Genomic DNA, 72,089 nt, shown 5'->3' on the forward strand with positions numbered 1-72,089 from the left:
GTTCAGTTTAATGTAGAATTCAAAGCCTTTTATCTTTCGGGTCATCATAGAAACCCTACAGTGCAGAAGGAGGCCATTCGGCCCATCAAGTCTGCACCGACCACAATCCCACCCAGGCCCTACCCCCACATATTTTACCCGCTAATCCCTCTAACCTACACATCCTAGGACTCTAAGGGGCAATTTTTAACCTGGCCAATCAACCTAACCTGCACATCTTTGGACTGTGGGAGGAAACCGGAGCACCCGGAGGAAACCCACGCAGACACGAGGAGAATGTGCAGACTCCACACAGACAGTGACCCGAGCCGGGAATCGAACCCGGGACCCTGGAGCTGTGAAGCAGCAGTGCCAACCCACTGTGCTACCGTGTCATCTGAATTCCCTTCACTGTAACAAGATTGGTGTGTCTTTTAATTTTTTAAAATTGACTTCATGGGATGTGAGGCTGGTGAGGCCAGCATTTATTACCTCTCCTTAGTTGCTCCTTGAGAATGTGGTGGCGTGCAACCCTCTTGAACCGCTGCAGTCCCTGTGCTGTATGTACACCTGATGTGGAGATGCCGGCGTTGGACTGGGTGAACGCAGTAAGAAGTCTCACAACACCAGGTTAAAGTCCAACAGGTTTATTTGGTAGCAAATACCATTAGCTTTCGGAGCGCTGCTCCTTCGTCAGATGGAGTGGAAATGTGCTCTCAAACAGGGCACAGACACAAAATCAAGTTACGGAATACTGATTAGATTGTATTGTCAATACACATCTCTTTAACCTGTGCTTAATGCTCCCTCCACCCACATTGTCTGTATCTTTAAGACCTGGCTGGCTGTAGAGATTCGCATTCTAATCAGTATTCTGTAACTTGATTTTGTGTCTCTGTGCCCTGTTTGAGAGCACATTTCCACTTCATCTGACGAAGGAGCAGCGCTCCAAAAGCTAATGGTATTTGCTACCAAATAAACCTGTTGGACTTTAACCTGGTGTTGTTAAAACTCTTACTGTATGTACACCCACAGTGCTGCTAGAGAGGGAGTTCAAGGACTGAAGACCAACTCAATTGGACCTGCCTTGCCCGATGTATTTTGCAGTGAGCAGGACCGACAGCAGGTGCAGGACTTACCTCCACTGTACAAATTAGGAGCAGTAGATGTACTTTGATCTGCTTGATGCCTGCAACAACCATATTCAGCTTTCGCTCCCCCACAGTGCATTTATGCATTCACGGGATGTGGGCATCACTGGCGAGACCCAGCATTTATTACCCATTCCTAATTGCCCCTTGAGAAGGTGGTGGTGAGCCGCCATCTTGAACCCACTGCAGTCCCTGACGTGTAGGTACACCCACAGTGCTGTTAGGAAGGGAGCTCCAGGATGTTGACCCAGAGACAATGAAGGAACGGCCGATATATTTCCAAGTCGGGATGGTGAGTGACTTGGAGAGGAACCACCAGGTGGGGGTGTTCCCAGGTATCTGCTGCCCTTGTCCTTCTAGGTGATAGTGGTTGTGGGTTTGGAAGGTGCTGCCTAAGGAACCTTGGTGAGTTGCTGCACACGGCTGTCACTGTTGGTGGTGGAGGGAGTGAATGTTTGTGGATGGGGTAGCAATCAAGCGGGGCTGCTTTGTCCTGGATGGTGTCGAGCTTCTTGAGTGTTGTTGGAGCTGCAGCATCCAGGCAAGTGGAGAGTATTCCATCACACTCCTGACTTGTGCCTTGTAGATGGTGGACAGGCTTTGGGGAAGTCAGGAGGTGAGTTACTCTCTGCAGGATTCCCAGCCTCTGACCTGCTCATGTAGCCACTGTATTTACAAGGCTAGTCCAGTTCAGTTTCTGGTCAACAAGGAGAAAACAACTCTGTTCTGTGTTATTTTCCAGATGAACAGGTTCAAATATGAGATTTATTCAGAAAACACAGTGCCTCCCATTCTTGAGCAGACAGGAGGTTTTAATGGGCAAGTCATTCAGTCCAGTAAACCACGCAAAACATTTATCTACCAGATCAGTGAGAGAGCGGGGATGCACTTTACAAAGGGACAAACACCCAGCTTTCTAGCTCTTTTATTTAAGCCATCAGCTACAAAGGGTATAGTGATTAGGGTACTGATGGCACACTGATTAGCACTACTGCCTCACAGCAGCAAGGATCCGGGTTCAATTCCGGCCCTGGGCGATTGTGTGGAGTTTGCACATCTCTGTGTGGGTTTCCTCCAGGTGCTCCGGTTTCTTCCTACAGCCCAACGATGTTAGGTGGATTGGCCGTGCTAAATTGCCCCATAGTGTCCAAAAATGTGAGGCTTAGGTGGATTGGCTATGCTAAATGGGTGGAGTTAGAGATAGGGCAAGAGAGTGGGCCTGTGTAAGGTGGCCTTATCAGAGGGTCAGTGCAGACTCAATGGGCTGAAGGGCCTCCTTCTGCACTGTGGGGATGTTATAAATTAGTAATCCCATGGGCAGGACTGATGATCCCGAGACATTGATTCACATCCCACCATGGTAAATGGGGGAATAAAAAGCTAGCATCAGTAATCGTGACCAGGAATTTACCAGATTGTTGCACAAACTGTCCTTTAGGGAAGGAAATCTGCCGTCCTTAGCTGGTCTGGCTACACGTGACTCCAGACTCAGAGCAATGTGGTTGACTCTCAACTGCCCCTCTGAGACAAAGTATATCAAACCTTTAGGACAATTGGAGATGGGTGATAAATGTTGGCTGGGCTACTGATGTCTCACATCCCACGATTGAACAAGCAGCATAGCCAACGCTCTGAAGGTGCGCGGGATTCCCCCTGCACTTTTACAAATTGCTTTGTTGGCTGTTTGAGTGGGATTAGCCAAAGAATTTATTTCCGTGGGAAACCACCAAACATTTCAGATCAAAGTAAAATCCTGTGGATCCATTCAGAAACAGCCAGTGGAAAGAAAGGCCACATTTCAAGTGATTAATAGTGCAAAAGAAGGCAGGATATTGTGTGGAGGATCTGAAATCGATCCAACTGGAACACTTGTTTTCTTTACAAAAATATTCAGAAAAATAGGAGCAACAGACCATTCAGCCCATCGAGCCTGCTTCACCATTCAACACCAGCATGGCTGATCTTGGGTATCAACTCCATTTTCCTCTCTGCTCTGCACAATCCCATGACACCAAAAATCTCTCGATACCAGTCTTAAATATATTCAACGACAGCATTCAAAAAGCTCTGGGTAGAGAATTTCAAAGATTCACAGCCCTTTGAGTGCAGAAATTGCTCATCTCAGTTCTCAATAATCCTCCCCAATCCCGTGGGTTCTGTGTTTTAGGTTTCCCAATCAAGCGGGAAAACAATCTGAGTGTCCATCCCTATCAAACCCCTTCAGAATCTCGTAGGTTTCAATGAGATCACCTCTCACTCTTTCTAACTCCAGAGAATATAAACCCAATTTACTCAGCCTCTCCTCATATGATACCCCCTCATCAAAAACCCATTTAGTGAACCTTCACTGTATTGACTCCAATGCAAGTGTATCCTTTCTTAAAACAGACCAAAACTGCACACATATTTAACTGCAGCTCTACAGGCTATCCCAATAGTGTGCCCCATTCATTGATTAAGATTGTCTAACTTAATATATTAATGATGGAGTACAAAACATGTCGGGAGCACACTCAGTTACATTACAATAGATGGAGAAAAACACATACAAACCAGATTCATTAAGGATGGCAGATTTCCTTCACTAAAGGACATCAGTGACACAGATGGATTTTTACAAGTTTCATGGTCATCATTAGACTTTTTAATTGCAGATTTCATCTAGGATTCAAACCTAGGTCCCCAAATCATTACTTGTGATTACTAGTCCAGTGACAATACCACCATGACATTGCCTGCTCCCAGTTGGTGAATCTCAGCGATCAGCAGAAACTGGATTACACAAAATCAATCCAAAAATAACCTTTGGTTTCTGCTGGATTATTGTGCAGAGTTCTGGTACCATGCTTTAGGAAGAACGTGGGAATGGTTGAAGGGAAGAGAAACTTTAACATGGATAGATTGGGAAAAGCTTGGGGCTGCCTTCTGTGCTGCAACCATTCCTATTCCAACTGTAATCTTGTTTTATCCCTCTTCCTGACATATGGAATAGAAGCCAAGTGCAGCCTTAACTTGGCCAGGACCATAACAATAGTGCTGAAGGTGTATCTAAATTGGGAGGCATGAGTTCCACACTAATTAATTAAAACAATGGGTGGAGTTTTACCGGCACGTCCGCCCAAGTTTCGTACTATCCCGCCTGAGGGCACTGGCGTTCAGAGTCTCGCCCGCCCCCAGAATCAGGGCGGACGTGCCAGTAAAATTCCAGCCAATAATTCATTCTTGGGATGTGGGCATTCTGGCAAAGCCAACATATTTTATTTATCCTTAGTTGCCCAGAGAAGGAAGTAGAACCACTAGTAGCAGTTTGATACAAGTGATTGACTTAGAATCATAAAATCCCTGCAGTGCAGGAGGCCATTTGGCCCAATGAGTATGCACAAACTCTCCAAAAGGGCAACTTACCCAGGCCCCATCCCCTTAACCCCAAATATTTACTCCGCTAATCTACACATCTTTGAACACTAAGGAACAATTTAGCATGGCCAATCCACCTAACCTACACATCTTCGGACTGTGGAAGGAAACTGAAGTACTCGGAGGAAACCCACACAAACACGGGGAGAATGTGCAAACTCCATGCAGACAGATATCTAAGTCTGGAATCGAACACAGGTCCCTGGCGCTGAGGCAGCATTGCTAACCACTGTGCCACCATGTCGCCCATTCCATGATAGTTAAGACATAATTCACCAATATGCTGGCTTGCTTTGGCGTGAAGAGGCGAGATGTTGTCCCATGACTGAGCTGTTGCCCACAGAGCTCATTCAGACTGGAGTCGTAAACAGGCCAGATGGAAAAAGGAAGAGGCTTCTTGTATGATAAACTGAGCTTTTAAAACTCACCTGTTGAGAGCTTTGGAGTCACAATTTTCTGACCTTTAGTTTGAAAATGAGTCCCAAACATGAGCAAGTCTCAGTGCGCAAAGCGCTTCACACAAGAAAAAAACAAAGACAAGATCATCGCAAAAAAAATTGTTTTATTCGTCAGTTAAGAAACAGGCTGGCTCTATACTTTTCAATATGAAAAAAAAGAGGAAAAAAAAGTATGATTCAAACAACAGCTACACAACATCAAAACGTAGTGAAGTACAAGAGGAAAGGAAAAAGCAAGACTGAAAAGTACTGAGCAAGCAATGCGGAAACGAACAAGCGCTTCCAGTTAAAAACTCTGCACCACAAATCCTTCACAGGAGGGGAGGGGGTTCAGGCTCAACAGAATAAAAAACACAAGTTGTCCCCCACAACCTCACTCCACCCCTCGGTGTACGGCTCTCAAAATGGCCAGAAGCATCAGGGAGATAAACACCCTCCCCAACGGAATCATCAACTACCAAGCAAACTGAAAGCCCACTGAGAGAAAAACCCTGCTTTCCTTGTCAAAACTCTAATTGGGAAGGGCCAGTGCGGAATGTAACTTGTCGCCACTCCTCACTGCTGGTTTTTAAGATGGAAACAAGGCAAGATGAAGGATTACAGATGGGAAAACAGGAGGGGGGGGGGGGGGGGGGGGGGACTGAGCAACACTGGGTCAACTCTGAAATTCAACCAGACAGCTTCGCTTCCAGATACAAATTTAAAAAAAACAGGAGACACTTAAAAACTACAAGACAAAATTTACAGCGTCACAGGTACAGGAATCTCACTAGCTCCCAGGCAAGTTGGCAATGGAGAAACGGGATCACTTCCACACCACAGTGAACCACACCTCCTCTGAGCAAGTGACATGAAGGCGGGGACTCAGGGATTTTGAAATTGGAGAGAGCCTTTTGACACTCAGTGGCAAGTTGGCAGCAAGTAGCCTGGGATTCTGGTTGCTCGTGATTGCTATTCACTTGCATGGAATTGGCTTCCAAGTGTGTTCAGGGAACGTCGCCAACACTAATAAAGAACTTGGCTCAAATAGCTTCAAGGCAGTGCTGATGTACCGCAGGGAGAGGCAGCTGAAAATCATGGGGAAAAAATGATGAATACACGGCTCAGAAACAAGTTTTAAAAAAGGGGAAAAAATCTACTTTAGCTTTGCAGTGAGATATTGGATTAGAGTTCAATAATTGATGAAATGGCACAATGGGGCATGAAATCAGATGGCCAGGCAGGCAAAATTCAATATATCCAACATTTAACCCTCTGGGAGCGATCCAATCAGTCCCACCCATTCAGAGACCACCCACCCAGATAGTTCCTTTCCCTGCGTTCAATCGAGTCTGCCGACTAACTACTCAAAATATGAAATAAAACCCCAAAATTTAAAATAAAGCACATCAGCACTCGCACAACCAATGCAGCCCATTTTGATTTAAACATGTAACGTGGGGGATGATTCACTCGGAGTTAGGATTGTGGCTCTAAGCTTCAGGACTTTCTTGCTGTCGCCATTGGGCGATAATTGAATTCGACTGCACAAAATGATTCCCGCACAAGATTTTAACCTCGAGCCCTGTGGAACCTGTGAAAGGCCGCAGACCTTGCCTGTTAACATTTTTTTTTCTTTTAGAAACCATGTTTTATGTACACTTGGGAGGGCCGGTTAACTTGCTCTCTCAGGCCTCATCTTGTTCAATCTCTTCTTCGAATTCTCCCTCTTCCTCCGCCGTGGCGTCCTGGTATTGTTGGTACTCGGAGACCAGGTCGTTCATGTTGCTCTCTGCCTCGGTGAACTCCATCTCGTCCATGCCCTCGCCGGTGTACCAGTGGAGGAAGGCCTTGCGCCGGAACATGGCGGTGAACTGCTCTGAGATGCGCTTGAAGAGCTCCTGGATGGCGGTGCTGTTGCCGATGAAGGTGACGGCCATCTTGAGGCCGCGGGGCGGGATGTCGCACACGGCCGTCTTGACGTTGTTGGGGATCCACTCCACAAAGTAGCTGCTGTTCTTGTTCTGGACGTTGAGCATCTGCTCGTCCACCTCCTTCATGGACATGCGCCCGCGGAAGACAGCGGCCACCGTCAGGTAGCGCCCGTGGCGCGGGTCGCAGGCCGCCATCATGTTCTTGGCGTCGAACACCTGCTGGGTGAGCTCGGGCACCGTCAGGGCCCGGTATTGCTGGCTGCCACGGCTGGTGAGGGGGGCGAAGCCGGGCATGAAGAAGTGGAGGCGGGGGAAGGGCACCATGTTGACGGCCAGCTTGCGCAGGTCAGCGTTGAGCTGCCCGGGGAAGCGGAGGCAGGTGGTGACGCCGCTCATGGTGGCGGAGACGAGATGGTTGAGGTCGCCGTACGTGGGGGTGGTGAGCTTCAGGGTGCGGAAGCAGATGTCGTACAGAGCCTCATTGTCAATGCAATAGGTCTCATCTGTGTTCTCCACCAGCTGGTGAACCGAGAGCGTGGCGTTGTAAGGCTCCACCACCGTGTCGGACACTTTTGGTGAGGGCACCACACTGAAAGTGTTCATGATCCGGTCGGGGTACTCTTCGCGGATCTTGCTGATGAGGAGGGTACCCATGCCCGAGCCGGTGCCACCGCCCAGCGAGTGGGTGAGCTGGAAGCCCTGCAGACAGTCACAGCTCTCAGCCTCCTTCCTCACAACGTCCAGCACAGAGTCAACCAGCTCAGCACCTTCCGTGTAGTGGCCCTTGGCCCAGTTGTTCCCTGCTCCACTCTGGCCTAGAAAACAGAAAGCCAAAAGACACGGTTAGATAAGGTGAGCGGCGATGTCTGGGGGCACTTTGCAACTCCCCCAGGGCCCAATGTTACAGCATCAGGCAGGGAATGTTTGGACCTATAATTGACAAAGGAAGTGGTGACACTCTGAATCATCCGAGAGCTGCTTTCAAGGGATTCGTTGGATCACAAAACTTTGGTTTTAAGAATGAAGACAATTCCCCTCCCAAGACATACCATTGTTTGAAATACAGGCTGAAAGAGTGTGGAGGTTTTTCACACACTATTACAAGTCAGAAATATATTAAATGCAAGCTGGAATTTTACCATATGCTTTGAGGATAAATTTCTTTCCTGCAGTATCCCCCCCAGCTAGAAAATAAGGGCTGTATTTGCATATCACCCATCCCAACCCCAGGACTGGCCAAAGCACGTCACTGCTGGTGAAGTATTTGAAGTCGAGTCAGTCGGAAACGGGGGCAGCCAATCAGTGCACAACAAGATCCCAAGCAATGACCATCTCATCCGCTTTGAAATGATGCTGACTGAGGGACAAACAGGCACGGACACCAGAGTGATCTCACAACAGCGCCGTGAGATTTTGTATAGCCATCGCCAATCTGAAAGCCAGCACTTTGACAGCATGGCACTCCTTCAGTACCGCACTGCAGAATCCACCCAGAGCTTCATGCTCAAATCTCTGGAATAGAACACAATCTGACATTGGACCAGGAGAAGGAAGAATCGAGTTTCCTGGTGGTACTCGACTCCTCCAGCCTCAATGATATTTTGAGATCAACTGTCTCAGAGCAGACCTGTTTACAGGGTCCTCGGAACACCCAGACTAGAGAGTGATCTCCTAACATTAAAAAGAAGCAAGAATCCATCACACAAAAGGACAGACCTCGATGAGTCTTCACTTACCAAACACAAAGTTATCTGGTCTGAAGATCTGTCCAAATGGTCCTGATCGCACCGAGTCCATCGTGCCGGGCTCCAAGTCCACCAGAATGGCACGGGGAACATATTTACCTCCTGGGAGAGGGGGAAGAAAGAGAACAGGCTGGCTTGTAAATAACCTGCAACATAATCCAGCAGAGCACCTCGTGGCCCCACGTCACTTTTCAATCCAGAAGAACTGGTCACGACTGTGGTCTACTGTGTTCAGTAGAACTATCTGCACAGGCGCAAAATAAATCACCACCTTCCTTCCCAGTCATCCAGCCAGATACTCCCACTATCCCACCAGGACAGAGACCTATACAAGGCTTCCACACGCCACTATTATTTAATCCTTTCTTTGTTTCCACTAATTATGGAGATCACACACAAGTATTTAGCCAAGCATTTTACATTACGACAAGGGAATGGGAGATCCCACTGCAATCACAAATCATTGGGAAACATTACAATTGGTAGTTCCGGCACCATCTCCCAACCCATCCTCAAAGTGGTTACATTTCATGTGCAGGACCTGAGGTGTGAGCACATCACTGTGAGGAGGTTTATCTTGCAATTGATATCGGATCATTTCAGGATTGTCAATCCCCCTAGCAGGGACCTGGAGCCTCCAGGAATTGAACATCAATCTCCAAGTCACTGGAGAAAGATCATCGGGGCATTCACACAGTTGGCAACCTTCAGCCATGCAGATTCATCACGACTCCCACAATTCTCAGCCAACCTCCATGTACACTTCCCAATAGAGGAGGGTGAACAGCAACGAGGAACTGCTTGGTCAGTCTCATCCAGCTCTGCACCAAACAGGAACATGCTCAATCAGCCCGAGGCAGCACCGAAACAGGAGCTGCATTCACTCACAGGAAGAAGTTGCATCAGGTTGTATACACCTCACGATGGTGAGAATGTGGAATCTCCCAGGGGAGGAAAAGACACAGCACCAGGGTGCAAAACTCAACACCCACCCTCTCCCAAGGCAGAACCCTCCCCACAGCACAGGACAAGCCAGTACCTGATGCCTCATTGTAGTAGACATTAATGCGGTCGAGCTGGAGGTCACTGTCGCCGTGGTAGGTACCAGTGGGGTCAATGCCATGTTCATCACTGATTACTTCCCAGAACTGCAAAGGAAACCAGAGGCTAGAGTTAGAATAGCCCAGGGAAATATACACAGATATACAGGGCAGAATATAGCCCAGAGAAATACATAGAAATATACATGGTAGGATATAGCCCAGGGAAATACACACAGATATACAGGACAGGAGAGCCAGCAAGTCTGGAACCCAAATACAGTTCCCCCTCACATCAAGTCCATTATATGAATGGGTAATTACTGAACATTTTGTCATGTAGAACAGAAACAGGCCACCGACCCCATCAGCGTGCCGTTATTAACACACATTCCTCCTATTCCATCTACCTCCCATCTTTTTCAGCACGTCCCGTTTTCTCTCGAGCAATAATTTAGCAGCCTTGGAAAAGCACCCAACCCAGTGTGTGTGTGGTTCCACATTCTATTTCTGAGTATTCCATCACACTCCTGGCCTGGGCCTTTTAGATGCTGGACAGCCTTTTGGCATTCAAGAGAGGAGTTACTTGCTGCAGGATTCCCAGCCTCTGACCTGCTCTGGGAGCCACAGTATTTATATTTTGTAAAGCGAGATGGATCAAGGTCAAAATTAAAGGATGACTGAATTGTACCCAGCCAATCGATCAGTTTCCTCAACTTCTGTCTCGTCATCTACATCGTTTCGACACGTTCAATTTTACAACAGGAAAACTAGTCAAAATTTGCCAGTGTCCAGATTCAAAACACAAAACTATTACAAGACTATGACTGCAGACAATGTTTCTTTTTAAAGAAATAAAAAAATTAATTTTCCTGCAAGATGGCAACTGAGATTGTCTATTTCAAATCAAAAGAAACACACACAGATCAGATTTCATCTCACAAACTCTGGTCGATGCCTCCTGAGTAACCAGGACATGCCTCATGAGCCATGACAATGGAAATGTAAAACACTGCATTTTTCCACGTGGCAATGGTTTTCATACGGGAGAAAAAGACAGCCTGCAAGATCAGCTTTGAGTTTGAGTTTGACCCAGAAAAGTAGTGGCAGTAAGCAGTGCTGGGAACATTGTTATAAAAAACAGAAAACGCAGAAACAGATCTGGCAGCATCAGTGGAAAGCCAAACGCCAAGTTTCAGATCTGTGATCTAATGTGCTTATTTTTTGGTTTCCAGCATCCGCAGTATTTTGTTTTGGTTAGGAACGGGATGCTGGGTACAACTATTGAGTCACACATTTCTTTAATATATTTCCCATACCAATGCAGTTACCCTTTAGGTGTCTTTCGGAGTAAAGACAGAGATATGACCCCACCCCTCACCCTTTCCCACAGTATCGACATTCACTCATCCTATAACTTCATTCCTTTCCCGCTTGTGTACCTATCCAGCTGCCCCTGAAGTGTGGTTCTGCTATTTGCCTCAACAGGGAGAGACGGTGGTATGTCACTGGACTAGTAATCCAGAAGCCCAGGCTGATGTTCTGGGGAAAAAGGTTCAAATCCCGCTACGGTGGCCGGTGGAATTTAAATGCAACTAATAAAATCTTGACTATAAAGCTAGCCTCAGAAATGGTGACCATGGCACTATCGTAGGTTGTTGTAAAAACCCAGTTGGTTCACTGATGTCCTGGAATCTGCTTCCCTTACCTGGTTTGGCCTACATGTGACTCCAGAGCCACAGCAATGTGGTTGACAGCACTCTGAAATGGCCATATGAGCCAAACAGAGAGGCAACAAATATTGGCCTTGCCAGTGACACCTAATACCCATAAAAGAACAAAGAAAACACTCCCGTGTGGTTGCAAGTTCCACATTATCAGCTCCGGGGTGGTTGCAATGTGCAAAAGTCCAAGCAACTTAAGTTTTTAAAGAATACTGGTATTTTCCAGCAAGCTTTAACAAAAAGGTCATTGTAGGCCAGTGGGACAGGAACAAGGTTAAAATGGGGCATTTTGAATCATTCATAGGATGTGGGTATCACTTGCCAAGCCATCGTTTATTGCCCATCACCAATAGCCCTCGAGAAGGTGATAGTGAGCTGCCTTTTTGAACCACTATAGTACAGATTATGAATCTCAAACAAAAAAGATGGCAGAGTAACAATGAAAAGCAAGACAGTCCCACTAGTTGCCACGTCCTGACTTAATCAGCGAGGGAGCAGATAATTCCGCTTGTAGTAAAGCAACAGGCACAGATCCAATTCCGACAGACAGAGGCGGGCACCATTACAGCTGGCGAGACACTGCATTGTGATGGCCTGGGAATATCCAACACTGGGATCCAGCTCATCAGCAAACTAAACTGGCAGGGGGAATGCAAGGCAAGAAAACTGCTGACCGGCTAACAAGGAGAGGGATATTCAAAAACTGCACTTGATTTAAATAGGCTGCTTTTAAGTGTCAACTGCACCAGCACGTTCCCTGCCCGTACAAAGGCAGGAACAGCAACAGATTTTATTAATAGCCCATTGTTTCGAGTCATTCTAGAAGATCGCAATGCTGCTGCTGTTGGGAGGTGGGGGCTTGTCTTTGGTGTACAGGCAAATATAACAAAACAAAAAATCACATCCTTACAAATCACTCTGTCCAGCTCAGAGCAACAAAAAGGATTTTACATACTGAGTTAAAACAGACAAGAACCACAGCCTCCCCCTCTCAGTCAATAAAATAAATTCCAGTTCAAATTCCTCCAAAACATTTTCCATTTAAAAAATATCAGGGAAGAACTGTCGTGTGATATGTCATTCAGATTGCAATGGCCATCATGCCATTTTGTCTCCTCCCCGCTCGGAGTCTAGACAGAGCTCCATGCCTGGGCGGAGGAGAAAGATCCTTCAGCAGAGCTGCTGTCTGAAGGCACATCTTCCCCCACAAGGTGAAAAACCAGGGCTCATTCCACCAAAATCTGTTGTGGGGGGGGGGTCAATCGAAATTTTAAAAATTCCAACACAGGAGCCTGGTAGATTTATGTTAAACCTAAAACATTAAAGGATGATGTAACTGAGGGAGGGGAACAATACAGATCTGACTGAATGAGAGAACATATTTGAAGGTCTGGCACTGGATTACATAAAATGCTAGCGATCGAATTTATAAATCAGGGAGAAATCCAGTCTGAAAGATGTGTTTGAAAGCCGAAAGAAGCATTACCGGCATCATTTATTTTAAACACCGGCCTTGGAATCATTGCGGATATTATAAAAATGACACCTAATAAATGGGTCAATTTTGCATGGTTTTTTCTTTGGACACTGTCTCGACACGGCGCTCTGAGCAGTAACCACACACTACTATCAAATCAAACATTGGCAGCATGCTGGAGTATTCTCCAGAACACACTCGTTTAATATTCTGCAGCTAGTTCTTGCAGGTGGGGATGAGCAGAAGAGTGTAACTGGGGGAAGGGCACATTTGCAGCAAGCTTCAGCCAAGGGGTTCCGCCCAACAGGAAAGCTCCCCACCCCCTCCCTGCAGGAGGCCGGAGAACAAAGGAACGGAGGCAAAAGAAATCCACTCTGCTGGTTACTCAGGAGCTCCAGTCCCGCACAAGAAAAACCACCAAAAACAAAACAATAAATCAGAGAAAGGAAAAAAACCACCGAGAAAAAGTAGCTGCCTTCAAGTCAAAAGGCTCCTTTCTGTTACACCATCTTATCCTCGGAGGGATTTGTACCCTCATTAAACCGCTCGGACGATTTGATCAGTGCCTTGACTCAATCACACATTAGAATAAGGAATAGCTTTAAAAAAGGACAGACACACAGAGTGGCCTTGGCTTGAAGCACAGAAAGGCTGGAACTGAACAAAGGAAAACAAGTGAGGCAACCTGGCTTTGTTCTCCCAAGTCCAGTATTCTCATGCTGGCTGCAAACCAACAATTTATACCTTTAACAAGCTTCAACTCTGAACCTTCACAGGCTACAAGGTGGATATTGTGTCTAGTCTTAACCCGGTCAACACCTCTTTCCACAAAAAAGATGCATTCTCAAAGCTAAATTGCCCCTTAGTGTCCAAAAATGTGTAGGTTAAGGGAATTAGCAGGGTAAATATGCACGGTTACAGGGATGGGACGGAGGGTGGGCCTGGCTAAGATGCTCTTTGGAAGAGTGGGTGCAGACTCGACAGGTCGAATGGCCTCCGTCTGCCCTGTAGGGATTCTATAATACCCTCCCAATCCTTATCCTACTGTCCTCATTCACTAGCCAAGGGTATCGGAGTTATGTTTTGCTTAACCGTCACTCCCACCCATCACTCTTCAGAAGGTGCTTCCAGGTGCAGCTGGCAAAAACCAGTATCTTGCCAAAAGCAGACACCTCATGAAGGTTCACCGGCCAAGCTGAAATCCAAACTCCACTGAAGACACAGACACACACACACAGACAAGCAGTCACTTCCCCATCATAAATCACCAGAAAGCAATCAGGTACCGGATAATCTGGCCTGCCAAAATCTAGAAGGAAAAGGCTATGTTCAAAACAGGGTGGCACAGTGGTTAGCACTGCTGCCTCACAACTCCAGGGACCTGGGTTCAATTCCCGACTTAGGTCAGTGTGTGTGGAGTTCGCACATTCTCGCTGTGTCTGTGTGGGTTTCCTCTGGTTGCTCCGGTTTCCTCCCACACTCCAAAGATGCGCTGGTTAGGTTGAATGGCCATGCAAAATTGCCTCTTAGTGTCCCAGGATGTGTAGGTTAGGGAGATTAGCAGGGTAAATGTATGGGGCTCTGTGGATAGAGCTGGGGATGGGGTGGTTTGTTGTTGGCGCAGACTCAATGGGCCGAGTGGCCTCCTTCTGCACTGTAGGGTTTCTATAAAACTGTTAGCCTGGGTAGCAATTGGAATAAAACACTTCCTTATTCCCACATTTTTATTTTATTAAAAGTACATTATAGGAGCCAAGATCTTTAAAATTTCCAAATCCGGCCCAGATCCAGTCTCAAGCTTCCCAGATGTATGGTCCGGTACCTGTACATGATCCCTGGATGTTTCCACCTTTGTTAGTCCAAAGACATCAAGGTCACTTGTATTATCATGGGACCAGCCAACTTGGCCAAGAATGGATATCGAATCGAGGCCTTGCTGTTAGGTAGGACTTTGCTCACCAAGCCACCTTGAGCTTAAATGATCTAGAACTATGCTGACTTAACAAGCCAGCCAGAGCAGTGTTCCAACAGGAGGAAACGTTCTTGGACTAGATGCTTTAAGAAGCAAGACCCATAGAGCAACCTGGAGCCTTCACTACCTCCAGTACAGACAAGGAAGAGGAAAAGGGGCAGAAGTGAAGACTACAAACTCAGGGAGAAATACTTCTTAATCTGACGTTCCTTTCAGTCGAAAAATTGTGAAGGCCCAACCCACACAACAATGCCTGTTTCTGGTAGCTTCATTGAATAAGAGAATTCCACTCTGGCTAAGGTTGCAAAGTCTAGAAGGATATAACTAAATACCACTAAAGTAATTTCAATTGCAGATAGCATCTGTAGCATTAATCAGAGCAAAATGGCTGCAGTAATATTGGGAGTCAGGCTCGGAGAATGACAGAAAAACCAAGCTATCCACCCGCGATCAAAAAGGACTAGTGTCAGCAACCGATCCTGTTTACAAGCACATCATTGCCTGATAGTGATGAGGTTTAATATGGGGCGGTCTGGCACACTCTTGTCACCATCTGGTTGCACCACATGGATGAGATACAGTTCAACACAATGAAGTCTTCTCTGCTGGAGGCCCAAATGGCTGCTGGCCAGCTGAGCCACCGCAGTTCCGTCAACCACAAACACAGTCAGTTAGGACTCATTTATTGGAACGCTTACTGCAGGCAATGGAATGAAGCAGTGGTTATGTTTTTATCCAACCCCCATCATGCCAGACTTCGAAGAGGCCATGGTGCCCCACATGACCCCAAACTGTGACTTCTGAGCACAAAACATTCCAAGGCCAACCCGAGTCACTAATGCTATGGAGCAGAAAATCTCAAATCATACTCATTTCACCATTAGCTAATCTCTGTTGGTGCCAAAACACTGGAAGGAGTCCACCGGCACCAAACACCTTGATCCCAGTGTGGAGAGACTTTCTTATGGGAGGTTGAGCTTGTACTCATTGGAGTTTAGAATAAGGGGTGACCTTATTGAGACATAGGATTCTCAGGGTGAGTCATTCAGTATGTTCAAGGCTGAGATAGACAGATTTTGAATCAGTAAGAGAATCGAGGATTGAGATAAAGGTGGGACTGTGAAGGTGAGGATCATGACATCAGATAGGTCATGATCCCATTGAATAGACTTGATGGGCCAAGTGGCCCACCTCTGCACCTACAGCTAATGGTCTAATTCTAACCATTCACTAAACATTGCAAACTTGGTAATTATTTATACATCAAACCATACAGCAATGGTTTTTCGGTTAAGGAACTCCGATCTCCCCTCCAAAATATACAAAAGCAAAAGAAGTTTAAAAATTGATAATTAAGCGCAAGGAGAAACCTTTGAAAATGTCCTGAAATTGCTCAGAACACTTTAGGGATGTTTGTGGCTAATTAGCTGAAAATCACTGCTATGCAAAATGAGTTGCTGGTTAATCAAATGCGGAAGGCATTAGCCACAGTGGCAATCCCTCATGGACTCTGGGCAGGAATCAAGGCCAGGCTGATTCTATTCCAAAGGCTAACTGTGGTGGTCCAATTTCTGCCTCAGATGATCAAACCTGCTCATCTGCACTTAGTGTAAGAGATGTGGGTTTTTGTTAATACCTTCCTTTGTACAATGAATTTTAAGTGTGTGCATGGCTTTTGGTAAACAAAGCATTAACTGTTGGTATGTTAACTGTTTGCATTGATAGGTTAGGTGTAAAAGAAGGATGTCACACATTGATTATTTATTGAGACGATAACTAGGCTGTTTGCATATCTTTGATTGTAACAGTTTAGACTCCAAATCATTTGCAAGTCTTAACTTTGTTCATTGTAGTTCAGGTGTAGCTATTGTGTTCATGGTCTATTGATTTAACTGTGAATGGTGCATCAAGGGTCGACTGATTTAACCGTGAATGGGGTATTGATCATAATAATTGTGATAAAAGCTGTGGGTGGCTTGTAAACTATTGCCTGGTTAGGAACTGGTTTATTACTTACCAAAACCCCTGCTACGCCAAAACTACTGCCCATCAACTTTGCGCCTGGGTCCAAATAAAGATTCCTGTGATTTAAAAAACTTTAAATATTTAATACACATCGTGGATTTCCCCAAAAGCTTGGCTTGAGTAGAGGCACCATTTACACATCACCAAACCCACCTTCTGGATAATGAATCCATGCCCCAACATAAGCCTCACCCACAACTGAACTGTAAAGATAATTTGTGGCGAATTTTAACAATGAGCATTATTCACTTGCTCCCAGTTGATACTAAAGCTGACCATTCCTTAGATCATCCCTTTGAAGTATGTTCCTGTATGACAGCTCAGTTCCCTTCAGCAGAGTGTGTACCTTGTACATGAGGGACACATGCTTGAACTGGGAGTTAGCACTGGACAGCCAGTCAATGGTTCATATATCTTACTCCAAATACATGCGTCCAAGTGGACTTCGCCAACACTTTGTTCCGACATCGTTCACCTGCGCCTTTTCACAAACCTGTGTAGAGTCTATAGAGGGAGCGCAGCAAAGGTTTACCAGGCTGATTCCTGGGATGGCAGGTCTGTCATATGAAGAGAGACTAAGTCGGTTAGGATTATATTCACTGGAGTTTAGCAGAGTGAAAGGTGATCTCAAAGAAACTTATAAAATTCCAACAGGGTTAGACAGGGTCGATTCAGAAAGAATGTTCCCGATGGTGATGGAGTCCAGAACTAGGAGTTGTAGTTTGAGGATAAGGATTAGGACTGAGATGAGGAGAAATTTCTTCCCCCAGAGGGTGGTGAATGTGTGGAATTCACTATCATAGAATGTAGTTGAGGCTAAAACGTTGTGAGATTTCAAGAAAAAAAAATTAGATATAGCTCTTGGGGCTAAAGGGATCAAGGGATATTGGGAGGGGGCGGGGGGTGGAAAGAGAAGGACAGAAGAGGTAGGATCCCAATATTGAATTTGATGATCAGCCATGATCAAAATTAACGGAGGAGCAAGCTTGAAGGGCCAAGTGGCCTCCTCCTGCTTCTATGTTTCTATTTAACCAGTTGTGATCGCAAGATCACAAGGAAGTTAATTTGACTCATGTAAAACAAGAATTTGTTTTAAAGAAACCCAATCGATTGCATCGGCTCATTTCTTTTGGTGGCGGAGGAACGGTGGAGGAGGAACCTTTGGTGGAGGAAGGAACGAGTGAAGGAGCATCACAGCCAGTGTGTACTACTGAAGGGCATGGATACTCCAGATGACGACACACCCACCCTGTCATCTATGTACAACTCCCTCCAGAATACCAATACAGAGTACAGAAAGGGCTTCCCTAGAGAAATAAAGTAGCACTGTTAATTCATACAAAATAAACTGACCAGTCAAGCAACACGAACCTAGTGACCTGTGTGGATGGACCTCCTAGGATAATGTGTAAGCATTAGCAGCAAAAACACACATTTCATTCTGTACCTACAGGCAATCATTCTGACGCACCAATGGTATATTAATCCCCCAGACTCAACACCTTAAACAAAAACAGAAAATCTCAGCAGGTCTGACAGCATCTGTGGAGAGAGAACAGAGTAAGAAGTCTAACAACACCAGGTTAAAGTCCAACCGGACTTTAACCTGGTGTTGTTAGACTTCTTACTGTGTTTACCCCAGTTCAATGCCGGCATCTCCACATCGAGAGAGAATAGAGCCAACGTTTCGAGTCTGGATGATCCTTCATCAGAGCTGAAACATTAACTGTATTTCTTCCTCCACAGATGCTGCCAGATCTGCTCAGTTTATCCAGCATTGTTTGATTTTACAATAATCTCATTCATATAGAGGGGGGGGGGGGGTGATTCTCACTTTGTATACTATAAAGAGCCAATTTAAAATATATGCTGCAGACAGATTTATATATTTGCTGGTTTCCTCGGTATTATTTTTCAGTCGGAATATTAAACGTTCAGATTGCTAAAATCAATTTGACTGCTGAACCTTTCTGCATAGGAGGGTTAATTAAAAAATGCTCAGTGTTGGTGATTTCTGGAATACACTCTCTGTATTCCAGATCTCAAAGAACCAGCACCGACACAAGGGGCCAAATGGTCTCATGTGCAAGCTTGAGAGAAACCTTGCCCTGCCTGTCCCTCGATATGATGTGGAGATGCCGGCGTTAGACTTGGGTAAACACAGTAAGAAGTTTAACAACACCAGGTTAAAGTCCAACAGGTTTATTTGGTAGCAAAAGCCACAAGCTTTCGGAGCTTTAAGCTCCCGAAAGGAGCTACCAAATAAACCTGTTGGACTTTAACCTGGTGTTGTTAAACTTCTTACTGTGTCCCTCGATAAGCAGGAGCTGAGAATATTAACCTGAGCGCTACAGTGGGAGGATGATCTGGGACTCGCTATAATTGGAATGAGGTCAGTGTGAATAGCAATGGGAAATGCAAGTCCTGGACATGAATAGAAACGCCTGCAGCACATTCTCCCCATGGGGCAAAACAACAGAATTCGAACTGGATCTCCCCAGAGAGCAGCTCACTCTCGGATAGTGTGAAATTTAGCAACATTGCCAATTCATTTAAGTAGAGCCACACTTTCAGAGAATTGCATCGCCCTTAATCCATTCGCAAGTGTCGCAATTGCAAGCACAAAAAAGTTACTAAACTCAGTAGCAAGCGTTACAGGGGTTTAAAATATAGAGGGTTACAACGTGACTGTGCCTTGGATCTCAATGCGAACCAGTCCCGCTCTATACCTGGTAGGAGTCAAGAGGGCGTGGGGAAACCTCGCTCTTCAAAATTTAAATTCAAAAACTCAAAAGAACCGTTTGGCGCCAGGTCTCCTCTTCCCCGCTATTGGCTCATTTGTTTTTGGCGCCTCTTGTAACGGATGGGCATTTCCCCTCGCAGGTATTGCGGCCAATAGGAGGCCAGTGCATGTCAGTTACCCAGAGACTAACAATCCTTAAATCAACAGAGGCACGGTGGGATGGTGCTTAAAAAAGAGGAAATCAATCCCGTACAGGGACTGCCATTACCCAGGAGAGCACCATTCCATCTCCCCCTAAAAGGTTCAAAAGGAAACTGACTCGCAATAAATCCCATGGGGTCAATTTCCCAAGAAATTAACACAAAAGAAATTACATCCCTACCCCTCCCCCCAAAAATACTCAATCTGGCAACGGGCCATGTAGAAATTGGTGTGAATAATATTTTTGACACCACTTAAAATATCAAATTCCCTGGAAACTAACACAAAGAAATTGCACCCTTACCCAGAAAGGATCAGTTTGCTCCCAGTTAAGAACCAGCCCAAGTAGAAATTGGAATGCACCACTTTGAAAGATTATTTTATATATAATGTACATATTTAGTTGCATGCTCCCTACTTCCAGCACAATAGGCTAGAGAGCGAGAGCCTCCGTTAACTCTCAAATGTTCTCGAAGTGACATTTTGTAATCACACAGGTAACATCTTGGTTTGGGAATGTTTCTGCACAGATACAGCCACCACCAAACACACATACAAAAAAAATTCCCAGCTCAGCCTCATGAGAATGAAAAAAATAGGCTTTGTATTAAGAAAAAACAAAATAGCCACCCAGGTGTTACATACTGTGCTAAAATCGTGAAAATGCTACATTGCATTTTATTAAAATAAACGAAAATATATCTTCAATCGCTTTATTGAACCAGTTAACCGATTTATGCTTAATCCCTCCCCATCTACATATGGGCTGTTAATGTCTCAGCGAGATCATTTGCAATTCCTGCCTCATTTACCCACTCATCCACAAGACATCTAAAAAAAATCAAACCCAAATTAACCTTTAATAAATCCACAGGTCACTGCTTAAAATTAATTTCCGCCCACGTTCCATCTGAGCATGAATTGGCTACAAGGCACATTTCGATCCTGTTTAAGATTCAGGAATTAGAAATTGTAACTAAATGGATGATGCTTACCTTGGCACCAATCTGATTGCCACATTGGCCAGCTTGGACATGCACGATCTCTCTCATTTTTAGTTTAGTACAGGGGATATGTGTGTATAAGAAGGGAGGATTATTGCTACAAGCGAGCTCGCTAGTTACAGTACAACTGCACCGCTTTCTGCTTCTGCAAACCCACTCGCAACAAAGCTTATAAAGAGGGGTGGTGCCCCACCACTGGCTGCCCCTTTCTATTGGTTCTTTGCGAACACGTGTGCCAGTAGCCGGCCATCCATTGGCTGCAAAGTGTTGCAGTAATTAACCAGCGAGAATCCTGGAAGAGATTCTGGGAGCTGGAGTCCTTTCAGATGGGGTTTTACCCAGTTCGAGGGAGAGACTGGAACCAGTGGACATGGCAGAACAAGTGCATAATGCAAAATACTGCTGGAATCTGAAACAAACACAGAAAATACTGGGAATTCTCAGCATATTTACCCTACTAATCTCCCTGACACGAACTAGCATGGCCAACCAACCTAACTCGCACATCTTTGGACTGTGGGAGGAAACCGGAGAACCTGGAGGAAACCCACGCAGACACATGGAGAACATGCAAACTCCACACAGACAGTGACCCAAGCTGGGAATCGAACCCGGGTCCCTGGCGCTGTGAGGTGTCGATGGTAGTCATGATGTGGATTCATGACTCGCATTCCAACCATTATTTTGTAAATTGAGTTTGTGTCTTTAGATGCCCTGTTTGTGAACAGAATTCCCACTCACCTGACGAAGGAGGAGCGAGCGCTCCGAAAGCTAGTGGCATTTGCTACCAAATAAACCTGTTGTACTTTAACCTGATGTTGTGAGACTTCTTGCTGAGAGGCAGCAGTGCTAACCACCATGTCACCATGCCATCCAGACCATCCACACTCATAATGTCGGCTCTATTTTCTCTCCACAATGCTGTCAGACCTGCTGAGATTTTCCAGCATTTCCTGTAGTTTAAGAATAAGTGGTCTCCCATTTAAGACAGAATTGGGAGGATTCCACCCCCCCCGCCCCCCCCCCCCCCACGCCCCGAGGATCCTTGGTCTGTGGAATTCTCCTCCCCAGAGAGGAGGCTGGGTCATTAAATATTTTTCAGTTGAGGCACATAGATTCTTGACTGACCAGGGAATCAAAGGTCATTGAAGGGTAGTTAACCAGAAAGTGGATTTAGAGCCACAATCGGATCAGCCATAGAACATAGAACAGTACAGCACAGAACAGGCCCTTCGGCCCACGATGTTGTGCCGAGCTTTATCTGAAACCAAGATCAAGCTATCCCACTCCCTATCATCCTGGTGTGCTCCATGTGCCTATCCAATAACCACTTAAATGTTCCTAAAGTGTCTGACTCCACTATCACTGCAGGCAGTCCATTCCACACCCCAACCACTCTCTGCGTAAAGAACCTACCTCTGATATCCTTCCTGCATCTCCCACCACGAACCCTATAGTTATGCCCCCTTGTAATAGCTCCATCCACCCGAGGAAATAGTCTTTGAACGTTCACTCTATCTATCCCCTTCATCATTTTATAAACCTCTATTAAGTCTCCCCTCAGCCTCCTCCGCTCCAGAGAGAACAGCTCTAGCTCCCTCAACCTTTCCTCATAAGACCTACCCTCCAAACCAGGCAGCATCCTGGTAAATCTCCTCTGCACTCTTTCCAGCGCTTCCACATCCTTCTTATAGTGAGGTGACCAGAATATATATCTCATCAAGTGGCTCAGCAAGCTGGAGGGGCTGAATGGTCTGCCCTTGCTCCTAATTCAGATGTTCTGACTCCAGGTGCCAGTTCTGTGGTTAGCCCTGCTGCAAAACACCATGAGACAATAACTCAAATTCATTCCTCACCTTCTGGGAATGCTGCCCTGGTTTCGGTGGGGGAGATTGGGTGCCATTCTTCGATTACTGCTGTAACTATCCCCTCTCAGGCACAGAAATCAGGACTGATACTTTGCAGAGCAATACTGAGGCAGTGCTGCACTGTTGGGTATACCATGTTTGAGATGACACATCAAATTGTGCCCTCGTCTGCCAGTGGATGTGGAAGACTCCATGGCACTGTTTCCAAGAGTTCTCCCTGGTGGCCTGGCCAATATTTCTCCCTCAATCAATATCACAAACAAATGAAAGATTATCTGGTCACTGCAGTTTGTAGGAGATAACGGCACAAATTGCCTCCGTGATCCCTATAATGCCGCAGGAACTATACTTTGCAAGTATGTCATTGGCTGTAAAGCTCTGTGAGGGGTCCAATCATTGTTAAAAAGTGCTACATGAATGTAAGCTTTTCTTTCTCAACCTGTTTGCAATGTCTAACATTTTTGACCCACCATCATCATCCAACCTGCTGGGACTGCACTGGCCTGGATTCCCCGGGGTTCCATTCTTATCGATCTGGAGCCAGAGAAATGCTTGCACTGGCTGCTCTGCTGGCTCCATTATCTCTGGACTTATCCTTGGCCCCTTCTTATTTCTCATCTACATGTTGACCCATAGGAACATCACTGGGGAGCCAGTGGCCTAGTGGTATTGTCACTGGATTAATAATCCAGCAGACCCAGGGAAGAAATCCTCTGGGTTCGAATCCCACCACAGCAGGTGGGGAAATTTGAATTCAATAAAACTCTGGAATTCAAAGTCTAACAATGATCATGAATGTTGTAAAAACCCATCTGGTTCATTACTGACCTTTAGGGAAGGAAATCTGCTGTCTTTACCCGGCCTACTTGTGACTCCAGACCCACACCAACTGCCCCATCATGGGCAATAAATGCTGGTCCAGCCAGTAAAAACCACAGTATTCGTTCCATATACATAAACATACGAATTCAGACCAGGAGTAGGCACTCAGCCTCTCGAGCCTGCTCTGCCAGTCGATAAAGCTATTTTGATTGTAACAGCACTGTGGGTGTACCAATACCACATGGACTGCAGTGGGTTGAAGAAGGCAGCTCACCACCACCTTCTCAAGGGGCAATTAGAGATGGGCAATAAATGTTGGTCTAGCCAGCGATGCCCACTTCCAGTAAAGTTTTTTTATTTGTTCCTTAAGCCCCTTTCTACCTCTTTCTCCTCATTTAAATGTATGCTCCTTAAAGCCTACCAACAATCAAGCTTTGGGTCACATCCCTGAACATCTCTTCATGTGGTTCAATGTCAAAGTTTTGTTTTGTGCAACTGGACTTGCACAATTTCACAAGCTGTACTGTCTGGAGACAATACACATCTCTTTAACCTGTGTTGAATGCTCCCTCCACCCACATTGTCTGTGCATTTAAGACCTGGCTGGCTGTAGAGATTTGCATTCTGTAATTTGATTTCTGTGTCTGTGCCCTGTTTGAGACAGTAAGAAGTTTAACAACACCAGGTTAAAGTCCAACAGGTTTATTTGGTAGCAAAAGCCACACAAAGCCACACAGCAAAAGCCTCACAGTTTGTGTGGCTTTTGCTACCAAATAAACCTGTTGGACTTTAACCTGGTGTTGTTAAACTTCTTACTGTGTTTACCCCAGTCCAACGCCGGCATCTCCACACCCTGTTTGAGAACAGAGACCACTCCATCTGACGAAGGAGCATTGCTCCGAAAGCTTATGGTATTTGCTACCAAATAAACCTGTTGGACTTTAACCTGGTGTTGTGAGACTTCTTACTAAAGTTTTGTTTGACAGTCATTTATTGAAAAACCTCAGGAAAGACGCTGATTTCGGAGCAGGTAAAGCAAAGATTCACTCGAATTATACAAGAGTTTAAGGGACTGAATGAAGAGGACAGGTTCTTAGACATTCCTTTTATCCCTTTGAATTTACCGTTCATAGAGAAGGAAAGTAGAGACTGCTGTGATTTACAAGAATGTCGCCAGGGCTTGAAAATTACAGCGATGAGGATAGATTGGAGAGGCTTTGAACAGAGAAGGCTGTGCGGTGACCTAATTGAGTACGAGGGGCCTAGGCCCAGGACAGGAAAGACTTGTTCCCACTAGCTGAAGGGTCAATTAGCGGGGGCAGTGATTTAAGGTGATTGGTGGAAGGATTACAGGGGCCATCAAGAGAAAGCTTTTCACCCAGAGGGTGGTGGTGGGTGTCAGGAATTCTTTGCCTAGGTTGGTGGTTGAGGCTGAACTCAATTGAAGAGGTTCCTGGATCAGCATCTGAAGTGCTGGAACCTGCAATGCTTCAGACCAGGGGCTGGAAAATGGGAATAAAAAGAGCAGCTAATTTCTTTTTGCTCTCGTTGGTTGGCACAGACACAAGAGGCTGAATGGGCTCTTTCTGCAATGCATCTATAGTTCGATGGATAGATTTATATTCAATAAGAATAATGAAGTCAAGGTGGGTTAAGTGGAGTCAAATGCAAATCGGCAATGATCTAATTAAGTGGGGAAACAGTTTAATTTGATTTGATTTGGTTTATTATTGTCACATGTATTAGTATACAGTGAAACGTATTGTTTCTTGTGCACTATGCAGAGAAAACATACCGTACATAGATAAGGAAATGAGAGGGTGTAGAATGTAGTGTTACAGCCATAGCTAGGGTGTAGAGAAAGATCAACTTAGTGCGAGGTAGGTCCATTCAAAAGTCTGACAGCAGCAGGGAAGAAGCTGTTCTTGTGTCGGTTAGTACGTGACCTCAGACTTTTGTATCATTTTTTCGACAGAAGAAGGTGGAAGAGAGAATGTTCGGGGTACATGGGATCCTTAATTATGCTGGCTGCTTTGCTGAGGCAGCGGGAAGTGTAGACAGAGTTAATGGATGGGAGGCTGGTTTGCGTGATGGATTGGGCTACATTCATGACCTTTTGTAATTTCTTGCGGCCTTGGGCAGAGCAGGAGCCATACCAAGCTGTGATACAACCAGAAAGAATGCTTTCTATGATGCATCTGTAAAAGTTGGTGAGAGTCGTAGCTGACATGCAAACTTTCCTTAGTCTTCTGAGAAAGTAGAGGCAATGGTGGGCTTTCTTAACGATAGTGTCAGCATGGGGTTACCAGGACAGGTTGTTGGCGATCCGGACAGCTAAAAACCTGAAGCTCTCGACCACCTCGAACAGTCTTGAGGGGCTGAATGGACTATTCCTGGTTCTGTGTCCCTCCATGTGAGCCGATGTCTTTATGAAAGGAGGTATCTGATTATTTTAAAATGTGTATCGGAGGCTGGGTGTAAATCCAGAACAATGAAAATCCCAGCAAGAATAGAATAATAAGACTTTAATTATACATTGCAAGTTTTGAACCTTAGTCTGGTAAATGAAAATGTGATATTGTACAAGACACATTTCCTACTTCAAGAGCAGTGGTTATAAAAAGAAAGAAGCTACTGTAAAATAAATGACCTACATTTCCTTCCTTTGGGGAATTGAAAATCACCTAGAATTTTTCAGATTGAGCTGATTCTGCAGCTTTGTGTTTAATTATTAATTTCCCTGTTCTATTTTAGGTTGCTGAAACTGCATAGCGTCTCCTCATCAGAGCACTGGGACAGAGACATTTATAGAGTACAATCTGAGTGGTCAGTGTTGAGACTGAGGCACGCAGATAGTGATATGCTATCGGGGCTGACCACATGAAGCACAGAGAAGCAGAAGTCAGGTTGGATGTGGAGAGGTTATCGGTATTCATGAGCAGATGTAGAAAGAGGAAGTGGGGGTGGCGGGGTGAAGCTTCAACCAAATGTACAATAAGTTGCAGCAGGAATCAGGGATTGGCTAAAGACCTCCGGCTATAAAAGCAAGCCTTAGCAAATACAGGAATGGTTACAATGCAGGAGGCTATTCGGCCCATCATGTGAGTGCTGACTCTCTGCAAGAGCACTTCACCTAGCATCACTCCTGTAGCACTACAATACACTTTTCAAAGAATGATCCAACCTCTTTCGAATTCCATGAAATGAGAAAGGAAGGAAAATGCGCTCTGAAAAATACAATACTGGAAGCATGTATTTTCCCTTCACGCAAGGCAGACGGTTCCCAGAGTGAGGTTTTTCCTGGAACAGGTTGCTAGCCTGTTACCTAAAGCTTATAGCTTGAGGGTCACCACTCTGCATCAAGCATGGCTGTCATGATGTGGAGATCATGGCTGACCAGGAGCCTCCCCTCTTTCACCTTTACCGCCTGCCATTGCATGTTGGAAGGAAGTTGCAGATTGATACTCAAGTTTTTGGCCACATTATGAACACGACTTCCTTGGCCTGGGCAAGTCCTGGGGTAGGACTTGAACCCGAAGCCTCTGGCTCAGAGGCAGGGGGGCTACCCACTGCGCCACTGTTAATGTTGGAATTAGGATGCGATAGGGAACAGGCTTTAAGCCAGTAATTATATTGGCAGCTTGGGGAAAGATTAGAGATTCATTGTAAGAGTATAAAAGGCAGTTCACACTGGGGGGAAACAGAAGGAATCTGTGCCATTACTCTGTGCTCTTAGATTCATCCTTTCCTCAATGTATGATTAATGACATTAACAGTGTTTCCAGCATTTTTCATTTGCCCTTTCTTTCTTTTCATACCGTTACTACACAGTACGAAAGCCAGACCTGCTGGGAAGGCCTCAGGTTTGATTCCCTGGGCTTGGCTCACAAAATTATTCAGCGCAGGAAGAGGCCATTCATCCCATCATGCCTGTACCTGCTCTTTGAAAGAGCTGTACAATTAGTTCCACACACACCGCCAACTGCTCTTTTCTCCAAACAGATGGTTTGTCATTCTCAACGTTTGTGGGATCTTGCTGTATGTAAATTGGCTGCTGAGTTTCCTACATTACACTGGTGACTACACTTCGAATGTACTTTATTGGTTGTAAAGTGCTCAGGGGTGTCCTGAGGTTGTAACAGCTGCTGCAGGAATATAAGATCTTTATTTCTTTCACAGCACTGTAGATGTTTCATATATTGAACAACTTCTCTTTAGAAAGTGACTGTTAGACCTGCATCCAGCTCCCTTTCCAATTGCTCCTCGCAGATCAGAACAACTTGCTGGGTTCTTATCTTCCCCTTGACTCTTCGGCTAGTTTTCTTGGAGATGGCGGTGTAGTGTATTGTCACTGGACTAATAATCCAAAGGCTCCTGCTAATGATCTGGGGACATGGGTTCAAATCCCACCGAGGCAGATGGGTGTTGAAGAGTGAGGCACGCACTCTTCCTGGTGGAATTGAATTTGGTTAATAAATCCCCAATTGGAAGCTAGTCTCAGTAATGGTGACCATGAAAGCATTTTGATTATTGTTCAATAACCTTCCAATGTCCTTTCGGGAAGGAAATCTGCCGTCCACACCTGGTCTGGTCTATGTGTTGACTCCAGACCCACAGCATGGTACAGTCAACTCTATACTGCCCTCTGCCTAGCAAGCCACCACTGAAGGGCAATTAGGGATGGGCAACTGTGATGTTAGTGTACCTTTAAAAGATTTGTTTTAAATCATGTTTTCGCACAGCTTTTCTCATTGCTGCTGAGCTGTCTACCATATGTCCTTTTATTGCTACGTAAATGGGTTTTTTTATGTTTACTCTGGGATTAGATTTATGGCACTGCATTGTTAGGAGGAAAACTGGTTGGCAGATCAGGTGACAGAGCTTTTTCATTTTCAGTTCTGAGCTGCAGGTTTATTTTAGAAGGGACATCAAGCTGAAACAAAGTGTTTCTCTCTCTCTTTGGAAATTCTGCGGGTTAGCTGGAAGCCTTTCTGGAGTAGAAAATCTGCTGTTGGTGGTTTGACCAGAAGTTCTGGGAAGCTGATCTGACTTCAAACTGTTCTGGGTGTGTTAAGAGGACTATGAGAGCTTACAAAGTTGAGAGTTTTCAATTCTCCAACCAAAGGACTCAATTTCAGTATCATGTGAGAATTAGACTTTGCTGTGTTGAACTTGTTAAAAGGGTTTTGTTTATGGGATTGGTTTAATTGGAACATCTTAGAGATATTTGTTAAAGGTTGTATATTATTGTGGTTGTTTTGTTTTTGTTTGTAATCGATAAAAGTTATTGCTAATTTTCTTTCTATACATGTTAACTATATTCCTAAATAAACTTCGTTTGATAAAAGCTCCCTAGTGGGTCATTTGAATCATACCTGAAGTGAAACATCTCATACTTATCCTAGCCAAATTTAAGATGCAAAACTTATGATTCAGATGGACTCCATAAAACACTTTGGAGTTTCTGACTTGAACCATAATACAACAAATGATCTCCTTGCCAGCGATGCCCATGTCGTGTGAAAGAATAAAGAAAAAAATCAGTGCCCTCTGGCTACCGTCCCTCCTGCCAGTGGAAACTGTTTCTCCTTATCCAGTGATCTTCCCGCTCACTGAAAATTGTCCGTCTGTAAGAAAGATGAGCTGAGGACTGGGTGGAGACCGGGCCATTCATGTTGAGATAGCCCATGTGCCAAAGCTCACAGTCACACCTGGGAACCTCAGGGAGGTGGCAAAGGTTGCCCTTGGAACTGCGCACCAACAGGGAGTCAGAGGGGTGGAATTATTAGTTATCCTGTGACGCAGTGGGCAGCTCATTGGACGATTGAGAATGTGCTGCCTGTAATCTCACATCCACTGCTCCCAATGAATGGATGCGCAGTGGATGAGGATTATCCAATTAGCTGCTCATTATCACAGAAAATTCCACCCAGCATTTTCAGGAGGGCAAGAAAGGGGGCTGGGGGAGATAAATTTAGAAAATTTGGTGAGGCCACAGTGCAGTTCTGGTCACCACACTATAGGAAGGACGTGATCGCACTGGAAGGAGTGCAGAGGAGATTCATCAGGATGCTGCCTGGGGTGGAACATTTAAGTTATAAAGAGAAGTTGGATAAGCTTGGGTTGTTTTCTCTGGAGCACAGAAGACAATACAGCACAAATTGTTGAGGTGATTGAGGTGTACAAGATTATGAGGGACATGGACAGGGTGGATAGGGAGCAGCTGTTTTCCTTAGTTTTCCTTAGTCTCACTGTTGCCTGGTATGGAGGGTCTTAGCTATGAGGAGAGATTGGGTAAACTGGGGTTGTTCTCCCTGGAAAGACGGAGAATGAGGGGAGATCTAATAGAGGTGTACAAGATTATGAAGGGTATAGATAGGGTGAACAGCGGGAAGCTTTTTCCCAGGTCGGAGGTGACGATCACGAGGGGTCACGGGCTCAAGGTGAGAGGGGCAAAGTATAACTCAGATATCAGAGGGACGTTTTTTACACAGAGGGTGGTGGGGGCCTGGAATGCGCTGCCAAGTAGGGTGGTGGAGGCAGGCACGCTGACATCGTTTAAGACTTACTTGGATAGTCACATGAGCAGCCTGGGAATGGAGAGATACAAACGATTGGTCTAGTTGGACCAAGGAGCGGCACAGGCTTGGAGGGCCGAAGGGCCTGTTTCCTGTGCTGTACTGGAGGAAGACTTTGCTTCCTCTCCAACTCCCTGAGAGAGAGAATCTCTCCTCAGCTTCATCCTATTTTTAAACAGTGATGCCCTGTTTCTAGATTCTCCCACAAGAGGAAACATCCTCTTCACATCCACCTTGTCAATACCCCCTCAGAATCTTAAAGGTTTCAATCAAGTCGCCTCTTACTCTTCCAAACTCCAGTGGATACAAGCCTTGCCTGTCCAACCTTTCCTCATAAGACAACCCCCACACTCCAGATATTAGTCTGGCCAACCTTCTCTGAACTGCTTCCAATGCAGTAGCATCCTTCCTTAAATAAGGAGAGGAATATTGGATACACAGCAGTGTTCTCAACAATGCCCTATATAATTGATGAATAACTTCCCTATTTTTACGATAAAACCATAAGACGGAAGAGCAGAAGTAGGCCATTTGGCCCATCAAGTCAGCTCTGCCATTCAATGAGATTGTGACTGATCTGATGTGATAATCCTCAACTCCATTTTCCCGCCTTATCCTCATATCCCTCGATTCCCTTACTGATTAAATCGTATTCAATTCCCCTTGCAATAACCGATAACAATCTCAGCCTTAAATACATTCAACCATGGGGCATCCGTGACCTACTAGGGGAGAGAATTCCAAAAGTTCACGACCCTTTGAGTGAAGAAATTTCTCCACACCTCAGTTCTAGATGATCGGCCCCTTATCCTGAGACCCTGTCCCCCATGTTCTAGATTCCCCGACCGGTGGAAACAATCTCTCTGTATCCACCCTAACAAACCCCTTCAATTTCTTGTAGGTTTCAGTGAAATCACCGACCATTCTTCTAAGCGCCAGAAAGTTCAGGCCATTTACTCACCTCTCATTCTTGGAATCATGGAATCCTACAGTGCAGAAGGAGGTCATTTGGCCCATCGAGTCTGCACCGACCCACAATCCCACCCAGGCCCTATCCCTATAATCCCATGCATTTATCCTAGCTAGTCCTAGCTAGCTAGGTCGTGGATGCTCCATGGTTGAATATATTTAAGGCTGAGATAGTTATCGGTTATTGTGAGGGGAATTGAATACAATTTAATCAGTAAGGGAATTGAGGGTTATGAGGATAAGGTGGGAAAATGGAGTTGAGGAGGGGCAATTTAGCATGGCCAATCCACCCTAATCCGCACATCTTTGGATTGTAGCAAGACTTCCTTATTCTTGTCCTTCAGTCACCTCCCAATCAAAGCCAATATACCAATTGACTTTTAATAGTTTGTTGTATCTGCATGTTAACTTTCTATGTTCCTAGTCATGAATATACTCAAGTCTTGCTGAATATCAACATTTCAAATGTTCACAACTTTAAGAGTTATCTTGAGTCTATAAGATTGTTAAAAAATAATTATGGATGAAGATAACCATTAGTTCCTGCGTGATCCTAGAATTCCCCCAATTTTCTGATTAAATCTTAAATTGCCCCAGAGTCTTTGCTGAGGGACAAGGGTGGCACAGTGGTTAGCACTGCTGCCTCACAGCGCCAGCGACCCAGGTTCAATTCCTGACTTGGGTCACTGTCTGTGCATGTTCTCCCCGTGCCTGCATAGGTTTCCTCCGGGTGCTCCGGTTTCCTCCCACAGTCCGAAAGACGTGCTGATTAGGTGCATTGGCCGTGCTAAATTCTCCCTCAGTGTACCGGAGAACAGGTGCCCGAGTGTGGCGACTAGGGGATTTTCACAGTAACTTCATTACAGTGTTAATGTAAGCCTGCTTGTGACAATAATAAATAAACTAACCTAATCTAAACTGAACTAAAATGTTGTCCAGGACATTTGGAGAACTTCCTGTGCTGTTCTGCATAGGTTCCGTGAGAGATTCAACACTTACCTAAACAGACAGTTTACAAATATTATGATACAACACCCTGTCAGTTTGGTTCACACTTGCCTTTATACAATTAAACCTGCAGAGTCAGAGGGGACAGCCCCACCACTGGCTCAAGTTAATCAGAACCATCCTTAAACTCCGTTTTCCCATATTGCCGCAAATCTGACCAAGCTTGAATGGCTATGTGACAGCATAGCTAAACTCATGGCCTCATGAACTACAGAGCTCTTTACTACATCCTGTTCAGGCCACGTTTAGGGTCACCAATCCTTGACTCACCTCACCTTCTCTCCTTCTCTTTTCAACTGTTTCAGCATTCCGAGCCCTGATCGTTCACATGGCATTCCCAATTCCTAACGGATAGCTCCCTCCTCCAATAATTTCTGCCTAAACTGGCATTGTAGATCTGCCCACCTTTCCGATTTTCACTTCTATTGACTTTACCCAGCTGATTTCTATAACCGGTGCTTCAATCGCCAGCTCGAGTTTCAGACCCAGGCGGTGAGTCAGAAACATAGAAAGTAGCAGCAGGAGGAGGCCATTCGGCCCTTCGAGCCTGCTTCACCACTCATTATGATCATGGCTGATCATTCAACTCAGTAGCTTGATCCCACTTTCCCCCATATCCATTAATCCCCTTCACCCCAAGTGCTATCACACTGCCTCTTGAAAACATGCAATGTTTTGGCCAAAACTGCTTTCTCCGGTAGCAAATTCCGCAGGCTGACCACTCTCTGGGTGAAGAAATTTCTCCTCATCTCTGTCCTGAACAGTCTACCCTGTATCATAGAAATCATAGAAATCATAGAAACCCTACAGTGCAGAAGGAGGCCATTCGGCCCATCGAGTCTGCACCGACCACAATCCCACCCAGGCCCTACCCCCATATCCCTGCACATTTACCCGCTAATCCCTCTAACCTACACATCTCAGGACACTAAGGGGCAATTTTAGCATGGCCAATCAACCTAACCCGCACATCTTTGGACTGTGGGAGGAAACCGGAGCACCCGGAGGAAACCCACGCAGACACGAGGAGAATGTGCAAACTCCACACAGACAGTGACCCGAGCCGGGAATCGAACCCAGGACCCTGGAGCTGTGAAGCAGCAGTGCTAACCACTGCGCTACCGTGCCGCCCTCAGATTGTGACACCTGGTTCTGGACACCTCCACCATTGGGAACACCCTTCTTGGATCTACCCTGCCTGGCCCTGTTAGATTTTTATAGCTTTCTATGAGATCCTCCTCTCATTCTTCTGAACTCCAGCAAATACAATCCTAACCGGCTCAATCTCTCTTCATATACGTCAGTTCCGCTATCGCAGTTGAGAATGTTCCCCTTGGGGCGGGGGGGAGGGAGGTGGGGGGAGGTGTTGTTAGCCAGTTCAGGAGCGCTGAGTTCCACTGTGTGTGTTATGAACTTCAGGTGAATGTGTGAGCCAGAATTCTCCACTACTGCTGCCAGCAAGAATGGAGAATGTGGCGCTCAGCCAAATCTCCATTCACTGCAGTGGACTGGGATCACAGAATCCTTGCCGCGGATGAGGTTGGGAATTGCGGCCATAGTTCTCCACAGGACTGGCCAACCAGTTGCACTCCGGAAGAGAAAAAGGGACGTCTATCTGGTGTTCTGGTAAGTTAGTCACAAAATGTTAATTTTCAGGAACAGCAAGCGGTTAGGAAGGCAAATGTCATTTATTGCGAGGGGAATGGAATACAAATGTACATAAGTTTTACACAGCTGTACAGGGCCTTGGCGAGACTACACCTGAAATATTGTGTACAGTTTTGGTCTCCTTATTTGAAAAAAGGACATGCATCAGTTGGAAACAGTTCAGAGAAGGTTCACTCAATTCATTAAGATGAAAGCAAAATACTGCGGATGCGCGAATCTGAAACAAAAGCAGAAAATGCTGGAAAATCTCAGCAGGTCTGACAGCATCTGTGGGGAGAGAATAGAGCCAATGTTTTGAGTGTCGATGACCCTTCCTCAGAGCTCCCATGCGCTCTGACGAAGGGTCATCCAGACTCAAAACATTGGCCCTATTCTCTCTCCCACAGATGCTGTCAGACCTGCTGAGATTTTCCAGCATTTTCTGTTTTTGTTTCACTCAATTCATTCCTGGGATAAAGAACATAGAACATAGAACATAGAACATTACAGCGCAGAACAGGCCCTTCGGCCCACGATGTTGCACCGACCAGTTAAAAAAAAAAAAAACTGTGACCCTCCAACCTAAACCAATTTCTTTTCGTCCATGAACCTATCTACGGATCTCTTAAACGCCCCCAAACTAGGCGCATTTACTACTGATGCTGGCAGGGCATTCCAATCCCTCACCACCCTCTGGGTAAAGAACCTACCCCTGACATCAGTTCTATAACTACCCCCCCTCAATTTAAAGCCATGCCCCCTCGTGCTGGATTTCTCCATCAGAGGAAAAAGGCTATCACTATCCACCCTATCTAAACCTCTAATCATCTTATATGTTTCAATAAGATCCCCTCTTAGCCGCCGCCTTTCCAGCGAAAACAATCCCAAATCCCTCAGCCTCTCCTCATAGGATCTCCCCTCCATACCAGGCAACATCCTGGTAAACCTCCTCTGCACCCTCTCCAAAGCCTCCACATCCTTCCTGTAATGTGGGGACCAGAACTGCACACAGTACTCCAAGTGCGGCCGCACCAGAGTTGTGTACAGTTGCAACATAACGCTACGACTCCTAAATTCAATCCCCCTACCAATAAACGCCAAGACACCATATGCCTTCTTAACAACCTTATCTACTTGATTCCCAACTTTCAGGGATCTATGCACACATACACCTAGATCCCTCTGCTCCTCCACACTATTCAAAGTCCTCCCGTTAGCCCTATACTCAACACATCTGTTATTCCTACCAAAGTGAATTACCTCACACTTCTCCGCATTAAACTCCATCCGCCACCTCTCGGCCCAACTTTGCAACCTGTCTAAGTCTTCCTGCAAACTACGACACCCTTCCTCACTGTCTACCACACCACCGACTTTGGTGTCATCAGCAAATTTGCTAATCCACCCAACTATACCCTCATCCAGATCATTAATAAATATTACAAACAGCAGTGGCCCCAAAACAGATCCCTGAGGTACACCACTTGTAACCGCACTCCATGATGAATATTTACTATCAACCACCACCCTCTGTTTCCTATCCGCTAGCCAATAAAGGAATTAATTTTATGAAGAAAGATTCAAAAGGTTGACCTGCAGTTATTTGAGTTGAGAAGGATGATCTATGACTTCTTCTTATTGAAACTCGGAAATTCTTGAGGGGATTTGATGGTGTAAACATTTCTTTTTGTGAGGGAGACTAGAACTAGGGGAAAGGCAAATTACTGTGGAACTGGGGGGGGAGCAGAGTTTAAATAGAAGGGGTCTCCATTTTTCGATGGAGAGGGGAATTTTTTTCTCAGAGGGTGGTTAGTGTGTGCAGTTCTCTGCCCCAGAGGGTAGTGGAGGCTGTGGCGCACTGAATATATTCAAGGCTGAGTTAGACAGGTTTTTGATCAACAAGGGGTTATGGGGTTGGGAGGGGCGCAGACAGGAAAGTGGAGTTGAGACCATGATTAGATCAGCCATGATCTTACCGAATGGCGGAGCAGGCTGCATGGACTTCTGCTGCTCTTAAGTTCAAACGTCCGAGAAATATTCATCCCTCAACCAATCTCATAGAATCATAGAATCCCTACGGTGCAGGAGGAGGCCATTCGGCCCATCGAGTCTGCACCAACCACAATCCCACCCAGCCCTGTTCCTGTAACCCTACATATTTACCCTGCTAATCTCCTTGACACTAGAGTCAATTTAGCATGGCCAATCAACCTAACCCGCACATCTTTTGACTGTGGGAGGAAACCGGAGCACCCGGAGGAAGCCCACGCAGACACGGGGAGAAGGTGCAACCTCCGCACAGATAGTGAACCGAGGCCGGAATCAAACCCGGGTCCCTGGTGCTGTGAGGCAGCAGTGCTAACCACTGTGCCACCGTGCTGTCCCACTAAAATCGCTTATGCAGATGATTACCACAATGCTGATTGTGGGATCTTGCTGTGTTCCCTGTATTTGCGACATTACGGGAATGACTACTTTGTCAACTGTGCGCGTTCTGACTGGACCTGGGATAGAATCCCTGCAGTGCAGAAGGAGGCCATTTGGCCCATCGAGTCTGCACCAACCACAATCCCACCCAGGCCCTATTCCCGTAACCCTACATATTTACTCTGCTAATCCCCCTGACACTAGGGGCAATTTAGCATGGCCAAACAACCTAACCCACACATCTTTGAAGTGTGAGGGGAAACCGGAGCACCCGGAGGAAACCCACGCAGACATGGGCAGAATGTGCAAACTCCACACAGACAGTGAGCCGAGGCCGGATTTGAACCCAGGTCCCTGACGCTGTGAGATAGCGGTGCTAACCACTGTGCTGCCCCGCTAAAACCGCTTATTCAGATGATTACCACAGTGCTGAGTGTGGGATCTTGCTGTGTTCAATTAGCGGCTGTGGTTCCGACGTAACGGCAATGACTACTTTGTCGACTGTGAGGCGTTCTGCGTGGTCCTGGGATCATGCTGTGCAGGAAGTGCATTCCAGATCACAGCCATTCATTGTGAAGTAAAAGATTCTCCTCGTTCCCCCCTCCATGTTCTTGCACCAAGTAAGATAAACCTGCGTCCCCCCTGGTTACAGGCCCTCCTGCCAGTGAATACAAATTCTTTTCACTCGCTCCATCAAATCCCCCTTCATGGTTTTTAAACAACTCTATGAAAAGGGAGAAAAGCAGAAAAAAGACAGCGTAGCTCCCCCCCTCCGCTTCTGAATCAACCCGTACAAATCGATTGTGTTGGGGAACGGAGAGGTGGGGGTGGGGAACAGAGGGGTGGGGGTGGGGTGGGAAACAGACGCTTGACTAACACAGAGAGGAGAGGAGAGGGGGGATGGGATTATCGAGCAGCAGCGAAGGAATTCGCTGGGAAAAGCACAGATGGATGAAGAAGGAGATGGAGCTATGGCCCACTGTGAATTCTGCATGTTCTGCTGCACTGCTGTCTTTGGGACGGAGGCTGTGAGGAGAAATGATGTTGGCCTGACTGTGGGTGGCTCCTCCATTAAAAGGGCAACATGTTCCTTCAAATCACTTGGCAAACCGTTTAGTCTATACTGTATCACGGGACGTGGGCACGGCTGGCTAGGCTGGCCCTCATTGCCCATCCCTAATTGCCCTCGAGAAGCTGATGATGAGCCTGCGGGGCCAGGGGTGGGTGCAGTATGAAGATTGTTTTGCTTCACGTTGCTGTGGCACGGTGGCACAGTGGTTAGCACTGCTGCCTCACAGCGCCAGGGACCCAGCTTCAATTCCAGCCTTGGGTCTGTGTGAAGTTTGCACGTTCTCCCCGTGTCTGCGTGGGTTTCCTCCGGGTGCTCCGGTTTCCTCCCACGGTCCAAAGATGTGCGGGTTAGGTTGATTGGCCATGATAAATTGACCTAATGTCAGGGGGACTAGCAGGGTAAATGTGTGGGGTTACAGGAATAGGGCCTGGGTGGGATTGTGGTTGGTACAGACGCGATGGGCTGAATGGCCTCTTTCTGTACTGTAGGGATTTTAGGATTCTATGATTTGCTGTTGCCCTCAAGTAACCCAGGCTGCATCTCAAGTTCAGACAACTATATTCTAAACTCTGTGGGCAGGATTTTCCACTGCTTCCTGCCGAAGGGATCTTCCAGTCCCGCCAGAGGTGACCCCATGCGGTGGGGCAAACGAGCCACACAAAATGCCATGGACCCCGGCGGGACTGGAAGACCCCATTTGTGGCCAATGGCTGTATGACACAATGAGGTGGGGGGGGGGGGGGGGGTGCGTTGGTGTCACTTGTTTTCAAATCCCTCTGAGGTCTAGGCCCTTCTTCCTCTCTCTCTTTAATCCCCCCTTCCCTCTCTCCAACCCTCTGAGATATCTGCTCTTCTCTAACTCTTGATCATCCCCAGTTTCTATTATTCCACCATTGGCGGCTGTGTCTTCAGCTGCCTGGCCCCAAGCTCTGAAATTCCCTCCCTGTGGAAGATATTGCTGAACGTGGTTTGCGAGAGGTCGAGAGAGAGAGAGAGAGATGGAGATAGAGAGTGGGGGAGAAACAGGAAAGGAGACAGTGAGAGAGAGAGAGGATCAGAGAGAGGGAGGAAGAGGGATGGAGCGGGACGGCGTAGAGAAAAGGTTCGCCCCTGAAGACCTCCACCTTGAAGCCTGCTCAGGAGTTAATCTTCGCTTCTCAATCAACTGTCACCATGAAACCTCCTCAAGAACAGCTTCTTCCCTGCTGCCATCAGACTTTTGAATTGTCCTATCAGATATGAAACTGATCTTTTTCTTCACCTTACTTGTAACTGCAACACTATCTTCTGCACCCTCTCCTTTCCTTCTCTCCTATGTACTCTATGAACAGTATGTTATAGAATAGAATAGAATAGAATAGAATAGAATAGAATCCCTACCAGCAGAAGGAGGCCATTCGGTCCATTGAGCCTGCATCGACACCCAGGCCCTATCCCCGTAACCCCACGTATTTACCCTGCTAATCCTCCTGACACTAAGGGGCAATTTGGCATGGCCAATCCACCCTAAACTGCGCATCTTTGGAGTGTGGGAAGAAACTGGAGTACCCGGAGGAAACCCACAATGTTTTGTTTGTATAGTGCACTAGAAGCAACATTTTACACTGTATCCCAATACATGTGACAACAATAAATCAAATCAAATCAAATCAAGCACCCAAACTTTTCCTGTCTGAATTGTGAAAAGAAACTCTCCATCTGTGTGGCTCCAGTTCCTCCTTTAAGACGCTATTTAAAACTGACCCATCTGTTTCTGATCACCTGCTCTGATAGCTCCTTATGTCACACTCAGCTGGATAGCCAGGGGAAATGCTTGAGGATGTTTCAGTACATTGAAGGCAGTAAGTGGAGGTTATGTGAGTACGGTATTAAACTGCTGCTGATTTTAGCGGCCCAGCACTTAATCACATTTAAAAGATATTCTGTTGTCTACCATAGCAGCGGAGGGATTACTGGCCCTGTTAAATTGCATTGGTTACATTTCTGCGATCGCAGTCCCTGCGATGAGATCATCACTTGGGACACAATCCAGGCTGCAGCATTATGGGATACCATCAGACAGGCTAATCTGATCAGGCAACAGTGAAGTCATCACCCCAGCAGAGGAGGGGGAGGGGAGGGGATTAGACTTTAACATATCCTTTGTGAACCGATGCAAGTAATGTCGGTGTCAATCATTGAAGAGGCAGAAAACAGAGGGAGGCAATCGAGAATGCAGAAGGTTTTTAACAGGCCTTCCCACTGTCTGGATGCCATTCTGTACACTACACGATGGGTTACCATGGATGATTGATTTAAACTGAGATACACCGAAAGTGATTGCGCAGATTTCAGTCGTCTAGCCATGACTGTACTGCGATTTGCTTTGCTACTCTCACAAAATCACAGAATTGTTACACCACAGAAGGAGACCATTCATTCTGTCATGCCTGCACTGGCTCTCCGAACAAGCATTTCACCTCGTTCCATTCCACCGTCTTCTCCCCATAACTCTGCACATTCTTCATTTTCTGGTTACGGTCACATTCTCTTTATTCAATAGAATCTGTCTCCACCTCACTCTGAGACAGTTCATTCCAGATCCTAACCACTCGCTGTGTGAATCTGTCTCCACCTCACTCTGAGACAGTGCATTCCAGATCCTAACCACTCGCTATGTGAATCTGTCTCCACCACACTCTGAGACAGTTCATTCCAGATCCTAACCACTCGCTGTGTGAATCTGCATCCACCACACTCTGAAACAGTGCATTCCACGAAGGAAACAAAGAAGAAATCATCAACTTCAGGAAGCGTAGTGGAAAACATGCCCCTATCTACATCAACGGGGACAAAGTAGAAATGGTTGAAGCTTCAATTTTATAGATGTCTAGATCACCAACAACCTGTCCTGGTCCCCCCATGCCGACGCTATAGTTAAGAAAGCCCACCAATACCTCTACTTTCTCAGAATACTAAGGAAATTTGGCATGTCAGCTACAACTCTCACCAACTCTTACAGATGCACTATAGAAAACATTCTTTTTGGTTGTATGACAGCTTGGTATCGGTCCTGCTCTGTCTAAGATCGCAAGAAACTATAAAATGTCGTAATGTAGCCCAATCAATCACGCAAACCAGCCTCCCATCCATTAACTCTGTCTACACTTCCCACTGCCTCGGAAAAGCAGCCGGCATAATCAAGGACCCCCCCGCACCCGGACATTCTCTCTTCCACTTTCTTCCGTCAGGAAAAAGATACAAAAGTCTGAGGTCACGTACCAACCGACTCAAGAACAGCTTCTTCCCTGCTGCTGTCAGACTTTTAATTGGACCTACCTTGCATTAAGTTGATCTTTCTCTACACCCTAGCTATGACTGTAACACTACATTCTGCACTCTCTTGTTTCCTTCTCCAAGATGGTATGCTTTGTCTGTATAGCGCGCAAGAAGCAATACTTTTCACTGTATACTAATACATGTGACAATAACAAATCAAATCAAAATCAGAGCCAAACCACTCACTGTGTGAATCTATCTCCACCACACTCTCAGACAGTACATTCCAGACCCCAACCACTCGCTGTGTGAATCTGTCTCCACCACACTCTCAGACAGTACATTCCAGATCCTAACCACTCGCTGTGTGAATCTGTCTCCTCCACACTCTCAGACAGTACATTCCAGATCCTAACCACTCGCTGTGTGAATCTGTCTCCTCCACACTCTCAGACAGTACATTCCAGATCCTAACCACTCACTGTGTGAATCTATCTCCACCACACTCTCAGACAGTGCATTCCAGATCCTAACCACTCGCTGTGTGAATCTGTCTCAACCACACTCTCAGACAGTACATTCCAGATCCTAACCACTCGCTGTGTGAATCTGTCTCAACCACACTCTCAGACAGTGCATTCCAGATCCTAACCACTCGCTGTGTGAATCTGTCTCCACCACACTCTCAGGCAGTACATTCCAGACCCCAACCACTCGCTGTGTGAATCTGTCCCACCGCACTCTCAGGCAGTACATTCTAGATCCTAACCACTCACTGTGTGAATCTGTCTCCACCACACTCTCAGACAGTGTGTTCCAGATCCTAACCACTCGCTGTGTGAATCTGTCTCCACCACACTCTCAGGCAGTGTGTTCCAGATCCTAACCACTCGCTGTGTGAATCTGTCTCAACCACACTCTCAGGCAGTGTGTTCCAGATCCTAACCATTCGCTGTGTGAATCTGTCTCCACCACACTCTCAGACAGTGCATTCCAGATCCTAACCACTCGCTATGTGAATCTGTCTCCACCACACTCTCAGACAGTACGTTCCAGATCCTAACCACTCGCTGTGTGAATCTGTCTCCACCACACTCTCAGACAGTACATTCCAGATCCCAGCAATTCACTGTGTTAGGCAGTTAAGAAGCCAAACGCCATTTTGACCTTTATTGCAAAGGGATTGGAGTTTTAAAATAGAAAAGTTTTGTTGCAATTGTACAGGCTTTTGGTGAGGCCTCACCTGGAATATTGCATACAGTTTTGATCCCTTTCGCTTAAAAAAGAGCGCAGTAACACTGGAAGCAGTCCAAAGGAGATTCACCAGACTAATTCCTGGGATCAGAGGATTGTCCTATCAAGAGAGACTGAATAGTCTGCCTCTGCATTCCTCGGAGTTTTGAAGAGTGAGGGGTGACCTTATTCAAACATATACGATCCTGAGGGGGTTTGACAGGGTAGATGGTGAGATGTTTTCACTGGTGGGAGAGTCTCGAACAAGGGGACACAGCGACAAGATAAAGAGCCGGTCATTTAAAACTGAGGTGTGTAGAAATGTCTTCTCGCAGAGGGTGGAGAATCTCTGGAATTCTCTGCCCCAAAGGGAGCTGGAGGCTGGATCATTACAAGTATTTAAATTTGATTTGATTTGATTTATTATTGTCACATGTATTAACATACAGTGAAAAGTATTGTTTCTTGCGCGCTATATAGACAAAACATATCATAGGAAGAAAAGGAGAGAGTGCAGAATGTAGTGTTACAGTCATAGGTAGGGTATCGAGGAAGATCAACTTAATACAAGATGGCTCTCTGGTGGGGGGAAGGGAGGTGGGTCAGATGGCTCTCTGGGTGAGGGGGAGGGAGGTGGGTCAGATGGCTCTCTGGTGGATGGGGGGAGGCAGGTCGATGGCTCTCTGGTGGGTGGGGGGAGGCGGGTCGATGGCTCTCTGGTGGGCGGGGGGAGGGAGGTGGGCCAGATGGCTCTCTGGTGGGGGGGGGGGGGGAGGCGGGTCGATGGCTCTCTGGGCGGGGGGAGGGAGGTGGGTCAGATGGCTCTCTGGTGGGTGGGGGGAGGGAGGCGGGTCGATGGCTCTCTGGTGGGTGGGGGGAGGGAGGTGGGTCAGATGGCTCTCTGGGTGAGGGGGAGGGAGGTGGGTCGATGGCTCTCTGGTGGATGGGGGGAGGCGGGTTGATGGCTCTCTGGGGGAGGGGGAGGGAGGCGGGTCAGATGGCTCTCTGGTGGGTGGGGGGAGGGAGGTGGGTCAGATGGCTCTCTGGGGGAGGGGGAGGGAGGCGGGTCAGATGGCTCTCTGGTGGGTGGGGGGAGGGAGGCGGGTTGATGGCTCTCTGGTGGGTGGGGGGAGGCAGGTCGATGGCTCTCTGGGGGAGGGGGATGGAGGTGGGTCAGATGGCTCTCTGGGTGAGGGGGAGGGAGGTGGGTCAGATGGCTCTCTGGGTGAGGGGGAGGGAGGTGGGTCAGATGGTTCTCTGGGGGAGGGGGAGGGAGGCGGGTCGATGGCTCTCTGGTGGGTGGAGGAAGGGAGGTGGGTCAGATGGTTCTCTGGGGGAGGGGGAGGGAGGCGGGTCGATGGCTCTCTGGGTGAGGGGGAGGGAGGTGGGTCAGATGGTTCTCTGGGGGAGGGGGAGGGAGGTGGGTCAGATGGCTCTCTGGGGGAGGGGGAGGGAGGTGGGTCAGATGGCTCTCTGGTGGGTGGGGGGAGGCAGGTCGATGGCTCTCTGGTGGGTGGGGGGAGGGAGGCGGGTCGATGGCTCTCTGGGTGAGGGGGAGGGAGGTGGGTCAGATGGCTCTCTGGGGGAGGGGGAGGGAGGTGGGTCAGATGGCTCTCTGGGGGAGGGGGAGGGAGGCAGGTCGATGGCTCTCTGGTGGGTGGGGGGAGGGAGGTGGGTCAGATGGTTCTCTGGGGGAGGGGGAGGGAGGCGGGTCGCTGGCTCTCTGGTGGGTGGGGAGGGAGGTGGGTCAGATGGCTCTCTGGTGGGTGGGGGGAGGGAGGTGGGTCAGATGGCTCTCTGGTGGGTGGGGGGAGGCGGGTCGCTGGCTCTCTGGTGGGTGGGGAGGGAGGCGGGTCAGATGGCTCTCTGGTGGGTGGGGGGAGGCGGGTCGATGGCTCTCTGGTGGGTGGGGGGAGGGAGGTGGGTCAGATGGCTCTCTGGTGGGTGGGGGGAGGCGGGTCGATGGCTCTCTGGTGGGTGGGGGGAGGCGGGTCGATGGCTCTCTGGTGGGTGGGGGAGGGAGGTGGGTCGATGGCTCTCTGGGGGAGGGGGAGGGAGGCGGGTCAGATGGCTCTCTGGGGGAGGGGGAGGGAGGTGGGTCAGATGGCTCTCTGGGGGAGGGGGAGGGAGGCGGGTCAGATGGCTCTCTGGTGGGTGGGGGGAGGGAGGCGGGTTGATGGCTCTCTGGGGGAGGGGGGGGGAGGTGGGTCAGATGGCTCTCTGGGGGAGAGGGAGGGAAGCGGGTCAGATGGCTCTCTGGGGGAGGGGGGGGAGGCGGGTCAGATGGCTCTCTGGGGGAGGGGGGGGGAGGTGGGTCAGATGGCTCTCTGGGGGAGGGGGAGGGAGGTGGGTCAGATGGCTCTCTGGGGGAGGGAGGGGGAGGCGGGTCAGATGGTTCTCTGGTGGGTGGGTGGAGGCGGGTCGCTGGCTCTCTGGTGGGTGGGGAGGGAGGTGGGTCAGATGGCTCTCTGGTGGGTGGGGGGAGGCGGGTCGCTGGCTCTCTGGTGGGTGGGGGGAGGCGGGTCAGATGGCTCTCTGGTGGGTGGGGGGAGGCGGGTCGCTGGCTCTCTGGTGGGTGGGGAGGGAGGCGGGTCAGATGGCTCTCTGGTGGGTGGGGGGAGGCGGGTCGCTGGCCCTCTGGTGGGTGGGGAGGGAGGCGGGTCAGATGGCTCTCTGGTGGGTGGGGGGAGGCGGGTCGCTGGCTCTCTGGTGGGTGGGGGGAGGCGGGTCAGATGGCTCTCTGGTGGGTGGGGGGAGGCGGGTCGCTGGCTCTCTGGTGGGTGGGGAGGGAGGCGGGTCAGATGGCTCTCTGGTGGGTGGGGGGAGGGAGGTGGGTCAGATGGCTCTCTGGTGGGTGGGGGGAGGGAGGTGGGTCAGATGGCTCTCTGTGAGGGGGCAGGGGGAGTCCGCTGCCACTCTGCATGTGATCGGTGGGGGGGGGGGGGGAAGGGGGCAAGGGACCACGATCGGTCTGGGTAGCAGGTGGGGTGGGGGGATAAGGGGGTCAGTAATGTTCTGGGGGTGGGGCAATGTCTATGGGTGCCAGGGGGAGGCATTACCCGGCCCGGGAACAATGTGGCAGGGGAGCGTTTTTCTATTTTTGTTACTAAACATGCGCAGTTGAAAGCTCCGGTCGGAGCTGCAGGGTTTTGGGTGCATTAAGCCCCGCCCACAGGCGTCTGCAGCGCGATTCAGAATCGCTGCTATTTCTTCAGGCAGAGTGCGCATGGGAGCACCTGAGACCAGGTCTAAAAATCAGATCTGAAACACTCCCAGTTTCAAGTCCGCCCAGCACTTAGAATTAAAATGGTAAAATAGGGCCCTGTGTGTGCGCGTGTGTGTATGCCTGTATCTGAGTGTGTGTGTGCGTGTGTGAGAGAGACACAGACAAACTCCCTCACATACACAGACACTCTCACTCACACACTCTTTCAGACATTCACTCTCACACTCACTCTCACACACACACACACACTCACTCACACACACTCACACACTCACACACACTCACACACACACACACTCTCACACTCACACTCACACACACACTCACACACACACACTCACACACACACACTCACACACTCTCACACTCACACACACCCACTCACACACACACACTCACACACTCACACACACACTCACTTACACACACACACACTCACTCACACACACTCACACACACACACACACACACTCAATCACACACACACACACTCTCACACTCACACACTCACACACACACTCACACACACTCTCACACACACACTCACTTACACACACACACACTCACTCACACACACTCAATCACACACACACTCACACACACACACTCAATCACACACACACTCACACACACTCACTCACACTCACTCACACTCATACACTCACACATACTCACTCACACACATACACTCACTCACACACACACACTCACTCACACTCACGCACACACATACACTCACACACACTCACTCACACGCACACTCACACTCACACACACTCACACTCACTCACACACACGCACTCACACACACACACTCACTCACTCACACTCACGCACACACATACACTCACACACACACTCACACACACACTCACTCACACACATACACTCACACACACACTCACACACACACTCACTCACTCACACACATACACTCACTCACACACACACACACACTCACACACACACTCACTCACTCACACACATACACTCACTCACACACACACACTCTCACACACTCAATCACACACACTCACACACACTCGCTCACACACACTCGCTCACACACACTCGCTCACACACTCACACTCACTCACACATACGCACACAGATACTCACTCTCACACTCACTGCCATTCTCACACACACCCACACACACACACTCACACATTCGCACTCACACACACACTCACACACACACATATTCTCACACAGACTCACACTCACTCAGACATACGCACACAGACACTCATTCTCACAGTCACTCACACACTCACACACATGGACTCATACACACTCACACAGACACTCACTCCCACACTCACACTCACTCTCACTCTCACACTCACTCTCACTCTCACACTCACTCACTCTCACACACTCACACACAGATTCACACACACTCACACACACACTCACTCACACATACACACAGACACTCACTCTCACTCACATACTCACACACTCACACTCAGTCACACATACACACACAGACACTCCACACACACACACACTCACTCACACACACAAACAAACTCACACACACGCTCACTCACACTCACACACATTCAGACACACAAACTCACACACTCACACACACTCACATACACACTCACTCACACACAAACAAACTCACACACACGCTCACTCACACTCACACACATTCAGACACACAAACTCACACACTCACACACATTCAGACACACAAACTCACTCACACACACACAAGCTCACACACTCACACACACACTCACACACACACTCACACACACTCACTCACTCACTCACACTCACTCACTCACTCACACACACTCACATACACACACACTCACTCACTCACGTGGCACTTTTTAATGGTAATTTTTATTCATTACGCTTTTTAAAAACAAACTATCAACTGCTTTGACATTGATTTTCTTTTGGAAATTTGCATTGTGTCCAGCCTTATCTTTTGGAAATGTGTTAATTAGCTCCTTGAGTGAGTAAAATGTGCCTCATTACTGTTCCGGGATGCTGAGTGTATGACTGAGTCTCCTTTCAAATCAACCTGGGAAGGTCACCGTATTTCCAGTAATCAGAGAGCACATTCCTTTTCTCTGTATTCCTGGCACCAATCCCAGGATTCAGAGTCAACCCTTCCAGCCACTGCTTCAATACACTGGTAGCCTGTTCCCAGCTGGCACGATTAACCCTTTCATCACATCTCCGCTCTTTGCTGTTTATGTCCCGACAGTCTATTACCAGCCAGTGGAATTAACCCTTTAATCCATTCATCTCCCACTATCTGCAAGAGCAAAGCACTACAGATACCAGAAATCTGCAATAACAAGAGAAGGTGCTGCAAATACCCAGCAGCAAGGCTCAGACTGTGTGTAACAAACCTAACAAGAGACGTTGCAGGCTTTGGCTTGGATTTTGGGAATGAATTTGAGCAAGCGAAGGGGTGTCAGTGGGAAAATTCAGGGTGGCTATGGAAAAGTTATGGATAGACTATGTGTAAATGTTTTAAATTGGGGAAAGGTCAAGCTGGGATATGATTCGACAAAAGTGGACTGGGAGCTACTACTTATTTTTGCTTTTTTACCATGGGATGGGAGCGTCGCTGGCAAGACAACCAATTGCCCCTTGAACTGAGTGTCTTTCTCGGCCATTTCAGAGGGCATTTAAGAGTCACCTACATTGCTGTGGCTCTGGAGTCACATGTAGGCCAGACCGGGTAAGGAGATTGTTGTCGGTGTAGGCTTGATGGGCCGAATGGCCTTCTACTGCACTGTAGGGATTCTATGATTCTATTCTATGATTTGTCTATCTTCCAGCAAAGAAAACGGGTAAATTCACACAAAATGAACCCCCAGATGTCAAAGGGCAGACAGAGTACGAAAAGGGAAAAAAAAAGAAAGCTTATGACAGATACCAAGAGCTCGTACTGTAATAGGCTTAAAGGAAAGTGGGGGGATGAATTACAAAGGAAAGCAGGAAAGCAAAGATAGGATCTGGAAAAATACTGGCTCGTAAAAGTCAAGGAAAACTCCACAATGTTTTAGAAATACAGAAAAGGACAAGAGGGTAATAAGGAAAGAGAAAACAGATTTATCATTGGAGATGACAGAGTTTCTGGTGTAAGATTGTGATAGAAGTGGGCACGGTTCTTAATGATTATTCATCATCTGTTTCACAAAACAGAGAGACGAAACAGACGCTATAGTTAAAAAGGAGGAATGTGTGAAATATTGCAGGGATAAACACAGTGAAAGGATCCTTTAAAGTGGAAAATTTGATTTGATTTATTATTGTCACATGTACTAACATACAGTGAAAAGTATTGTTTCTTGTGTGCTATACAGACAAAGCATACCATTCATAGAGAAGGAAAGGAGAGAGAGCAGAATCTAGTGTTACAGTCATAGCTAAGGTGCAGAGAAAGATCAACTTAGTGCGAGGTAGGTCCATTCAAAAGTCTGACAGCAGCAGGGAGAAGCTGTTCTTGAGTCAGGTACATGATCTCAGACTTTTGTATCTTTTTCCTGACGGAATAAGGTGGAAGAGAGAATGTCCGGGGTGCGTGGGGTCCTTAATTATGCTGGCTGAACCCACACTAGGAAACTAGGAACTTGACCACTGAGCATCATGGGGAGAACACTCTCATGCCCACACCGGCAGGATCAACGGTGGGTGCTGGGTGGGGGGGTGGGGGGGGGGGGGGGGGGGGTGAGGGGGGTAATTCTGTGGGAGGGTCAAAAATTGGGTTTTAACAGCGGGATCTTATGATGGTGCCTGTCTAGGCTGATCAGAAAGCCTACCAGAGGGCAATCTCGCCACTAGGATGCAAATGGAAGGCCAACCAGAACATTAAAAAAGATTCTTTCATGGGATGTGGGCATGTCTGCAACACAAGCATTTATTTCCCATCCCTAATTGCCCCTTGAACTGAGCGTCTCATTCGGCCATTTCAGAGGGCGGTTAAGAGTCGACCACATTGCTGTGGCTCTGGAGTCACATGTAGGCCAGACCGGGTAAGGACGGCAGATTTCCTTCCCTAAAGGACATGAGTGAACTGGATGGGTTTTTTTTTTACACCAATGGTTTCATGGTCATCATTAAGCTTTTAATTCCACATTTTTATTGAATTTAAATTCCACCAGCTGCCGTGGTGGGATTTGAACCTGGCTCCCCAGGGCTTTACTCCGGACCACTGGACTACTAGTCCAGTGGCAATACTATACCACTGCCTCCCCCTTCATTCCTGGAATTTTCATCCCTGGAATCTTCCCCCCACGCCCGATTCTCCTGCGAGAAAATACACCAGTCCAGTCCACATCTGGAACAACATGGCGTGCAGAAGTCGGGACAGGGGCTGCCTCTGGAGTTCAGGATGGGGGCCACCAGTGACACTGGAGCCCAGGATCTCTACAGCAGAGGTGGGTTTTTAAAGTTTTTATTTATTAGTCTCACAAGTAGGCTTACATTAACACTGCAATGAAGTTACTGTGAAAATCCCCTAGTCGCCACACTCCACCGCCTGTTCGGGTACACGGAGGGAGAATTTAGCACGGTCAATGCACCCTAACCAACACGTCTTTGGACTGTGGGAGCAAACTGGAGCACCCGGAGGAAACCCACGCAGACACGGGGAGGACGTGCAAACTCCACACAGACAGTGACCCAAGCCGGGAATCAAACCCAGGTCCCTGGCGCTGTGAGGCAACAATGCTAACCACTGTGCCACCCCCTATCAGGTGGATCTTCTAGATTAAGTGCCATTGAGGAGGTCCATCTTCCAGTCTTAGTGTCTTCCATCTTCTTTCCTCAACAGTGGGCCAGTGACGTGGGGCACCTTTTCAATATGGCACCCAGATATGACAACGGGACACACACAATGGGCCTTTCCAATCCCGGAATAGAGTGCTAAGCCCCTGGATGCACAATTAATTACACTGGGGACCGAAGCTATGGTATGGTTTCCTATCAGCCTCTGCAACGGGAAACTCCCCGACCCCTCCATGGGACGTAGTCCCAGGTGAGAGCCGGCCAAGGGTTAACGATGATGGGGTTGTGACACTCAGTGACTGTGAAGCTTGTAGTTCAACATGATGCTGCCATCTTCTGGCAGTGGACAGTATTGTCTTGTGGCTGTCTTGTCTGGAGACAATACACATCTTTTTAGCCTGTCTTGATGCTCTCTCCACTCACATTGTTTCGTTTCTTAAAGACTTGATTAGTTGTAAGTATTCGCATTCCAACCATTATTCATGTAAATTGAGTCTGTGTCTTTATAAGCTCTGTTTGTGAACAGAATTCCCACTCACCTGAAGAAGGGGCTTAGAGCTCCGAAAGCTTGTGTGGCTTTTGCTACCAAATAAACCTGTTGGACTTTAATCTGGTGTTGTTAAACTTCTTACTGTGGACAGTATGACATGGAACAGGAGAAAAAGGGCCCTGGTTGGATGGGTGCCTGACAGAGTCAGCAGTGCAACTACAGAGTGAGGCCTGAGAATAGGGGTTGTGGGGGGTACTGAGCCCTCTTCCCCAATCACTCACGCAGTAGCTCCTCACTCCAATATCTCTCTTCCCTCCCACCCCTCCATTCACTCAGCAGCCCCTCTGTAATCAGGTAATGAAAAAATAAACATATCTTTATTAATGTCCTGATGATTTTTCCCCAGTGTGTCTGGGGAGATTAATTTTCAGTCCCTGGAGAGTCCAGGTCAATCTGGCTTCTGTACACTGGACCTCACAAACCCCCTCTCCCCCATCCGAAAGCCCACTACCCCAGACCTGCCGGACCCAGCAAGGACTCCATCCCACCCCAGTGGAGATTCCAGCTCTGCCACTCTCACTGCAAACTCCCCCCTCCCCCCCCCCATCCCCCCCTCCACAAAACCACCCACCCAACGTACTTTGAGAATTGCGTTCAGTTCTGGTCACCACATTCCAGGAAGGATGTGGAGGCTCTCGGAGAGGGTGCAGAAGAGGTTCACCAGGATGCTGCCTGGATTGGAGGGTGTGAGTTATAAGGAGAGGCTGGACAAACTCGGGCTGGTTTCTCTGCAGCGCGGGAGGCTGAGGGGAGACCTGATAAATGACTATAAAATTATGTGATAGGGTTAACAGTCAGAATCTTTTTCCCAATGTCTAATACTAGGGGGGCACGCATCTAAGGTGAGAGGGGGGAAAGGAGATGTGAGGGGCAAGTTTTTTACACAGAGAGTGGTAGGTGTCTGGAACGAGCTGCCAGGGCTGGTGGTGCAGGCGGATACGATAGGGGAATTTACAGGGCTTTGAGATGAGCACATGAATATGCAAGAAATAGAGGGATAGAGGGAAGGCAGAAGGAATTAGTTTAATCTGGCGTCATGTTCTGCACAACATTGTGGGCCGAAGGGTCTCTTACTGTGCTGTACTGTTCTATGTTCTAGCACTTTACTGGTGATTGGGAGCCTGATGGAGCGGTAATTGGCCAGGTTGGATTTGTCCTGGTTTTTGTGTGCAGGACATACCTGGGCAATTTTCCACATTGTCGGGGAGATGCCAGTGTTGTAGCTGTACTGGAACAGCTTGGCGAAGGGCATGGTAAGTTCTGGAGCACAAATCTTCAGTACTATTGCCAGGGTATGGGTCGAATAGGCTCCTTCTGCACTGTAGGGATTCTGTGATCCTATAATATTGTCAGGGCCCAAGGCCTTTGCAGTATCCAGTGCCTTCAGCCATTTCTTGACATCATATGGAGTGAATCAAGTTGGCTGAAGAGTGTTATCTATAATGCTGGGGCCTTCTGGAGGAGGCTGAGATGAATCATCTACTCGGATGAAGATTGTTGTAAAAGGTTGACCTTGCAGATCGTGCCTTACGAGCCTGATGAAGTTCTTCGAAAATGTGACTAAACACATTGACGAAGGGAAAGTGGTAGATGTGGTTTATATGGATTTTAGCAAGGCGTTCAATAAGGTTCCCCATGCAAGGCTTCTAGAAAAGGTGAGAGGGCATGGGATCCAAGGGGCTGCTGCCCTGTGGATCCAGAACTGGCTTGCCCAAAGGAGGCAGAGAGTGTGTATAGATGGGTCTTTTTCTAATTGGAGGTCGGTCACCAGTGGTGTGCCCCAGGGATCTGTTCTGGGACCCTTGCTGTTTGTCATTTTCATAAATGACCTAGATGAGGAAGCGGAGGGATGGGTTGGTAAGTTTGCCAACGACACGAAGGTTGGTGGGGTTGTGGATAGTCTGGAGGGATGTCAGAAGTTACAGAGGGACATAGATAGGATGCAAGACTGGGCGGAGAAGTGGCAGATGGACTTCAACCCAGATAAATGCTTCGTGGTCCATTTTGGCAGGTCAAATGGGATGAAGGAGTACAATATAAAGGGAAAGACTCTTAGTACTGTAGAGGATCAGAAGGCCCTTGGGGTCTGGGTCCATAGGTGGAGGAGGTGGTTAAAAAGGCGTATGGTGTGCTGGCCTTTATCAATCGAGGGATTGAGTTTAGGAGTCCGGGGATAATGATGCAGCTATATAAGACCCTCGTCAGACCCCACTTGGAGTACTGTGCTCAGTTCTGGTCGCCTCATTACAGGAAGGATGTGGAAAAGATTGAAAGGGTGCAGAGGCGATTTACAGGGATGTTGCCTGGATTGAGTGGCATGCCTTATGAGGATAGCCTGAGGGAGCTCGGTCTTTTCTCCTTGGAGAGACGTAGGATGAGAGGAGACCTAATAGAGGTATATAAGATGTTGAGAGGCATAGATTGGGTGGACTGTCAGAGGCTTTTTCCCAGGGTGGAAATGGCTGCTACGAGAGGACACAGGTTTAAGGTGCTGGGGGGTAGGTACAGGGGAGATGTTAGGGGGAAGTTTTTCACACAGAGGGTGGTGGGCGAGTGGAATCGGCTGCCATTAGTGGTGGTGGAGGCAAACTCAATAGCGTCTTTTAAGAGACTCCTGGATCAGTACATGGGACTTAATAGGATGGAGGGTTATAGGTCGGCCTAAAAGGTAGGGATAAGTTCGGCACAACTTGTGGGGCCGAAGGGCCTGTTTTGTGCTGTAGTTTTTCTATGTTCTATGTTTCTATGTTTTTTGCACTGTAATGCTGGGCTCCTCCATCATTGAGGATAGGGATATTTGTGGACTGTCCTCTTCCACTGAGTTAAAGTTTAAAGTTTATTTATTAGTGTCACAAGTAGGCTTACATTAACACTGTAATGAAAATCCCCTAGCCGCCACACTCCAGCACCTGTTCTGGTACACTGAGGGAGAATTTAGCATGGCCAATGCACCTGGGTTTCTGAATGTGGATCTAGCGTTGGTGTTTCCTGGGTTAACTGGATGATAGCTATCCAGTGTTGCGTATCAGTGAGTCAGAGCATCCATCACATCATCTCCGTGGAAACGGCTGGGCCAGGACTCACGCTCGTAGTACGGTGACCTCACCTCTGGAAACATTCTCCCATCCATCTTAGCTTATCTTCAGAATGTCGAGGAGTGGTTAAGTGTGACCCTGGTGCTACCTCAGCAATGTCAAGGAGCAGTAACTGCTTGGTTAATTCGATTCACATTGCACTGACAGCTTCCACATCAAACAGATTAGCTTAATTGATCCAATTGAAAAGGAGCCAACCCAAAACACCATGATCTGAGCTACTTAGCTGGCATCACACCCGATGTTTAAATCTGCCCTTGTGGTGCCCCTGCGTCTCACTGTAGAACCCTGAAACTGTGCTGGGGGAATGTTGGGGGTGGCACTGCACCATCCTGTACTGGGGAAGGACAAACTGGCTGCCTCCAAACCTCCAGCTTTAGTAAAGTTAAAGTAAAAGCAGCATTACCACACCAATCTTCTGTGGCCCAAGATCTGACGCACCAGACTCCATCAACACCATAAGTTACCACACCCCCGTGTGTTACCGCATCTCCATGATTTGACTTGATTTGGTTTACTATTGTCACATGTATGAGCATACAGTGAAAAATATTGTTACTTGTGCGCTACACAAAGCATACCGTACATAGAGAAGGAAAGGAGAGAGTGCAGAATGTAGTGTTACAGTCACAGCTAGGGTGTAGAGAAAGATCAACTTAATGCGAGGTAGGCCCGTTCAAAAGTCTGACAGCAGCAGGGAAGAATCTGTTCTTGAGTCGGTCGGTACGTGACCTCAGACTTTTGTATCTTTTTCCCGATGGAAGAAGCTGGAAGAGAGAATGTCTGGGTGCGTGGGGTCCTTAATTATGCTGGCTGCTTTGCCGAGGCAGCGGGAAGTGTAGACAGAGTCACTGGTTGGGAGGCTGGTTTGCGTGATGGATTGGGCTACATTCACGACCTTTTGTAGTTCCTTGCGGTCTTGGGCAGAGCAGGGGCCCAGACCAAGCTGTGATACAACCAGAAAGAATGCTTTCTATGGTGCATCTGTAAAGGTTGGTGAGAGTCGTAGCTGACATGCCAAATTTCCTTAGTCTTCTGAGAAAGTAGAGGTGTTGATGGGCTTTCTTAATTATTGTGTCGGCATCGGGGGACCAGGACAGGTTGTTGGTGATCTGGACACCTAAAAACCTGAAGCTCTTGACCCTTTCTACTTCGCCCCCATTGATGTAGACAGGGGCATGTTCTCCTTTACGCTTCCCATAGTCGATGACAATCTCCTTCGTTTTGTTGACATTGAGGGAGAGATTATTGTTGCCGCACCAGTTCACCAGATTCTCTATCTCAATCCTGTACTCTGTCTCGTCATTGTCTGAGATCCGACCCACTACGGTGGTGTCATCAGCAAACTTGAAAATTGAATTGGAGGGGAATTTGGTCACACAGTCATAGGTGTATAAGGAGTATAGTAGGGGGCTGAGAACAGAACCTTGTGGGGCACCGGTGTTGAGGATGATCGTGAGGGAAGTGTTGTTGCCTGTCTCCAAGAGTTACCACATCTCCATGGGATACCACATCTCCATGAGATGCTGCATTTCCATAAGAAACCGCAACTCCATGGGATACCACATCACCATGGGATACCATATCTCCACGAGATACCACACCCCCATGAGATACCACACCCCCACGAGATACCACACCCCCATGAGATACCACACCTCCATAAGTTACCACATCTCCATGGGATACCACTTCTTCATAGAATACCTCATCTCCGTTGGTTACCACAGCATCTGTGAGCTACCACATCTCTGTGGAATACCACATTGGTTCTTATTCACACAATCTGACAACCTTAATCTTAACTGATAAGAACAAGTTAAAGCGGGCACTCTTTCAACCACAGAATATTAACAGTGTGTGGAATAGATGCTTTGAAATTCACCATTTTGTTCAATTTTGATAGTGTAAGTAATGCTAATGACCATGTGGTAGTGGGGTGGCTTTTTGGTGACCTGGTAATTGGAGGATATTAATGTAAGGTCACTCTTCCAGAAAGAAGGAAATAGATGTCATTTTTTAAAAACAGTGTTGCAAAAATGGAACTGTTTATCTTTATTCTTGTGGACTTCGCTGGGCAAGGCCAGCATTTCTTGCTTCCCTTATTTCTCTTGAACTGAAGGGTTTAGTCAGCCATTTCCGAGGGGCAGTTAAGAGTCAACCATTGGAGTCACATGTAGACCAGACTGGGTAAGGACAGCAGATTGCCTTCCCTAAAGTACATTGCAAAGGATAGGCTGAATGGCCTCTACTGTGCTGCAAACATGAGGCCATCCAAAACTCTGCTGCCCATGTCCTTACCCAGACCAGGTCCAGCTCATCCATCACCCCTGTGCTCCGTGATCTACACTGACTCTCGGTTAAGCAATGCCTTGATGTTAAAATACTGATCCGCATTTCAAATCCCACCATTGTCTCACCCCTCATCTCTTCCATCTCCTCCAGCCTTATGACCCTGTGAGGTAACTGCTCTCCCCCAGAGTCTGACCTCTTAAGACTTCACTGATTTTAATTGCCCCATCGTTGGTGGCTGTGCCTTCAGTTGCCTAGCTCTGAAGCTCTGGAATTTCCTCCACCTCTTTACATCCACCCTATTTAAGATGCACTGTAAAACCAACCTCCTTTAACCAAGGTTTTGGTCATCTGACCTAATATGCTACCCTGTGTCAAATTTTGCTTGATAATGATGTTTATACAGTTACAGCAAGTAGTTAGGAAAGCTAATAGAATGTTATTGTTTATTGTGAGGATAATTGGTCCCAAAAGTAGGACATTGGTGAGACCGCATCCGGAGTATTGTGTTCAGTATTGGTCTCCTTATTTAAGGAAAAATGGAAATGCGTTAGAAGCAGATCAGAAAAGGTTTAATCGAGTTTGACCAGGAATGGGTGAGTTGTCTTATCAGGAGAGGCTGGAGTGATTAGGTTTGTATTCGCTGGAGTTTAGAAGAGTAAGAGGCGACTTGATTGAAAGTTTTAAGATCCTGAGAGGGTATTGACAGGGTGGATGTGGAGAGGATGTTTCCTCTTGTGGGAGAATCCAGAACTAGGGGTCAGTGTTTAAAAATAATGGGTTGCTCATTGAAGACGGAGATGAGGAGAATTATTTTCTCTCAGAGAGTGGTGAGTCTGGAACTCTCTTCCTCAAAAGGCAGTGGGAGCAGAGTCTTTGAATATTTTTAAGACAGAGCTAGATAGATTCTTGATTAACGAAGTTAGCAGGCATACGCAGGAATGTGGGGTTGAAGTTACAGTCAGATCAGCCATGATCTTATAGAATGGTGAAGCAGGCTCGAGGGGCTGAATGGCCTACTCCTGCTCCTAATTCGTATATTTGTAATATTCAGATGAAGCGAGAGTTGCTATATTATGTTAAAGGTCCTTTAAAGAACAAGTTACTACTGTTGCTGTAAAATTCTGAAAAATGTAAGGAGAGAACGCAGACACTGTAGTGACAAGGGAGTGTTAAATGGACACCTTGCAGATAGGGGATGTTGCTGAGATTAGCCTGGGTAAAAATCAGAACAAAAGCTCTTTGATGTTCCTACAAAATAGCTAATCAGTTCGTACCAGTCCCAACAAGAGATAATGTGGAAGCTGAACGCATTGGCGGAAGGCCCACGCATTGCTACACTTCAAAGCCCTGAAGCCTTGCAATTGACCCAATAGCTAACGTCAAGTTGGCAAGCAAGTCCAATTTCTTCCGCAGCTTTTCTCCAAGGTGATGACTGTTCCTGGAGGTTAGTTCCATTGCACTCACCGCCCACTGCATGCTTTAAAGTTCTTCATTAGGGTGCGTCCGTCTCTACCAAGGGTGACATTTATCACTCCCGACCCTAGTGTCCCTATAAGACCATAAGACATAGGAGTAGAATTAGGCCACTCGGCCCATCGAGTCGGCTCCGCCATTCAATCTTGGCTGATATTTTTCTCATCCCCATTCTCCTGCCTTTTCCACATAACCCCTGATCCCCTTATTAATCAAGAACCTATCTATCTCTGTCTTAAAGACACTCAATGACCTGGCCTCCACAGCCTTCTGCGGCAAAGAGTTCCACAGATTCACCACTCTCTGGCTGAAGAAATTCCTCCTCATCTCTGTTTTAAAGGATCGTCCCTTTACCCTGAGGTTGTGCCTCTGGTTCTAGTTTTTCCTACTAATGGAAACATCCTCTCCACATCCACTCTATCCAGGCCTCGCAGTATCCTGTAAGTTTCAATAAGATCCCCCCTCATCCTTCTAAACTCCAACGAGTACAGACCATGAGTCCTCAACTGTTCCTCATATGACAAGCTCTTCATTCCAGGGATCATTCTCGTGAATCTCCTCTGGACCCTTTCCAAGGCCAGCACATCCTTCCTTAGATAGGGAGCCCAAAACTGCTCACAATACTCCAAAAGGGGTCTGACCAGAGTCTTATACAGATTCAGAAGTACATCCCTGCTCTTGTATTCTAGCTCTCTCAACATGAATGCTAATATTACATTTGCCTTCCTAACTGCTGACTGAACCTGCACATTAACCTTAAGAGAATCTTGAACAAGGACTCCCAAGTCCCCTTATGTTTCTGATTTCCTAAGCATTTTCCCATTTAGGAAATAGCCTATGCCTCCATTCCTCCTTCCAAAGTGCATAACCTCACACTTTTCCACATTGTATTCCACCTGCCACTTCTTTGCCCACTCTCCTAACCTGTCCAAGTCCTTCTGCAGCCCCCCTGCTTCCTCAATGCTACCCGTCCCTCTACATATCTTTGTATCATCTGCAAACTTAGCAACAGTGCTTTCAGTTCCTTCCTCCAAATCGTTAATGTATATTGTGAAAAGTTGTGGTCCCAGCACTGACCCGAGGCACACCACTAGTCACTGGCTGCCATCCTGAAAAAGACCCCTTTATCCCCACTCTCTGCCTTCTGCCAGTCAGCCAATCCTCTATCCATGCCAGGATCGTACCCTTAACACCATGGGCACTTAATTTATTTAACAGTCTCCTATGCGGCACCTTGTCAAAGGCCTTCTGGAAATCTAAATAAATCACGTTCACTGGTTCTCCTTTATCTAACTTCCTTGTTACCTCCTCAAAGAACTCTAACAGATTTGTCAGACATGACCTCCCCTTGACAAAGCCATGCTGACTCAGTCCTACTTTATCATGCACTTCCAATTACTCTGCGATATCATCTTTAATAATGGACTCTAAAACCTTGCCAATGACTGAACTCAGGCTAACTGGCCTATAATTTCCCGTCTGCTGCCTCCCTCCCTTCTTAAACAGTGGTGTTACATTAGCTACTTTCCAGTCCTCTGGTACCCTCCCTGCCTCCAGTGATTCCTGAAAGATCACCACCAATGCCTCCACAGTTTCCTCAGCTATCTCTTTTAGAACCTTAGGATGTATTCCATCCGGTCCAAGTGATTTATCCACCTTCAGACATTTCAGTTTCCCCAGAACCTTCTCCTTAGTGATGGCCACTGCACTCACCTGTGCCCCCGACTCTCCTGGAGCTCTGGCATCCCAGTGGTATCTTCCATCATGAAGACTGATGCAAAATAACTATTCAGTTTCTCTGCCGTTCCTTTGTTTCCTATTATTACTTCTCCAGCCTCATTTTCCAGTGGTCCAATGGCTATTTTTGCCTCTCTCTTACCTTTTATACATTGAAAAAAACTCTTCCTCTCTTCTTTTATATTACTAGCCAGCTTACACTCATATTTCATCTTCTCCACCCCCCCTCCCCCCAACCCCACCACAGCTTTTCTAGTTGTCCTCAGCTCACTTTTAAAGGCTTCCCAATCCTCTGGCTTCCCACGAATCCTCGCTACTTTGTATGTTTTTTCTTTTGCTTTTATGCTGTCCTTGACTTCCCTCGTCAGCCATGGATGCCTCGTCCTCCCCTGAGCATGTTTCCTCCTCCTTGGGATGAATTTCTGTCGTGCCTCCCGAATAACCCCCTGAGAATGTGCTGGTCCTCTTTGCGATGTTCTGATAATCTCAGAGGGCCACAAAGTGCCAACCACATTGGCGTGAGACTGGAGTACATATCATAGGATCACAGAATGGTTACAGCACAGAAAGAGGCCACTCGATCCATCATACTGCTGCTGGTCCTCTGAAATATCAAGAGGCACTCAGCAGGCTTCACCCTCCCTCCCCCCACCCCCTCCCCCCACCGTCTATTCCCCCGGCCCTGTAATTTTATCCAATTCAATTGAAAGCCTTGGTTGACCCTGCCTCCATCACACTCTCAGGCCGTGCATTCTACATCCTGACCACTCACTGCCTAAACACATTTTTCTTCAGATATAATATGATATAATAATACAAACAGGAAGTGCTGGATAAACTCAGCAGGTCTGGCAGCATCTGTGGAGAGAGAAACAGAGCTAACTTTTTGAATCCTTCTACAGAAGTTAGAATCCTAGAATCCTACAGTGCAGAAGGAAGCCATTCAGCCCATCAAGTCTGTACCGACCGCAATCCCACCCAGGCCCTATCCCCATAACCACATGTATTTACCCTAACTAGTCCCCCTGACACTAAAGGACAAGTTAGCATGGCTAATCCACCTAATCTACACATCTTTGGACTGTGGGAGGAAACCGGAGCACCCGGAGGAAACACACAGACATGGGGAGAATGTGCAAACTCCACACAGACAGTGACCACCAACCTTCGTGTCATCGGCAAACTTACCAACCCATCCCTCCACTTCCTCATCCAGGTCATTTATGAAAATGACAAACAGCAAGGGTCCCAGAACAGATCCCTGGGGCACACCACTGGTGACCGAGCTCCATTTAGAAAAAGTTAAACACAGGTTAAAGAGAACCTGTCAAGAAGCCAATTGTCAAGAAGCCAATTTTGTATCCATTTAGATACATCACCATGGATCCTGTGAGATTTAACTTTATGCAACAACCTACCATGCGGTACCTTGTCAAAGGCCTTGCTAAAGTCCACGTAGACAACATCAACTGCACTGCCCTCATCTACCTCCTTGGTTACCCCTTCGAAAAACTCAATTAAATTTGTGAGACATGATTTTCCACTCACAAAGCCATGCTGACTGTCCCTAATCAGTCCTTGCATCTCTAAATGCCTGTAGATCCTGTCTCTCAAAATATCTTCCAACAACTTACCCACCACAGATGTGAGGCTCACTGGCCTGCAGTTCCCAGGCTTTTCCCTGCAGCCCTTTTTAAACAAAGGCACAACGTTTGCCACTCTTCAATCTTCAGGCACCTCACCCGGATGTGAGGAAGATATTTCCGTTAGTAGGAGAGACTGGGACCCGAGGGCACAGCCTCAGAGTAAAGGGACGGCCCTTTAGAACCGAGGTGAGGAGGAATTTCCTCAGTTAGAGGCTGGTGAATCTGTAGAATTCATTACCACAGAAGGCCGTGGAGGCCAGGTCATTGAGTGTCTTTAAGACAGAGGTATATATGTTCTTAATTGGTAAGAGGATCAAAGGTTACAGGGAATAGGCGGGAGAATGAGATTGAAAAACCTATCAGCCATGATTGAATGGCAGAGCAGACTCAATGGGTCGAATGGCCTAATTCTGTTTCTATATCTTATGAGGATTGTGAGGTATCTTTCTGTGAAGAACATTAATAAACCAGCCACGTTTTTTCAGATAATCCAGCAGTTATTTGTACATTGAATAGAATTGTTGAACATCAATAGCAAACCTGCTGCAGTGAGATTTAAATTCTCCAGATCTCGAGTCCAGTACCATAAAGACTGCAATACCACACAATCTCACATGAGCAAATGGATAAATACTTACCTGATATTACTCTGATTGCTATTTCAGTTCAGCATTTAACCATTTTAATTTGAAGAGTTCGGCACCTTCAGTAAAACAGGGAAGAATATCTTCTGGAAGAAAGAAATCATTTTCACAGAAAACTGTCATCTTAAAAGCCTCTCCGTAATATCCTCCATCCTCAGCACCCACATTAGGTGTAGGTAACTCATGGACCTGTTTCTCCCAAAGATTGAGGCCACGCATTCAATGACCTCAGCCTCTTTCTGCCCTTCGCATATTCCACCGGGATATTTGAAATTGCCCCCAGCCGAATACCTGAACTCATATACCAACCCTATACCTGAACTCATATACCAACCCTATACCTGAACTCATATACCAACCCTATACCTGAACTCATATACCAACCCTATACGTGAACTCATATACCAGCCCTATACCTGAACTCATATACCAACCCTATACCTGAACTCATATACCAACCCTATACGTGAACTCATATACCAGCCCTATACCTGAACTCATATACCAGCCCTATCCCTGAACTCATATATTTATCTGGTTTCTCTCTCAAATGCCAACACGCTCTCACTAACATCCAGTTTCCTCAACCCTATTCCTGCTAAGGGGATATATGGGGGTGGCACGGTGGCATAGTGGTTAGCACTGCTGCCTCACAGTGCCAGGGACCCGGGTTCGATTCCCAGTTTGGGTCACTGTCTGTGTGGAATTTGCACATTCTCCCCGTGTCTGCATGGGTTTCCTCCGGGTGCTCCGGTTTCCCCTCACAGTCCAAAGATGTGCTTGTTAGGTGCATTGGCCATGCTAAATTCTCCCTCAATGTACCCAAACAGGCGCCGGAGTGTGGCAACTAGGGGATTTTCACAATAACTTCATTGCAGTGTTAATTTAAGCCTATTTGTGACTAATAAATAAAGTTTACTTTTTACTTTTAAACTGTTGACAACCAAACTTCACTCCAGGTTCCCATGTTAGCTGATGTTGTTAACAGTTTCACCTCATCAGGTACTGTTCCCTTTCTTTCAAATCTACTATCAGCCTCTGTCTCCATAAAAAATCCTTGACCCCTCTGATGTAAAAACTATCTCCCCTAACTCCAGCCTCCCTTTCCTCCCTATCGTGCTGAGACACATTGTCACCTCCATGGGCTGAATGTTAAGCTGGTGGTTCGGCTCTGTAAATGTCGGGACAAGTCCACCTCCGCTAGGCTGCCTTGCCCTGCATCCATTAACCAGCCCTTAAATTGACTTGAGGTGGGATGTCTGCCCCTCACCAAGAGGACGTCCAACCTCAGAGAGTTGCAAACTTTCCAGGGGAGGGCAGGGGGTGGAAGCTCTCAAAGAACAAAGAACAAAGAAAATTACAGCACAGGAACAGGCCCTTCGGCCCTCCAAGCCTGAACCGACCATGCTGCCCGACTGAACTAAAACCCCCTACGCTTTCGGGGACCATATCCCTCTATTCCCATCCTATTCATGTACATGTCAAGACGCCCCTTAAAACTCACTATCGTATCTGCTTCCAATACCAGCAACGAGTTCCAGGCACCCACCACCCTCTGTGTAAAAAATCTGCCTCGTACATCTCCTTTAAACATTGCCCCTCGCACCTTAAACCTGTGCCCCCTAGTAACTGACTCTTCCACCCTGGGAAAAAGCTTCTGACTATCCACTCTGTCCATGCCTCTCATAATCTTGTAGACTTCTATCAGGTCACCCCTCAACCTCCATCGCTCCAGTGAGAACAAACCAAGTGTCTCCAACCTCTCCTCATAGCTAATGCCCTCCGTACCAGGCAACATCCTGGTAAATCTTTTCTGTCCCCTCTCCAAAGCTTCCACATCCTTCTGGTAGTGTGGCGACCAGAATTGAACACTATATTCCAAGTGCAGCCCAACTAAGGTTCTATAAAGCTGCAACATGACTTGCCAATTTTTAAACTCAATGCCCCAGCCGATGAAGGCAAACATCTCCACCTTCTCCACCTGCATTGCCACTTTCAGTGACCTGTGTACCTGTACACCCAGATCCCTTTGCCTATCAATACTCTTAAGAGTTCTGCCATTTACTGTATATTTCCTATCTGTATTAGACCTTCCAAAATGCGTTACCTCACATTTGTCCGGATTAAACTCCGTCTGTCACCTCTCCGCCCAAGTCTCCAACTAATCTATATCCTGCTGTATCCTCTGATGGTCCTTATCGCTATCTGCAAATCCACCAACCTTTGTGTCGTCCGCAAACTTACTAATCAATCCAGTTACATTTTCCTCCAAATCATTTATATATATTACAAACAGCAAAGGTCCCAGCACTGATCCCTAAGGAATGCCACTTGTCACAGCCCTCCATTCAGAAATGCACCCTTCCACTGCTACCCTCTGTCTTCTTTGAATGAGCCAGTTTTGTATCCACCTTGCCAGCTCACTTCTGATCCCATGCAACTTCACCTTCTGCACCAGTCTGCCATGAGGGGCCTTGTCAAAGGCTTTATTGAAGTCCATGTAGACAACATCCACTGCCCTACCCTCATCAATCATCTCCGTCACTTTCTCGAAAAACTCGATCAAGTTTGTGAGACATGACCTCCCCTTCACAAAACCATGTTGCCTCTCACTAATACGTCCACTTATTTCCAAGTGGGAATAAATCCTGTCTCGAAGAATAATTTCCCTACCACTGATGTAAGGCTCACCGGCCTGTAATTAAATGGATTATTCTTGCTACCCTTCTTAAACAAAGGAACAACATTGGCTATTCTCCAATCCTCTGGGACCTCCCCTGTGCCAGTGAGGATACAAAGATTTCTCTCAAGGCCCCAGCAATTTCCTCCCTTGCTTCTCTCAGTATTCTGGGGTATATCCCATCAGACCCTGGGGACTCTCATGTGGGGTTAATTCTTTTGGATGATCTGTTTACAGCCCATCCCAAATTGGCCTTGAGAAAGAGACACCTCTGAATCCGCTGCAGTCCCTGAGCTGTAGGTACACCCACAGTGCTGTTAGGGAGGGAGCTCCAGGATTTTGACCCAGCCACAGTGAAGGAACAGCCGATATATTTCCAAGTCGGGATGGTAAGTGACTTGGAGAGGAATTTCCAGGTGGTAATGTTTCCAGGTATCTGCTGCCCTTGTCCTTCTAGATAGTAGTGGTTGTGGGTTTGGAAGGTGCTGCCTAAGGAACCTTGGTGAGTTCCTGCAGTGTATCTTGTAGATGGTACACACTTTCTGTTCGTTGATAGTGAGGGATTGAATCTTGAAGGTGGTGGATAGGGTGCCAATGAAGTGGGTTACTTTGTCCTTGAGTTTCTTGAATGTTGCTGGAGTGGCACTCAGCCAAGCATGGTGCCCAGTGAGCAGGAAGCCCACCGTTCACCTCCACAGCCTGGCACCAAGGTTCACCAGGCTTGACCCTCAATTGGCCATGTAAGTCCGATTGACCCAGGGGCAGGCAGACCATCTGAAGTCTTGCCCTGCACTGGTAAGCTGGCAGCTGAGGCGAGCAAAGTGGGGTTTTTCTTATTCATTCAGTGGGAGATGGGGGTCGCTGGCTGGCCAGCATTTATTGCCCATCCCTAGTTGCTCGAGAGCAGTTGAGAGTCAGCCACATTGCTGTGGCTCTGGAGTCACTTGTAGGCCAGACCGGGTAAGGACGGCAGATTTACTTCCCTAAAGGACATTAGTGAACCAGATGGGTTTTTCCGACAATCCACAATGGTTTCATGGTCATCAGTAGATTCTTAATTCCAGATATTTATTTTATTGAATTCAAATTCCACCATCATCCGTGGCAGGTTTCGAATCTGGGTCCCTAGAACATTAGCTGAGTTTCCGGATTAGTAGTCTAGCGATAATACCACTGGGCTATTGCCTCGCCAGTGGTAGGAACAGCGCTGCTGATGTGGTACCTATATTACATCCTGCCATCCTATAGAATTCTGACTTCTGTTTGAATCCCTGAACAGAGCTTCCACCTTGGTCTCAGTACTGTGAAGAAAGTTTATCTCACATCACATTCGCTTCTTTTGTAAATCATTTTCAGTTAATGCTCTTTCATTTTTGATCCTTTTACGAGGAGGAACAGTTTCTCCCTCTCTCCTCTGTCCAGCCCCCACATGATTTTGAATATCTCTATCAAATCTCCTCTTAGACTTCTTCTCTCCAAGGAGAACAGTCCCAAGCTCTCCAATCTATCCTAAAGACTGAAGTTTATCATTCCTGGAGCCATTCTTGTAAACCTCTTGTGTACCCTCTCCAATGTGTTCACATCCTTCCGATAGTGTGACACCCAGAACTGTGCACAATATTCCAGCTGAGGTCTGACTAGTGTCTTGTATAAGTTTGATTTGATTTGATTTGTTATTGTCACATGTATGAACATACAGTGGAAAGTATTCTTTCTTGCATGCTATGCAGATAAAGCATACCATTCATAGAGAAGGAAATGAGAGAGTGCAGAATGTAGTGTTACAGTCATAGCTAGGGTGTAGAGAAAGATCAACTTAATGAAAGGTAAGTCAATTCAAAAGTCTGACAGCAGCAGAGAAGAAGCTGTTCTTGAGTCGGTTGGTATGTGCCCTCAGACTTTTGTATCTTTTTCCCGACGGAAGAAGGTGGAAGACAAAATGTCCGGGGTGTGTGGGATACTTAATTATGCTGGCTGCTTTGCCGAGGCAGCAGGAAGTGTAGACAATGGATGGGAGGCTGGTTTGCGTAATATAAGAACATAAGAACTAGGAGCAGGAGTAGGCCATCTGGCCCCTTGAGTCTGCTCCGCCATTCAATAAGATCATGGCTGATCTTTTCATGGACTCAGCTCCACTTACCCGCCCGCTCACCATAACCCTTAATTCCTTTACTACTCAAAAATTTATCTATCTTTGCCTCAAAAACATTCAATGAGGTAGCCTCAACTGGGCAGGGAATTCCACAGATTCACAACTTTGTGTGAAGAAGTTCCTCCTCAACTCAGTCCTAAATCTGCTTCCCCTTATTTTGAGGCTATGCCCCCTTGTTCTAGTTTCACCTGCCAGTGGAAACAACTTCCCTGCTTCTATCTTATCTATTCCCTTCATAATCTTATATGGTTCTATAAGATCCTCCCCCTCATTCTTCTGAATTCCAATGAGTATAGCCCCAGTCTACTCAGTCTCTCCTCATAAGCCAACCCTCTCAACTCCGGAATCAACCTAGTGAATCTCCTCTGCACCTAGTGAATCTCCTCTGCTGGGAGGCTGGTTTGAGTGATGGACTGGGCTACATTTACAATCTTTTGTAGTTCCTTGCGGTCTTGGGCAGAGCAGGAGCCATACCAAGCTGTGATACAACCAGAGAGAATGCTTTCTATGGTGTATCTGTAAAAGTTGGTGAGAGTCGTAGCTAACATGCCAAATTTCCTTAGTCTTCTAAGAAAGTAGAGGCATTGGTGGGCTTTCTTAACTATAGTGTCGGCATGGGGGGACCAGGACAAGTTGTTGGTGATCTGGACATTTAAAAACTTGAAGCTCTCGACCCTTTCTACTTCGTCCCCGTTGATGTAGACAGGGGCATTTTCTCCTTTACGCTTCCTTTTCGATGACAATCTCCTTCGTTTTGTTGACATTGAGGGAGAGATTGTTGTTGCCGCACCAGTTCACCAGATTCTCTATCTCATTCCCATCTCATTATTGTTTGAGATCTGACCCACTACGGTGGTGTCGTCAGCAAACCTGAAAATCGAATTGGAGGGGAATTTGGCCGCACAGTCAGAGGCGTATAAGGAGTATAGTAGGGGGCTGAGAACACAGCCTTGTGGGGCACCGGTGTTGAGGATGATCGTGGAGGAAACCATTTTTGGTTAGATTTGTCCCTCTAAGTGTTTCATGAATAGTTGCAGAGGTTTTTCCAGAGGATTGTTGTCATTGTTGCAGTTTATCAGTTATCCTTAGCAAGTGTCTTTCCTTTACCAGAGAGTGAAATCAATCTGGGATCTGGAAAACAAACATTGTCCTCAATCCCATCTGGATCCTGACAATCAGGCGAGGTTAAAATCAGGCCCAAACTTTTGAGAGATACAGGTTGATGTTAAGAGGACGGAAATCAGAAAGGAAGAAAAGTGGTCAGTCAGCAGCCATAGAATCTAACCCGCCAAATCCCAGCATTTCTTTGCATTAAATTGCATCTGCCGTGTGTCTGCCCAATTCTCCAATCTGCCCCTGCCTTCCTGGAGACCCTGGTACCATCCTCTTCATTATTTACTACATTTTCTAGTTTAGTGTCATCGGCAAACTTTGAAATTTTGTCTGTATTGTCAAATGCAGGTCACTAATATTTTCAAAAGATCAGTGGCCCCAGTATCAAACCCCTGGGGAACCGCACGGTACACATCCCTTTACCACTACCCTTTGCTTCCTATTCCTTCACCAATTTCATACAAGGCTGTCATTGTCCCTTTGATCCCACAGGCTTTAATTTCAACAAACAAATTTGTCATTTATATTAATGATTTGGATGAGAATATAGGAGGCATGGTTAGTAAGTTTACAGACGACACCAAGATTGGTGGCATAGTGGACAGTGAAGAAGGTTATCTTGGATTGCAACGGGATCCTGATCAATTGGGCCAGTGGGCTGATGAATGGCAGAAGGAGATAAATTTAGATAAATGTGAGGTGATCATTTTGGTAGATTGAACCAGGGCCGGACTTACTCAGTTAATGGTAGGGCGTTGGGGAGAGTTATAGAACAAAGAGATACATGTTCATAACTCCTTGAAAGTAGAGTGGTGAAGAAGGCATTCGGCATGCTTGGTTTCATCGGTCAGAACATTGAATACAGGGATTGGGATATCTTGTTGAAGTTGTACAAGATATTGGTAAGGCCACACTTGGAATACAGTATACAGTTCTGGTCACCCTGTTATAGAAAAGATAGTATTAAACTAGAAAGAGTGCAGAAAAGATTTACTCGGATGCTACTGGTTTGAGTGATAAGGAGAGGCTGGATAGACTGGGACTTTTTTCTCTGGAGCGTAGGAGGCTGAGGGGTGATCTTATAGAGGTCTATAAAATAATGAGGGGCACAGATCAGCTAGATAGTCAATATCTTTTCCCAAAGGTAGGGGAGTCTAAAACTAGAGGGCAAAGGTTTAAGGTGAGAGGGGAGACATACAAAAGGGTCCAGAGGGGCAATTTTTTCACACAGAGGGTGGTGAGTGTCTGTAACAAGCTGCCAGAGGTAGTAGTAGAGGCGGGTACAATTTTGTCTTTTAAAAAGTGCTTAGACAGTTACATGAGTAAGATGGGTAGAGGGATATGGGCCAAACGTGGGCAATTGGAACTAGCTTAGTGGTTAAAAAAAGGGGGGGCATGGACAAGTTGGGCTGAAGGCCTGTTTCCATGCTGTAAACCTCTATGACTCTAAACAAGTTGAAAGACCCGTATACAGAAGGAGGAAGTGAATGGACAGTGGCCGATCTGACAGTGCACAACAACCTGTTAGTTCCAGGGGAGGGAAACAGCGAAATAAAACCAGGGGGAAAGCAGAAAATGTACACGAAAAATCAAAGTTCTGTGCTCACGTAAACATTGAGAGTTGTGGATGAATCATTAACAGTGAAAGTCAGGTGGGAGTTTGGAGTCACATTTTCCAGGCAGTAAGTCTTAGCTAAGCGATAGTTTCCTCTCTGAAAGGAGGGTTGAAGATAACAAATGACTCCTCTGCTGATTAAAACCCAGGCAATTGAATCAAACAAGAGATATATTTATTGCCGAGGGTGTGCCAGAGGAACAGAAGTCTTGTGAAGGTTATTCCTCCTTCATTTTACAACGTTTGATTAAAACGGAGCTACCTCTGTAGCTCAGTTCGACACTGCCAGTATCGGACACAATGTCACACTGGCAATGACGTGACAAAAAAGAACGGGAATCTAGTTCAATCCCAATTAGACGGTGGGGTAGTAGTATTGTCACAAGATTCGTAATCCAGAGACCCAGGCTAATGGGCATATGGGATGCCCGGGGGACCCGCGTTCAAATCCCACCACGGCAGCTGGTGAAATTTAAATTCATAAGACCATAAGACATAGAAACCATAGAAACCCTACAGTACAGAAAGAGGCCATTCGGCCCATTGAGTCTGCACCGACCACAATCCCACCCAGGCCTTACCCCCATATCCCTACATATTTTACCCGCTAATCCCTCTAATCTACGCATCCCAGGATACTAAGGGGCAATTTTAGCATGGCCAATCAACCTAACACGCACATCTTTGGAGCAGAATTAGGCCACTCGGCCCATCGAGTCGGTTCCACCATTCAATCATGGCTGATATTTTCCTCATCCCCATTCTCCTGCCTTTTCCCCATAAATCCTGATCCCCTTATTAATCAAGAACCTATCTATCTCTGTCTTAAAGACACTCAATGACCTGGCCTCCACAGCCTTCTGCGGCAAAGAGTTCCATAGATTCACCACTCTCTGGCTGAAGAAATTCCTCCTCATCTCTGTTTTAAAGGATCGTCCCTTTAGCCTGAGGTTGTGCCCTCTGGTTTTAGTTTTTCCTACTAGTGGAAACATCCTCTCCACGTCCACAATCCAGGACTTGCAGTATCCTGTAAGTTTCAATAAGATCCCCTTTCACCCTTCTAAACTCCAATGAGTACAGACCCAGAGTCCTCAACCGTTCCTCATATGACAAGCTCTTGTGAACCTCCTCTGGACCCTTTCCAAGGCCAGCACATCCTTCCTTAGATATGGGGCCCAAAACTGCTCACAACACTCCAAATGGGGTCTGACCAGAGCTTTATACAGCCTTAGAAGTATATCCCTGCTCTTGTAGTCTAGCCCTCTTGACATGAATGCTAACATTGCATTTGCCTTCAATTTCAATCAATAAATCTGGAATTGGAAACTAGCCTCAGTAATGGTGGATTCTCAGTGATGGTGGATCGATTGTTAAAAACAACTTAAATTCAAAAAGCCACCAAATTCACTCATCCTTCAGAGGAAGGGAAGGAAATCTGTCCTTACCCAATCTGGCTCCAGACCCACAGCAATGTGGTTGGCTCTTAATTGCGCCTCTGAAATGACAAGCAAGCCACTCAGTTCAAGGGCAATGAGGGTTGAGCAACAAGTGCCAACCTTCTGAGTGACACCCACATCCCAAGTGAGAATTTTAGAAAGCATTTGCAGTAAGGCTTTTGACAATGTCCTCCAAAGGAGACTAATCAAGAAGGTGAGAGCCCAGAGCAAATTGGATCCAAAATTGGCTGAGTGGCAGGAGGCAGAGGGTGATGGTCGAAGATTGTTCTTGTGTCTGGAAGCCGATGTCCAGTGGTTTACCACAGGGATCGATGCTGGATCCCTTGCTGTTTGCAGTGTATGCTACTGATCTGGACATGAATGTCGGGGGATTTGATCAGTAATTTCAGAGATGATATGAAAATTGGTGGTGTAGTACACAGTGAGGAGGAAAGCCTTAGATTTCAGGGCTGAACGTTGGCAAATGGAAGTGTAAGGTGATGCCCTTTGGGAGGGCTGACAAGGTAAACGAATATACAATGAACAGTGGGACTCTAGGAAGTACAGAGAAATGGAGAAACTGTGCATGTCCAAAGATCCCTGAAGGAGATGTGGATAAGGTCATTAAGAAGGTATATAGGATACTTACCTTTGTTAGCCAAGGTGTAGAATATAAGAGCAGGGAGGTTATGATGGAGCTGTATAAAATGCTGGTTAGGCCACAGCCAGAGAACCGTGTGCAACTCTGGTCGCCACTATTGGGAGGATGTGATTTCACGGGAGAGGATGCAGAGAAGATTCACTAGAATGCTGCCTCGGATGGAGCATTCCAGCTTTGATGAGAGGCTGGTTAGGCTGGGGTTGTTTTCCTTAGAGCAGAGAAGGCCGAGGGGGGACCTGATTGAGGTGTACACAATTATGAGGGACATAGATAGGGTAGATAGAGAAACTTTTCCCCTTTTGGGGGGGGTCAGTAACTGGGGCACAGATTTAAGGTAAGGAGCAGGAGATTTAGAGGGGATTTGAGGGGAAACTTTTTCACCCAGAAAGGGCGCGAAACTGATTTCAATATTAATGACACAATTTAAATGTCATTAGTGAGACCTGGACGCGATAGTGAAGTGAGTCCAGGATCAGTTGCACTTACCTGCTCGCTGGTCGAGCTTCTCACCGGCGAGAATCACAGCTGGTCACCACAAGCGGGAGATGAGACGTGAAGGCCTCGCCAGGGTGATCAAAGGCCTTTGAAGCCCTTGGGTTGTCGGGATGCATGGCTGGGCAGTGCCCATGGGGAAATGCTTGCCTGGCACCCTGGCACTGCCCTCCTGGCACCCTGGCAGTGCCCACTGTGCATCCTGGCCCTATCCACTGGCCACCATAACTGTGCCAAGATGGTGGAGCTGACTGGGGGCATAGCCTGAATGGGCATGGACCTATGGCAGGAGGAGGAAGGAGGGAACTCTGCAGGGATGGCAATGGGGGAGGGGAACTCTGCCGACAGGGGCAATAGTGGGTGGATCTCTGCAGATGTGGGTGATCGGCATGAGAGAGGCAGGAACTCTGCAGAAGGGGGCAATCGGTCGGGTAATTCCAATGCTGTGGGGTGGGTGGGGGCGGCAGGAGATCTCCCAGTACTCCGGAAGATTGGGGCACTTGCGCAATAGCGCCCCAAGAGCTCAGCAGCCATCTTCTTTGGTGAGCTTAGGCTCCACCTGCACCTTCCCCACCCCCTCCCCCACCACCCCCCGCCCCCAACCACCCCCCCCCCCCCGCCACCCCCACCCACGCCGCCAGCCTCACCTTGGCACTCTTATTGCACTGAGTGCCATAAGGTTGTAACTCGCAGCTCACCAACAAACCAGCGCAATTCTCTGCCACTTTCTTGCTCGTTCGGCAATTAGAATTACTTTGGTAAGATTGTGCCCTTTG

General features: G+C 47.0%; 1 protein-coding gene across 2 annotated transcripts; it reads right to left on the reverse strand.

The window, feature by feature from the left end:
- Positions 1–5,091: 5,091 nt before the first annotated feature.
- Positions 5,092–20,996, reverse strand: LOC144496738 (tubulin beta chain). 2 transcript variants are annotated; one of them, XM_078217248.1, is made up of 5 exons: positions 20,841–20,996; positions 16,894–16,957; positions 9,703–9,811; positions 8,655–8,765; positions 5,092–7,733 (listed from the first exon to the last, which is right to left on the reverse strand). In XM_078217248.1, exons 1-5 carry the CDS (start codon positions 20,879–20,881, stop codon positions 6,673–6,675), a joined length of 1,386 nt encoding a protein of 461 aa, XP_078073374.1. In that variant the 5' UTR covers positions 20,882–20,996; the 3' UTR covers positions 5,092–6,672. The 2 variants fall into 2 exon arrangements, with proteins under 2 accessions (XP_078073374.1, XP_078073375.1); XM_078217249.1 differs by lacking the exon at positions 16,894–16,957 and having other exon boundaries at positions 20,841–20,990.
- Positions 20,997–72,089: the final 51,093 nt, after the last annotated feature.

Source organism: Mustelus asterias, chromosome 8, assembly GCF_964213995.1.
Source record: "Mustelus asterias chromosome 8, sMusAst1.hap1.1, whole genome shotgun sequence".
Classification (NCBI taxonomy): Eukaryota; Metazoa; Chordata; class Chondrichthyes; order Carcharhiniformes; family Triakidae; genus Mustelus; species Mustelus asterias.

What these genes read in the sequence shown, in the direction of transcription:
- LOC144496738 (XM_078217248.1), bottom strand. Translation starts at nt 20,881, where the DNA reads ATGTCCAAGCTGGCCAATGTGGCAATCAGATTGGTGCCAAG. An exon ending in CTACTACAATGAGGCATCAG is followed by an intron (nt 8,766 to 9,702) that starts GTACTGGCTTGT and finishes CCCCTCTCCCAG; the next exon opens with GAGGTAAATATGTTCCCCGT. An exon ending in ACCAGATAACTTTGTGTTTG is followed by an intron (nt 7,734 to 8,654) that starts GTAAGTGAAGAC and finishes TCTGTTTTCTAG; the next exon opens with GCCAGAGTGGAGCAGGGAAC.